At 36.0% G+C, this 72089-nt stretch overlaps 4 protein-coding genes across 4 annotated transcripts; 1 reads left to right on the top strand and 3 right to left on the bottom strand.

Moving 5' to 3' along the window:
• Nucleotides 1-15055: 15055 nt before the first annotated feature.
• On the bottom strand, nt 15056-31301 carry Golgin245 (golgin subfamily A member Golgin-245). The gene is made up of 8 exons (XM_085951670.1): nt 31130-31301; nt 29470-29542; nt 28412-28674; nt 26492-26683; nt 24382-24465; nt 22980-23145; nt 18959-22806; nt 15056-17332 (listed from the first exon to the last, which is right to left on the bottom strand). Exons 1-8 carry the CDS (start codon nt 31211-31213, stop codon nt 17309-17311), a joined length of 4734 nt encoding a protein of 1577 aa, XP_085807796.1. The 5' UTR covers nt 31214-31301; the 3' UTR covers nt 15056-17308.
• A 2157-nt stretch (nt 31302-33458) lies between these two features.
• On the bottom strand, nt 33459-34356 carry LOC147068923 (cytochrome c oxidase assembly factor 1 homolog). Its single transcript, XM_085951272.1, has one exon. The coding sequence runs from the start codon at nt 34067-34069 to the stop codon at nt 33656-33658; it is 414 nt and encodes a 137-aa protein (XP_085807398.1). The 5' UTR covers nt 34070-34356; the 3' UTR covers nt 33459-33655.
• Nucleotides 34357-38433: 4077 nt separating this feature from the next.
• HPS1 (Hermansky-Pudlak syndrome 1 protein) lies at nt 38434-55508 on the bottom strand. The gene is made up of 10 exons (XM_085951271.1): nt 55291-55508; nt 48854-49012; nt 48463-48575; nt 47698-47934; nt 45358-45506; nt 44853-45106; nt 43702-44014; nt 43482-43612; nt 39384-39565; nt 38434-38747 (listed from the first exon to the last, which is right to left on the bottom strand). The coding sequence occupies exons 1-10, from the start codon at nt 55408-55410 to the stop codon at nt 38573-38575; spliced, it is 1833 nt and encodes a 610-aa protein (XP_085807397.1). The 5' UTR covers nt 55411-55508; the 3' UTR covers nt 38434-38572.
• Nucleotides 55509-56769: 1261 nt separating this feature from the next.
• On the top strand, nt 56770-62464 carry LOC147068921 (uncharacterized). Its single transcript, XM_085951562.1, has 3 exons — nt 56770-56879; nt 61776-61853; nt 62341-62464. The coding sequence occupies exons 1-3, from the start codon at nt 56776-56778 to the stop codon at nt 62462-62464; spliced, it is 306 nt and encodes a 101-aa protein (XP_085807688.1). The 5' UTR covers nt 56770-56775.
• Nucleotides 62465-72089: the final 9625 nt, after the last annotated feature.

The following is a 72089-nucleotide window of genomic DNA, read 5'->3' as shown; positions in this document are numbered from 1 at the left end:
TACCATAATAGTTCAGGTATGATATGGACGATCTGACAAAAATAGTGCACATTTTTGCAGTCGTATTTATTAATTCTTTTCGTTGAATTAAGAATACATAATATTACAAAATGGTGTTAGTTGGTTTTATTAAATTCCTTAAGCCCTGTCTAAACCAAACCATATTCGATACATTATGAATATTTTTTGACTATTATCTACTATGGCTAGAATTAAGCAGGGCTTAATTGAATTTTAAAAACTAACAAACACTATATACACATTGTGGTCTTAGTTCAATAAAAAAAAATACGTTTGACACTACCATAGTATAATAGTGTGCACTATTTATATCGGATCTTAAAAGCCCACCTCCACCCTTCGCCACTAGGGTTTCATAACGCTACAAGCAAATAATGACTCATTAGAGCTACGGCGCAGTAAAGTAACTAGGTATAGGTATTATATAATATCAAATAATAACATTATAATAGTATCAAAAACATACACACTTTTATTTTATATAGTATATGAAATTGTGTGCATAATAATTATACTTACAATGAAATGGCGCCTAATTTTAATCGAAATCGACACGAGATTTAAAAATGTTAAATTATTAAAGTTACCTTTATTTCAAATTATGTTTATGGTTGTTAAAAATGATTTTTTTTATTTAATCACAATAATTATTATGTAATTATCAAATAAGTAATAAATACGTGTGTGGACTCTTTTATATCTGAGCCATGACGTATCAAATTGACAATCTGTTATCATATAAATCTGTTTAATTGTAACTTAAAACGTCAGATTTTTGGAATGTGTAATATTTTTAAGATAGAGGTTTAATTTATTTTTAGAATAAATCATTCAATGACTACAATTATTCAATTAGCTGTAATTTTATTTATTTCATTTAGTTCTGTTGTGTTTTTAATTTAATTATTGTATATTATTAACGAATTATTAATTATTATAATATTGTTTTTACAAGTACGTAACCTGCATTAATTATTTAAATATTCAATGCCAAATAAATTGCCAGTGTCAAGGGCTTCGAGCGAATTAATTATTATTCAGTCAGCGAAAATGACAGTTGGCAGATTTTGAAATTGGAACAGGATAATGTCCGACGAAGCGACCGCCGCGCGAGCGTTGACAGGGAAAACTGACCGCGGCCAATGGATTATCGCTGAAATTTCGCGTAATGTCGTCGACAACGTGACAAAACAATATATATAACTCCCCCTTTTGTGTTATTTTTATTTTTAAAACAAATGGCCATTTCTGAAAGTTATTTCGGGACTATTAGGGGAGTCGCAAATAAGGCAATGGCTGAGAAAACCTTTTACAATAGGCAGTCTACCCACTATTATAACAAACCAGGTGTTATTTTATTTTTAGCGCACGTTAATTAAGGTTATATAAATATTCGTAAATACTATTTAGAAACCTTTAATTACGTTGAAAAGTAAAAATTAATTATTATAATTAGCTTTATACGTAATTCACAATTATTATCACAAGTACCAAATTGTTAAAAAGGGTAACTCAGTGGTAATTTAGTGGTAGTAAATTGTATCAATAAGTATGAGGTAATTCATTTTGCTGAACTCGTAGCTCTTTACAATCAAAATACGTACAGAGACCATCGCATCTATTCTATACACAAGACTGCTATAAATAGGCCGCAGCTATCGAGGTAGTTTTTCATTTTTTGTATCGAAGTATTAGCGCTTATTGTGACAATTACAATAAGTTAGTTGTAATTGTTACAATAAGTGCGATGTTTTAACAGCACCTCTCTTCGCTGTATTAAATGTTAGACCGAGATTGACAGTTTTGACTGTTTATACGGCTAACTTATTGTAATTGTTACAATAAGTGCTCATACTTCGATACAACAAATGAAAAACTACCCTCGATAGCTGCCGATAGCGGCCTTATAGCAGTCTTGTGTATAGAATAGATGTGCATGTTCAGTTTGGACTCACCAACGCCTAAACGATATAAAACCTGATTGGCTGCATACCGCCTAATACCTAAGTGCCGATAGTTTTACGAAAATGTCAAAAATTATGTACCCATCACCGCAATTAATAGCCTGTGATAAATGACTTATGTGGGTCTATTCTATACACAAGGCGGCTATCAACGGTAGTTTATCATATTTATGTATTGAGGTTTTAACAGTCAAGAGAGGGGCTGTTAAAACAGCACTTTTTGACAGTTTATACGGATAACCAGTGACGTACCGTGGGGGTGGCAGTTACTCGAAGGGCGGCAAATGAAAATAATCATTAATTTGGTGTAGGCATATAGAAATAGCTACCTAAATTTAATAATAACGAAAATATCTTATATTAAAAATTCAGTTCAATAGTTGGAAACAGAATGTATTAATTAACATAAAAGGTTTAACAAGTCTGTAATTTTTTGTCGCGATGTCTAGTTTACTTCCGTTGCCTTTCGACGTCCTTGGTGACCAGAAACGGCACGTGCAGATTTGCAGCTTAGGGCAGGTTTTGTGAAGAAAATAAGCGACATTGATTGTCTTTAATTCATCAAGATAGAGCAAATTATTGTATCGCAAAAATTACATGTAAGAAACCACTGTATTACCAACGTCAAAAAATCCCCACTTATTATGGGGAAAAAATATTTATAAATTAAATTTTGTATACTTAAGTATATGTACATACAACACATTTTTTAGATATTGGAGTCATGAAAGGGTGATAAAAAATACTGTATAAAAAATGGTGCGGCATTTTTGCGCTCCCTAGGGGCGGCGTTTTGTCTAAGGACGTCGCTGCGGTTAACTTATTGTAACAATTAACCACCTCAATACATAAATATGATAAACTAGGTACCCACTGAGCTTTACAAAAATCACGATTTCAGAGCTAATAGTAAATAACGAGTGGATCTATCCGCTCTCGGTACGTTAGCTCACGACGGGTGCCCCACTCCTCTCGGCGTTCTACGATACGCAAGGCCAGTTAGAAAACCCGTGGCACTCATGAATTTATATAACCATCTTGGGAATCCAAAGTTTGCTTTAATATTCTGACGCGGCATATCTGAAAAATAAGACGGCGGGGACGACACAAACGGACACTAACGATCCTAATAGTTATGACCAATTGGCTTTGCGCATTCGGTAACCACTTATGGATGCGACAGGTCACAATAAATCATAGGTGAGCATGTATAGTTACAAAGTGTGGCTGCTGGTTGAAGCCACGAGAAGCTATACCTAAGCAGTAGGAGAGTTGATACTTCGAGATGTGGCTGTATAGACGCATCCTCAAAATTCCTTAGACTGATCGGCCGACAAATATCGATATTGGGAAAGGACCGATCAAAAACAGACCTCGGCCACATTATGACAAGGAATGGGACAACTGGGCGCCGCACTGTCAAATGAAATTAATAAACGTTCGTTACGATTTTACCGAGAAATTAGACGAGGAATTTTAATCAGTTTCTATCTACTACTTTGTAGTTTTAATTAATTTTTCTCTTTAACATAATGTTTTTTATTACGGATTAAAAATTATCTTGCCTGAGGCTTTATATAAAAATAAAAATAAATTTCTTCTCCTTGGAATTTAAACGTAATATGTACAATTAAATTACATATTATTTACATGTACCTACATATTTAAATTCTCACCTAGTAGTAAATACTAATATAATAATTTATTTATAAATAATGATATTAAATATATATTTTATAGTAATTACCTATAATTCATTAAAGTCTATTTATTTTCGAATTTCATTCGATGGCGTGGCGCCCAGTTGTTCCGGTTGAATACAACATTCTCCAACTTTACGAAAACCCAATGGTAAACGTAGGACGTCATCGCATAAGAACCTCGGTGATTGGTGCGAGTGCAGCTCCAAAGAACTGTTTAGGGTGGCAGATGATAAAAGAAAACTTGCCCTGATGGTGGCCAACCTCCGTTAGGGAATGGCACTATGTTATTCAATGTCAATATTCAATAAGTGTTCAACCAGTGTGTGCTTCCCGTAATCACATATGCGTGTGAAACATTGACCCTAAGTAAAATAGAGATCCGAGAGAGTAGCACAACGTGGTATGGAGAGGTGCATGCTGGGCATAACGCGAAAGAACAAAAAGAGGAATGCGTGGATAAGGAAGCAGACAAGGGTTTGCGATGTGATAGAGTTCATTAAAAGCCTCAAATGGAGATGGGCTGGACACATAGCTCGAAGAAGAGACAATCGTTGGACAAATTCAGTGGTATTCAAGAGGTACAAAACGTCCGCAAGGTAGACCTAGAGGCCGCTAGATCGATGAATTATAAAGTTCTGCGGAAGTACGTGGCAACGCAACGCACATAATCGAGAGAAGTGGAAGCAGCTTTAAGAGGCCTTTATCCAGCAGTGGGTAGATTCAGGCTGATGATGATGGTTCAATGTCAGTCAGTTTTATCGTAATTGAGAGAATGGAATTACGAAATGCACAGTACAGCTAAGCGCATGCTGTGTGCAACGTGACTTCGTCGCTCAGATTCAAAAGGAAACAAGGCTCAAGCCAACACTGTGTGTTTTTATGTAATAAATAATAAACTAGCTACCTATCTTAATGACCTTTAAATAAGATTATTAATATACTAGTATGTACCCATTTATATCTTGTGTGTTTGAAAAAAAAACTTATTAATATGTATTATAATTAGATTAATGTGTCAATGAATTGAAATTGATTATTTTACAAACATACATACTTTACGAATTAATAATCAATCCACAAGTTGCGCACAATTTTTCCCATTGCGTATTCAGAAGAAATTTCTTCGACATCTTTATTACCACGTTTTTGTTAGCTCGTATTCTTGTTTGTCAAGTACAAATTTTTTCTTGTTTGTCCAAGATTTGTATTGGACGATTGAAGATTTTTAACAAACTTCCCGACTAGCTAGACATTTCAAACTTTTAGAATATATCAGAACACGACGACAATGCATTCTTTTAATACTTTTAGCCATTTATAAGCAGAATTGAATTCATTTTCAGTTAAGTAATTCTGTTTTGTATGGAACGTTATTATTGTCGGTTGCTAAGGGGGTCCTAGCAACTAAATTATTAATATGTGCGTTACTATGTAAATCGATATGAAATGTCAAAATGAAATTTCAGTATTCTATATTATTATTCAGTATTTCTATCAAGTACAAAAAAGGTATTAATTAATACATAGAATAAATTGTCAAGTTCTCAGAATCTCAATTCTCAATTTAAGAGAAAATTTAAAAACGTGGTAGGTATATAAAAACTTCTTTTAATCTTGTAATTATTTTTAATGAATAAATAAATTTTCCTTTTGACATTTTCTCAAACGAGTATTTTCCGACTAACTTTCTTCAAGGCATGCTCGCCTTCTATTCTCTTGTTAGTTTGTTGTAATTGTTACAATAAGTGCTATGTTTTAACAGCACCTCTCTTGACTATGCTAAATTTTAGAGCGAGATAGACAGTTTTGACCGTTTAGATGGCTAACTTATTGTAATTGTTAGAATAGGTGCTGATACTTCGATACAAACCTACCCTAGACAGCTGCCGTAGCGGCCGAAAGCAGTCGTGTGTATAGAATAGCTGATGCGCTGCTTTTAAAGCATTTTCCCCTGCTCTCACGTGGTATAGTTTACAACCCCGATATTCTGGATAATTTGAATTGGACAATCACATGCGTGGTCCAGCCATGACCTATTTTGGGCGAAAGCTGTTTCCTCATGTCAGGCTCACCAGGCGAGCTGAGCGAGGGCTGTGCGGCTGGTCAATGCACTCCCTAGACATTTTTAGCGATGCATTATGATTGTCGTTTTTAAAATTCTATTTTATTGTTTAATTTGTATTTTTTTTAACTATTGTTGTTTTTTATTTTATTTCTTTTGTTATAAAATTATTTTTCGTTTTGTTTTTTTCTCTATTAAGTTGATTTAGGTACCTGTACTTTTTATTCTAAATGTCATGCTGTGAACGTCTTGAATTATTAATAATCTGTTATGTGCTCAATGTATCTTTTTTAAATAAATAAATATATTATGTGATCACCACACTGTTTAATTATTATGAGCTTATGGTTCCTCGATTTTTTTCATTTCCCTAAATTTAGAATATATTTTGTGTTTTTCTTAACAAATTCGGAATTTCGTTCAGAATCAGACATCGAGGTTTTTTTTAAACCGAAAAAATCAAATTTTGCCTTTGCTTGGATAAAAGACTGAGGTGAGTGTGCTTTGACTAAGTTTATTCGACTTTGACATGAATAGAAATTGACCGTATTATATCGAAGTAGGAATCACGCACATTCTAATGCACGCCAACCAAGGTCTTGGGAAGTTGCTCCTGGGACACTTTCAGCACAAATAGAGCGCCTAACGTTCGTTACGCCACGGTATACGCCTGCATATCGGGTGTGGAGACGTGGCGGGTGGTGGAGGGAAAAGCAAGAAAGACACCACAAATTTTGTCATAAAATGTGTAAAGAATGGGAAGAGTTCGTTACTTAAGCCGGTTCAACCAGCTATCGGGCACATCGGACCGTCCGACCTGGTACCGATACTGTCAACGTGAAGATCTTTTTACTAAGATTGTTAAACAGTTTTGCATTTTTTTTTCGACCATGTCCGATCCTAATAGGATCATATGGGCCTCCACAGAGTGGAGATTTTGTTTTTTACGAGAAATGGCCGCGCGGTTTAAGCGTTGGACTATTAAGCCGTGGGTTCCAGGTTCGAATCCTGGGTCTGGCAAGTACACATCGCACCCCCAGTAAAATACTGTAGTAAGTCAAAAATTGGCATTTTGCAGGAGAGCCATTTGAAGTTTCAAATATTCTTTGTAAATACAGGAAAAGTCTGAATGTAAAAATTATTACTCATTTTTATGGAAAAACATGATCTATTTTCAACTGTATTCATAATTTTTCTCTAAAACATATACAAACGGAGATATTTGAATATTTCTGAGTTACGACTGTATTTTATTAGGATATTTGACAATTTCATGGTAAAATTTGAATCAACTCAATACTTTCTATGTAAATTTCCCTACCATCACTCTAATAATTTCAACTAATTTGTTGGGCACTGTAAAGGAAGGTTTTCAAAATATTAAGTTATGGTACAATCTTAAAAGATTTATTGAAAAAAAAAGAAAAATACAATTATTAGTTCAAAACAACAAAAAAAATACTTAATTATTTAATTTAATGGGAAAATAAATTTTTTACAAACGATTTTTAATTTTTAAACATCACTTGGAAGAGAAGCAAAAATATCATAATAAAATTCACGATGTATAGCGGTGCAGAGGAAAGCAAATCCTTTTTTTTAATTGTCATTGTTTTTGGCCACTCTTGATATGCTTTGGATAAATTGAGACCATCCATTGGTAACGGTTTACCTATTTGCTGTTGTCGAACATTCAATTTCCTACATTCTTTATGATAACTGGTTTTAAAAAAAATAATGTATGGATAGTCTCTGTCTACTTTTATAACTTTAATCTTCTGCCACAAACTTTTTTCTCTATTTTCATCCGTGTTGTAATTTTTAACGATTTCATCTGCTAGTTTTTTCATGTTGAGAAAATTATTTGTCGTCATGGGTTTAACTATCTATGGTTATCCTGTTTTCTTACTTGTTTGTACAATGGTAATCATTTGGCTGTGCACAAATATTGGTCCACTTTTTAGAGCCCTAGTCTTCTGCTGCTCAATTGTAGAATGGACGATATCGCCTTCATTTTGTTTATGCCCGGTGACCAAAAACTTATGAGAGATCGCTGTATTTTTTTGTGAATTTCCTGTGGCATATAAATACATTGCAGCAATGTATTTATTTTTATTCTGCCCGGCACAATTGTCACTGTAAAAAATAAAATGCTCATTGTGGTGATATTTTTCACATGCATTGTAATCGAGTACACAGCTACCAATTTTATTGGATCCTCGTGCAGCTTGACTCTCGTCCCACATGTATCAGTTTGCAATATTTTCAGTGATATTATAGACTGTACGATTGTATTGTACATTACCAAACTTTCGTTTATAATAGAAAGTTGACACATTTCCGCAAGGAAGCGGTAAAACAGCCTGCAAATCATATACAGCTACATTAATGACGTTATTTTGGCCATTAGTTTGGGACTCTGCTACGTCTTTGATCTTTTCATCCTTTGCCTCTTTTTTCCAGGTTGATGTGTCTCATATTTTTCTTGAAGTTGTTTTTTTTTATCTGGTGGTGAAGAATTATTGTATAGGTCGCATTCAACGCACAAAATCTTTTTTTAGGCTTAAAGAAGCCAATATTAAATTCGTCATTAAATATGAATGCGTATAATAGTGTTCTTTTCCAAATGGCATATTGCTGTCAGCTTGTTGTTTTTTGTATAACCGATACATTTCAGCAACTGTTAATTTACCATCTTAATACAATTTAGACGTCTGTGCACGCAAATAATGTTACTCGATCACTGGGAAAGACTTAATGTGAGCTCTTATATCATTTTTTTAATCATCACCAATTTTTTTGTGATTTTTTGTGATCTCTTTGTTCTGGAATTGGCGTTCCGGAAAGAAGATCTCTTGTTTTCCACGCAGTGAAGCAGTACCTTTCACTCACCCCAAATGTGTTGATAAAGTATTTTTTGCGTACTTTTTGTATTTTACTTCCATTTAATTGTTGATAACAAAAATTGTTGCCTCTGCTGCTTCCTGTTTTTTTTGTTTGAATACTTTGGAACAATAATATCCATGCAATTAGTGAGAAAATTACGCTGTATCTCAAGATTTTCCTGTAGTAACAGAGTAACAACAGTATTTTTTTGAAAAGTATTGTTTTAGTTTTTTAGAAAGCTTCTTGTAAAATACTGTCGTAACTTAGTTACAACACTATTTTATTATCTATTCAACAGTTTTCGGAAAGTAATGTACTGTATTAAGTGCTTTCTCTCTGACACTATTTGAGTTTGAGGTACGACAGTATTTTATTAAAATAGCAAAAAAAAATACGAATCCAACCACATCCATAACTCGAAAACGCCCATTTCAGACTTACGACAGTATCTTACTGGGGGTGCGACATATTGTTTTTCAATTTGTGTGGACCTAATAGGTTTTGCATTAGCTTTTATTAACTACAATTGTATGTGCTCCAATGTAAAATAAATTCAGTTAAAGCACACTCGGGTGCAGGGTGACCTCATGGCCCCTTCCCCCCCCCCAACCATTTTCTGTACGCCTGCATCTTCAATAATGAGTATTTTTATTTAGAATATGTTATTCTAATTGTTGTTTTAATTTAATAAAACGCAATTTTTTTTGTAGTACTTAATCCACTTTTAATCAATAAATTAGGACCGGTTTCGTCTGCCTCAGAAAGACATTTTCAAAGTAGGTACTACAAAAAAAAATCGTTTTATTAAATTAAAACAACAATACAATGCAGTTCCACCATGAATTGACAGTTAACAAAATGAAAGAAATGTTATTCTAACATAAAGTTACCAATATTTATATTTTTAGTCGGTATGTTGGAATTTAAGGTTTTTACTGTGGGGAGCCAGCCGGCCTCGAGTTCACCTTTCTTACACACTATCCAAAATTTTGGAAACAAAGTAGATGCAGCTTCCCACATTTCTCTCAGACGTTGACTCCATGTGAACTTATCCATATTACACTTGGAAAGTATTTTATTATCGTGGCATTCAGTGGCAAAGAGTGACTGTTGAAGTCCTAGAACACGGTATATTTACAGTACTTCATTTGATTTTTTTTTCATCTTTAGTATTTTACTGAACAAAATATATTATATTATAACTTTTTATAAGAGATTATACTTGACACTAAGATGGATATTAAAAAAGGTAATCCGGGTCTAGGACGATTCGGCACCGGGACAAGTGGACGCTACGCAATCTAATGAAATTCGAAAATAAATAGACGTTCGTGAATTATAGGTACCTACTGTTAAAACATATATTTAATACTTGATGAGAATTAAAATATGCACATGTAAATAATGATGTAATTGTGCATATGTTTAAGTTTCAACTGGAAGAGAATTCTTTCATTTTTACATGAAGCGTCAGGCATAATAATAAAATTCTCAATCCGAAATAAAAAACATTATGTTAAGGGTACACATGCTCAGCGTAGGTTAAAATTGAGCTTTTATGGTATTTTCAGAGCATAATCCTGGACATTTCTCAAACGTTGTAGATAATCTATTAATATAATTTTGAAGCCTTATTATCCTTTATATTTATTTTAAACATTTGATGACTGCATAAAGTATTTTTATTACATAAAATAGTATTCTTTTAAACCTCTCGCTCTAATGTTTTAGAATATAGACATATTTCAGAACATCCATGGCCATATGTTGTAGCTTAACCACTGGGAAATGCCAATAGAAATTGCGTATTTCAAAAAAATAATACCTTATTCTTAGGTTAATAATTATTATAAAGCAAACATTATTCATAAGATGTTTATCACATTTGAATGGTCAAAGACATAGCTTATAATCAGTATCTTTAGAATTATCTTATAAATGTGTTAATCGTGCCCATTTTTGAATAATAAAATGCCTAATTCTTGTCAAATTTGGGATCAAAAAGATTATAAAATATAATTTTTTATCGTAAATATGTCACTATATGTAAACATTAATTTTACTAATGGTTTTATAAATGCGTTTAAAAATTAATAAATCTTAACACCACTTCACATGGACGTACTGAAATATGACTATATTCTAAAATATTAGAGCGAGAGGTTTGAAAGAATACTATTTTATGTAATAAAAATACTTTTTGCAGTCATCAAATGTTTAAAATAAATATAAAGGATAATAAGGCTTCAAAATTATATAAATAGATTATCTACAATGTTTAAGGAATGTCCAGGGTTATGCTCTGAAAATGCCATAAAAGCTCCATTTTTACCTACGCTGAGCATGTGGGCCGTTAAGAGCAAAATCAATTAAAACTACTAAGTAGTAGATAGAAACGTATCAAACTTCCTTGTCTACTTTCTGTAACAAATCGTAACAAACGACTATTTATTTCATTAATGAACATTATTTCATTTGACAGTGCCCAATTATCCTGGCATCCAGTTGTCCCATTGGCGGTAATAGATATCTGTATATATTTATCTGTTTACGAAATAATGAAATTCGTATGATGAAGAGGTTTTTATTGTTCAGATGCTCGATTAATTAGTAAGTCGATGAAGAGAATGAATAAGTACAGATTTTTTTATAATATTATTTATTTCTATTATAATAATAAATTAACGAGCAAATTAATATTAAAATATTTCATACTATCTACAGTTATTTTTACATATTTAACATTATTTCCCTAAATTTATACAAATAATACAAAAGTATCTCAAATATTATTTCATAAATGCCGATTAATTTAATTATATTATTAAAATTTCACATTCGCAATAACCGAAAATTAAATATTTCAAACCTTGCAATGGGAATTATTAAAAGTGTATTTCTTGTAAGGAAGCAGGCACATATATTAAATTTATCCATACAATATTTGCACAATATCAAACACTAACTGTATCAAATTCATTTTTATAAAATTCAGAGAAATCCTAGTATTTTAAACTGGATGATTTCACAAAGTAATCCTCCCAACTATACAAACAGACTCGTAGACTCATGCCAATAGTCAACCTCAAAAAGCAATTACAGTAAAACCTCGATCCAACAGACTTGGGAATTAAGTGTATTATATGATACCCTCTACTCTACTCAATCTTGTGAAGACTGCGAAAAGCGATACAATTGACTTATTATTTCAACCAATTGGACTAGTTAGGCCGTCCGCTCATGAGTATACTCAAAAAAGACGAGACTGTAACTAAAATTCCAGCCAGCATCTAGCTAATGTATTTCAATGGCGGCTCACTCACGGCAAGACTGGTATCTCTGTTTCAAAACGTTCGCTAATAAACTGAAGATACGCGACAGTCTCCCATAGAACAGTGGTGCCAATATCAGTAAATTTTATGAAAAATCATATTTTCTTACCAAAATTGGTGGCACTGAACTGAACTGAACAAGCAATAACAAGTCAAGACATCAAAAGTTAAAGATGGGCGAACCGATTTTAATTTAAAATTTGTGGCAGAAGTTGAGAAATAATCCTGCCTGTATAATTACAGGCTGCCAGAATATTCCCGTAAAGATATTACGGAAAAAGCATAGAATGAGGTAGAAAGATAATGGGTTTGACAGTTTAACTCATTCGCTGCTGACTATATAATGAGATTTTAATTAGCACCTTTAAAATGCACGTTAATTACATCGATCGGCCGCCTGGTCATTACGCGCATGTGTGTCTTCAGCGTCCAAAGTATTAAGGTTATGAAATTATTATTGCAAGTGGGTTTCAGTCATTGGCTTGTTTATGAGTTCAATCAGCAACCAGTTCGTCGGATTTTAGTTTCTCCATGTGCGAAAGGCCTTAGATTTTGCAGGGTTACTTAAAAACACACACTGATCACTAAAATTGATATAACTCATTTATTATTCATTTACTTTAAAGAAATTTATAGGTATTCAATGTTTTAAGTTAACTTTGTATAACAGTAATAAAGAAAATATGTCAAATTTGTGTTTTGTTAGCCTTTTTTTAATTCAAAATGACAAAGGTAAAAAGTCCACGTAATAATCTAATAACTCTCAAACATCTCATACCTACCAAACTGATCACTATTTTGATAAATTTTAATTAAAACAGGTGCTGATTATCGCCAATGGGTTATAGATGATTAATCATGTAAAACACGGATAAATGTGTAGGTATTTATTAAAACAAAAGAATGACTTTGAACCAGAACACAAGCTGCCATTTTGTTTTAGGTGCTGCCAATAGAAGAAAAATAATAAACATGTCACCAATACAACCACATGTATAATCGTTTGATTCGAAAATTGAACTGCTTTCACAATTCCTTCTATCTAGAGTTTAAACATAGGTACTCATTCGAAAAACCTATTTTATTATATACATAATGGGTTTCAGCTTTAACACATAGCTTTCTTCCCAAAATAGTCTATTAAGTCTCGGTTTTACTGTACACGAAACGATTCAGGTACAAATTCGATTGATTAATGACATACGTTGTGTCACTGATGTAAAAATTATAAGTAAACTAAAAAAATATCTATTGGTCAGTTCAATGGCTACACTAAACAACTTCAAACCATTATGGATTGCAATTGGACAAGTAACAAGTTGCTGATTGTATTAAGTAGTAGATTATTTATTATTATCAACTGGTTAAATCCGGTGAGGATTACTATAAAAGTAGATGTCAGTCTGTCTATTTATTCTGTTATCCAAATTCTTGAGTTGATCTTTGTTTTTATTTCACTCACCCCATGGCCAGACACTGCTCGTGTATTTTGGGCACAAGACATTTTCCAAGAATATTGTTTATCCGGCATTCGATTCCAAAAATCAGTTTTCGTCATCAAAGAAACATCGACGAATCGAATATTATTTAGTATCAATTGCCCCACAAGAGAAAGAGGCCATTTCAAAAATATTACACTTATAAATTATAATACGGCCACTTCTTTTATGGCTTTTCGCTATTACGGCTGTTCGTTAATTATGGCGTAATTTCAATTTATGACCAAAGACAATATACCTGAAAATATATAATATATACCTATGTATACGCATAAAAAAATTGGAAGTGGAAATATTTGGACCAGAATAATTATAGATTATATCAATTTAATAACAGACACATGAAAAGAACTAGGAACTCTACCGAAAGTTAACCTTAAAGCCATGTTTAAGTTTGTTAAAGTGTACTGGCCGTTTCATGAATAAACAGAACATGAAGAACCAGAACGGTGACAAAACAGAACAGCGATAAACAGAACAGAGAAAAAAATATAACATTTAAAATTGTAGTATCTCTATATTATGTTGTATAGATTTTAAAATATAAAAGAAATATAGCATATAAATATTTATTATAATTACATTATCACTGCCATGTTGGCCATTCGGCGTAAAAACCTCAATAATTTATCTTATCGATTTTGATAATCATGCACAACTCCACAGAATTATTAAACTCATTATTTCGTTGTACCTAGTCACCCAAGCATTTTGAACATATTAGATTGATTGAAGACAAGATATAGCTTGCCGGCAACACTGAGTTGAGTCCCGTTTAATTGAGGCTTTCTAAAGATTAATAATGCACAAACTATATAATTTGATATTTTACGGCGTATAGAAAACCTGTGTTATTAAAATCTATACAACATAATATAGAGATACAGTAAAACCTCTTTAGTAAGAACACTGATACACTGTCCCTTGAACATTATTTTCATATAAAACCATACTTTTAATTTGAATTTCGTAATTCGAAATGATTTCAGAGTCCCTGGCATACAAAAATATTCAATAAATCGTAATAAAGTACACTATTTTATGAGCCAGTCATTGAAAATTGTGACAGACTTTTCTAAAAAAATCAAAAATTACTTATTTTAACACTTTACGGTCCGGTCACGCCACATTGGCGTCCTTTGCAAGCCGAACGTTACGATCCGGTGACGCCTACGTGGCGTCCTCACATAGGCATATCTTTACTGTGAAAAATAAATATGAAATTTAATATTTGGTTGCAAGATCTATCGACAGATGGTTGAATGACATGTGCAAGAAGTAAAAGCATGATGGAAAAAAAATATTTCGGGGTTTTTACAGAGATGGCGGACGTAATACCATTCAGTATTTTTTTTGTACCTATACCATTTTTTTTATTAGTTACAAGCCCATTTCTAGACGGCTGAATCACGAGACGTAAACAAAAACGGTAATAAACACTCAATGTTATATTCCAGTGTCGTCACTTCAACTTCGAAATTTAATTGTCGACCCTTTTCAGTGGTAGTCACCCATTTATGAACCTGCATTCTTTTTTTTTAAATGAACGCGATTTTTCGCTATGAAATTGCATCCTATTTGATAATTTGTCATTAATGGTTTATTACCCATGAAACATCCACCCACCATGCTTCATCATCCATGATAGAAATCTTAACTTGAAAATGAGAATAGTTATAAATGTGAACTTGTATCGCGTTGTCATTTTCGTTCGCTTTTTTCGGGAGATTATTGCTTGTGTAACTGCATAAATAATAGCTATTATTATTTATATTGCACTAATTTCATTGAAAAAATAATTAATCTAAGTATATTTCGGCTAGGATATATATTTTTTATTAGTTTTATCTCCAAAAAAACTTTTTAAAATGGAGGACCATTCGTTTTTAAACAGAGGAAAACTATGCGGATTGTATGTCAGATATTCCCAGTGACTGAAGATATCGGAGATTTTAGTGTAATTTTCAATCACAATCAAATATTTCCGTGGATTTCCGCAACTAATAAACGTTTAAGAAGAAAGTGTAAAGTGTGTTCCTCACATAAACTTCGAAAAGAAACTATTTACATGTCCAAAGAGTGTAAAGTACCTCTACATCTACATATTGGTAATTGGTTTTCTTCGTATAATTTTAAAAAAAGTGTATTAGTTGTTAGTTCATTTTACATTCATAGTTTTATAAACTATTTCAAATAATTTCAGCTTTAGTGTGATAATAATTATTTCGTGCCTAGCCAGTTATCTAAAGGTATTATCCATAAGATTGAGTGTTGATTCAAATATTTTTGTGGAATGTAGATGTTTGTTTTACAATTCTATTGCTCATAGATTTTGTTATATGATTTTTTTACGCACGCCTCTGCACTGTTATTGGATTGTCTCGATTCCTACAATAATACCAAATTGTAATAAACGGTGGGAATGTATATGCGTGCATTTTATTTATTTGAATTTACTCGAAAATATGCACGCCACTGCACTGCACTGCCTCAGCCATAAAACCAATAAATCAGATTAGTGTTCGTTCGGGAATGAATGTGCATTTATTTTTAAACACTTCACAGTTTGTGTGAAGTCTTTGTTATTTTATTATATTTGATAATCAGAGATATGAGTAGTAGCGCTAAAAATGAATTGATACGTATTCTATAGCGGTGTAAAACATTTTGTATTTGAATATTTTATTACATTTTTAAATTAAAAAATAATATATTGTGATTGCTTTATATCAATAGGCTGTTTCCTTTACATTATATTTAACAAATTGAACTAATCTAATAACATATAATAAACAATTTACGAAAATTTACAAATTATATACTTTACCTTTATGGAACGCGGGCCAGAGGTTGACAAGTGTTAAATAAATGACACAATTTGATGCATTGATATATTTTAAGTATTTTCTGAAAATTTTATTGAAATATATCAATAGGTTCAAAAGTTATATCATTTTTAACTTCGCGATCGAAATTTGTTGATTTTCATTAAAAAATACCGGATATTGGCGTAGGTTCTACGCGAAAATTCGCGGACCGTATAGTGTTAAGAAAGTAATAAAAATAATCCTGACATTTTACGACCCAATTCGGTAGGCACATCTATTAAAGAAAATCAAAAAAAAAATTTTTTTCAAAATTTTCATATTTTCCCCTATACATTTCATAATTTGTAATTCAAATTTTTTTTCGATCGGTCTTATGGAATTCGTATTAATGAGGTTTTACTGTATACAGATACTACAATTTCAAAATTAAATGTTATATTTTTCTGTTCTTAATTTTCATAGATCTCTTTATTCTTGTTCTGTTTTGTTCGATTACCTGTAATGGCATACTGACTATATAAATTACTCTACTCCATATTAAAAATAGTATGGAGTCGAGTCATCGAAGGTAGAATTTCTCTCTCTCTCAATTGTGTAAGTGTACGATGACAGGCGCAAGTGAGATGAGGATAAGTGTCATTATGTTTCACTCGCGCCCGTCACCCCTACACTTGAACGCGTGAGAAGCAGGTTATTTCTCAAGTAGTGGTAGAGAATAGTAGAGGTCATACTGCAGTGTTGCCGTGTCTACTGATGTTTTGGTCAAAAAAAGAAATTACATAAGAGGTATGCCGAAAATTCGCTGGCCAGATAACGCTACTAATGACCGCCGCACACTTGGGATAACTGAAAAGAATAGATTGGTGTCAGGTGGAGAAAGTTGTTGTACGAAACCAGAATCCAAATCGGGTTGATGATGATGGTGATTTTTCTCTTGTGTGGTGATCGTCAGATAGGTAAAGTTTGTTTCATGAATTTATTATATTTGTACAAAAGAGTGTTCCTATTTTTCTCTATAGCAGCCCCAATTGTCCCAACTGAAACAATCAAGAAGAAAAAATGTTATAACAAATAATGTTAGAGAAAACATTCTATAGAGATTGAGCCAATGTGTGTTTTTGGGTTACATGTAAATTGTACATAAAACATTTCACCGTGACACATACGGTTTCCAATTTCATTAGATTCAATATGAACATTAATTCAATTTTCATAGCTGATTTTGGCATAAAAATTCATGAATTCAAGAATGAAAACCTAACCTAACCTAACAAATAATCCAGTATATCGGCTATTTTCAAAATTTGTTTGCTGCTGGCTTCTTGTTAAGTGTAAACCGACAAGAACTGTGTTTTATTTAGACATGAATTTTATGTCAGTACCATACGACTCAAAAGAGGTTGGACGGTCTTTAATATACGGCTATATATATATTTCACGGTGAAGTGCGATATGGCGAACTGCATACGTACAAGTTTCCGGACACGGTGTTTTTGCTGAATCCGTGAACTTGCCTAATATGTGAATAATTACGATTCAATTCCATATTGAGAAACCATTTGAAGATTCATCTCTTGCTCAATATATATCGTCACTGTTCTGGCAGAAGACACTAATTTGAAAAATGACATATTGAGTTAGTTATATCAAATGTTTCTTATTTCAAACTTTACCGTCTGGAAACCTTCTTAATAAATAAACAGTCTTTATTTTAAAGTCATCCTTTTTACGATTATTTAATAAACTCACATAAGAGACCATTTCAAACATTTTAAATACTTCAAAGTCAAATTACTCAAAACTAGTATTCTCCAGTTAGTGTGTTCTGCCAGAACAGAGACGATATGTTATAGCCGATATTCTATCTTTTTCAACTGTTACAATGACACTTACACCTTTAAGGTACCCTATGTACCATATTCACTCATCATTGTATCATCACATATTGTCAGATTATATCTGTGGCTGCCCATCGTGAATCTCAAACATGCCTAATTTATTTAAGTAATTGCCTACATAGCATATAAGCTGAACTTACAATGTAAACCATATCATTTATGTACCCTTTATCAAAACCGTGGTTTAAGAAGTCACCTTTGTCGTCATCCAGACAAAGTGACCTTTGCTACAGACGCACACTTGCATATTTTTTATCAAGTCGCTTAATTCGCGAATTCTTGTTACAATGTATAATACTGAACAATCAAATTTCACATTGGTAAGCAATACTTTCGGAAGAAAATATGCAGACAAAGGTGGGACAAATGACCGCTAAAAGAAGCATGTTCAAGAAAGCGCTGACCTCAGCCCTATCTTGACGCCCTTCCACTGTATTCAAACAATATAAAACAGAGGTACTTTTACCTACCAATATACAGTCATTTCAAATCTCTTGCAACGCAATAACGTCCGTCGAACTGTCATTTATCTCAGACACGATATTCGAAATTATCAATTATTATAATTTAGAATCAGTAATCATAAATACTAAACGTACCTGTAAAATTGTAATCAATTTAATAGAAGGGAATAAATAAATTCAGGATATTATATTTCACACGCCAATCTGTTCATTCATAGGAGTCAAGCAACCATAACTCTCCTCACAAGCATCCCAACTATATATCTAATATTTATTTTGTGTAATAGATCAGTGCACTGACCACTCCCTGGCGCTCTTTCTCCCTCTGCATCACGAGGTGAGTCTGGCGCTGGTCGAACTTGACGACGGCGGCCAGCACCTTGGCCAGCACCATGTTGTTAGAAGCGGGACCAGTAAGGTACTCGTACAGAATGTTACGCAGGTACTCCAGCTCAGTATTCTCCTCCAGTGTGCGGATGTGGCCCAAAGATACCAGAGCCTCATCCAGCCGTCGTTCTAACTTTTCATTCGCCAGGCGAAGCTTTTCATTGCTACGCTCGAGCGCTCGCAGTCCACCCTCGCCCGTCCGCCGGAGAGCTTCGTACTCCGTAGCTCTCCTTTCCAGTTCCGCTCTGTCTTCGGCGACTCGTCGCTGTTCCGCCCTCAGAGTCTCCAGCTCTCGCTCATTATCACCGCCCGAGTGCCGCTCCATCGACGATTTTATCTGATCCTCCAGTTCCAACTTCTCTTCAACTAAAATGGAGTTCTGCCTCTCCAGGTCTGCTATTCTCCCGCTGAAATCTTCATTATGACTCGCGTCGGGCAAGGCCTCCAGGGACTGCAGGCGTGTCGTCCGCACGACTTCCCCGTCGGCGATGGCCTCCCTCAGTCGGTCGCTTAGTTGGCCGTTGTCAGCGGACACCTTGGCGAGGTGCGTCTGCAGCCCTTCGACGTCAGAGACAAGTTTGCTTTTTTCACAACGCAGGCCATGTAGCTCTTCTTGAACTTGAGAGTGCTCCACAGCAATCTGCTCCAGGATCTGAATTCGTGCAGTCATTTTGTCTGTTTCGGCAGTCAACTCATCGTTTTTACGGGAAACTTCATCAACACCCTCACCTTTCACCCGCAAGACTTCGATCTCCTTTGACAGTTCACAGTTCGATTCTGTCAACTTTTCAATTCTATCGGTGTTAATTTTTTCATCCGAACTGAACTTTTCTTGCAGTCGAGAAATTTTATCTTCCAGAGCGCCCTTCTGTTCCGCTATTGACTCTAAGTTTTTCGCTGCATCCGTGACTCCTCGCAATTGTTCAGTGAATTTTTCCTTTTCGGCGCACTCTTCATCGAACTTGCTCTGCAGAGCGTCTCTGACTGATGACATTTCCTTCAATTCCACCTTCAGTTTAACCACATCCTCACACTTCTCGTTGAGACCTCTTTGAACGGATTCGTTCTCGGCACCACTCTGCCGGAGGTCTGTCTCCAGCTGGGTGACCCTCAAATTCAAAAACTCCTTTTCGAGTCTGGCCTCCTCCAGCAGCGGTCTGACGGCATCCGACTCTGCAATCCTCAGTTCCAGCAGAGCGATTTTCTCCCCGATGGTCTCCCTGTCTCGCTTCAGCTTCGAGCCCTTCTCCCGCAGGCTGTTGTTCTCGTCCAAGATGTCGGAGAGCTTCTGCTGCCACACCTGATCCTTATCGGAGCACTCTTTCACTATGGTCTCTAAGCTCTCCAGCCGCTCCGTCTGTTCATTGACTTTCTTCGCCAATTCGTCTTTTTCGTCAATCACCTTTCCTTTTTCTTCCTGAAGAATTTGCAGCCTCTTCTGCAAGTATTCATTCTCTGTGACCTTCTTGTCCATTTCCGAATGGGATTCGTCTCTCTTCTGGTTGTGAGCGTGCTCCATCTCAAATATTCTGGCTTCGATGCGACTCTTTTCGGTGACAATGTGCGAGTGTGACTCCTGGACGGAGGAGAGAGCTGCCTGTAACTGCTGTATATCTTCCACCATGGCGCCCGTTTTCCGGTTCACTTCCTCCTTCTCCGCCTCAAGAGCGGAGACCTTCGTTTCTAGCATAGTCTTATCCGTCGTCAACTGGATACATTCGTTTTTGGAGATTTCCAGCTCAGCTGAACAACTCTGCAATTTCGAATCGCTCCTGTTCTTCTCTTTAACTAGTTTTGAATATTCTTCATCGACCTGTTTCATTTCGTCCGCCTTCAAGTGAGATTCTGACAGTCTCTCTTTGAGCTGACTCATCTCTTTTTTCAAGTTCTCGAATTCAATCAACTTCTCTTTATGGTGACTTAATTCATTGTTTAATTCATCATGCCTCCTTTTTAATGTTTCCAATTCTGTCAATTTTTCTCTATTTTGATTTATCTCTTCATTTAATTTGTCATGGTTTTCTTTCAATTTTTCAAACTCACTCAATTTCTCTCTATTCTGACTCAATTCCGAGTTTAATTTCTCATAAATGTCTTGCAATTTCTGGAATTCTGACAGGTTCTCCTTGTTCCGATTCAGCTCCTCATTCAGTCTGTCGTGACTCTCCTTCATTTTCTCAAATTCCGACATGGTTTCTCTGCTGCGTGTCAATTCCTCGTCCACTATTCCGTGACTCTCCCTGAGTTTCTCAAATTCTGTCAGTTTCTCATCGTACTTCTTTGTCATTTCGAGTCGGAGCGCATCGAGCTTCTCTTTCATTTCGATCCTGACATTTTGAACGCTCTCAGTTTCCTGACATTCATTGAATGCGGCAGTTTCTGAGAGCTTTCTCTCCAAAGAGTTCACGTCGTCACATTTTTTCGTGTATTCCTGCTTCAACGCGTTCAGTTCTACGCAGACCTCTTTATGTCGACCTTCATTCATTTCCAGTTGAGAAACAGAACGTTGGACCTCGACGGCGCGGTCTTCGAGCTCCGCCTTCAGTCGATCGCTTTCAGAGGTCACTTGACTGAGACGGTTCTCCAATTCTTTCGATTTCGCATTAATTTTGTTAATTTCATTTTCGAGAGCCTCTCTACTCTCGATTGCCCCTTCGTAATCGGCTTTGAAAGTATTCCGTTCAATCATAACAGCTTGATATTTCTCGCTCAGATCGTTTCTCTCTCCTGTGTCCTTCCCGATGTCCATTATTTCTTTCTCGAGTTTGCTGACGTGCTTATTTTTTTTAGCGTTTTCGTCGCCGAGGTGTTTATTGCGTCCCTCTAAGAAATTATTCCGGTCCATGAGAGCAAGTTTTTCATCGGCCTCCTGCTTCAACTGAAGTTCATTACACTTGATGTTCTCCAAAAGAGAGGCGCACTTTGCGTCCAAATCTCCGTTCTGCGATCTCAGTTCCACGATCTTCCCTTCGAGATCTCCGATCTGCTCTCTGGCCGCTTCAAAGTCCGACAAGCGAATGTTAATTTTCACACTCTCTTCTTCGAGAGTGGCGATTTTAGAGTTTAACTGTACGACGACACCACGGTTTTCGTCAAGGTCTGTCATGAGCCCGGCGATGGAATTCTTCAAGACAACGATTTCCTTCTCTTTAGTCTCCAACTCTTTGTGGACACTGAGCTTGTTTTCAGCCAGCGAGATGACATTTTCCTCCTCTCGTTTATTCAGAACGTCTACGTCTCCGTTCAATATCCGGACTGACTCCCTAGCGGAATCTAATTCTGTTTGAATTTTTGAAATATCTTCCGCCTTCTTCGCTTCAAATGTGTCCAACTCCGACTTATACTGAGATATCTGATCCTTGGAATGTTCTAATTCCTTTAGGACGTCATCTAAGCTGGCCGCTCGGGCCTCGAGTTCCAGACTGTCAGCGTTTTTTTTGTCCAGCTGCGCGGAGACAATTTGGATCTCCGTAGTCAGCTGACCGTTCTTCTCTTTGTGTGATTTGATGGTATCCTTGCACTTGACCAGGAGCTGCTCCAACTTCTGCATTTTATTGTTAAGTACATGCATTTCCGCGGAATGTTTGGCTTGCAGTTCTTCAAGGCGGGGCTCAATCCCCGTGTCAGATTGATCGGTGGAAAAGTCAATGAGGGGCGCGAGAGGCGGGGCGGGGGCGTGGGTGGAGACTAGTTCTCCGTTGGTCGAAGGCAACGATTGCTGCATGGCAGCTCGGTCAGGGGCAAAATGCGAATCTGGAATGCCTGAAAAATGAAAAACACGTATTTTTAAAAATCCCTTCTCATTCAATTAATGAAATTTCAGCCAGATTTGAGCCTTTTGAGCTGAGCTGTCATGTTTTTGTAATTAAATTATTATTACCTAACCTATGATCAAAGGGTTCTGTGACTACATTTAATTAGGAAACGAGTCATACTTTGTTGTGGTTGTGTTTGGCTCTCTGTGGAGTGCGAGAGAGGTGGCTGTTGCAGTTGTGGCTGGCCGGAACTGTACGACTGCAGAAGCTTGATCTTGGTGTTGAGAGCCTCCATCTTTAGATTCCGCTCATCCAACTCCAACCGGAGGGCATTCTCCAAGTGCGCCTGGACAAATAATACCAAACATTTCAATTATTCTAAAGCTAAGTACAGGTCTACACATACATTATTCAATGGTAGAAAACTTACATGAATTAGAATATAAATTCAAATTTCATTAAATACCCACAAAAAAATATTATTAATTTAGTCGCTTAGTCGCTAAACTCTGGAAGTTTTTTTGAGTTTCGAGTAAATCATGAAAAACTGTTTTGTGCATTTACGATGATGTTGTAATGGTGACGTTTGTATAGCGATTTAAACGTATGCTAAAAATCATGGTTTGAATCCCAACATTTAATTGGTCGGCTATGTAGAGCGGATTCAGTAACCTGTTATTTATCCTAGAGCAAATTTGGCGATCGAGTGAATATTCATTTTGATTTTTTGACTAAGTAGGGCGGAATAGGCTGGTAGACCAACCGATATAGAAAATACGTACATTCAAAACTAATTTTATTAAAAAATCGCCCAGAGTGGATTTGGCGTACACTCAAACTGATAATAAGTTTCATTTTGTTTAATATCGAAATATGCAGCATGATCACCTGCCGAAGAGGTTTCATAACAGTTTATTTTATGAGAAATACTGTATACAACCAGTGTGTGCTTCCCGTGATCACATATGCGTGTGAAACATGGACCCTAAGTAAAAGAGAGATCCTGAAACTTAGAATAGCACAACGTGGTATGGAGAGATGCATGCTGGGCATAGCGCGAAAGGATAAAAAGAGGAATGAGTGGATAAGGAAGCAGACAAGGGTTTGCGATGTAATAGAGTTTATTAAAAGCCTTAAATGGAGATGGGATGGACACATAGCTCAAAGAAGAGACAATCGTTGGACAAATCTAGTCATCCAGTAGTATCCAAGAAGTACAAAGCCGCTGGATCGATGAAATGATAAAGTTCTGCGGAAGTACATGGCAACGCAATGCAGTCAGAGAAGTGGAAGCAGCTTGAAGAGGCATTTATCCAGCAGTGGATAGATTCAGGCTGATGATGATGACTGTATACAAATATCTAAGCATCCAATTTGCCAGACACAAGATTTAAACCCGTGACCCACATCTTCAGGTGACATTATGCATCCTTAACTACCGCGGACACTAATCTCGTCTGGGTACCTAAGAGAAATTGATTCTCAACAGAATAGTGAACACGGATAACATTGAGACGTCACACAAAAAGAGTCTGCCGGTTTTTTAAATTATTTGAACGTAAAGAATGAAGAATGAAGATACCTTGGCGCTCTGCTCCAGGGAACACTGCTCCCGTAGTTCAGAGATCCTCCGAAGAGCCTTGTCCTGCGTCTCTACTAGAACTGCCTGAAAGCAATTTTAATTTTAAACGTAATCGGTAGAGGAATGTTTTATTCTACTTCAGTGACGAAGACTGTCACTTGGACGAAAAGAGGCACTGCAGTACACACAGATAACAGTAATGTCAAGTTATCCGATTGCAGACAGAATTAATTTTTCAGGATCACTTAAAAAGGCACACTGATTACTAAAATTGATATAACTCATGTATTATTCATTCAATTCAAATAAATCTTTTAAATATTTAAAAGTTTTGAATTTTTCTATTACGTATTTACATTTTAAGTAAATTTTGTGTATAAGTGGAATGAAAAAAAAATGTCAAATATAGTTTTTTGGGTTTTTTTAGCCTTTTTTTATACAAAATGACATAAATAAAAAGTCCACGATAGAAGTAAATAATAAAAGGACTTTAAATAAAAATAGATTTTATAAATCAAATATTTCTTAAAAAATATATTGGACTGTATATAACTAACATCATAAAATGATAGCTACATCTATTATTAAGTAATTTCTAATTTCTTTTATTTTGTTAACTGTCAATTCATGGTGGAACTGCATTGTATTGTTGTTTTAATTTAATAAACCGCAATTTTTTTGTAGTACTTGAAAGTTGAACAGTTGAAAATGTCCCTCTGAGGCGGACGAAACCGGTCCTAATTTATGGATTTAAAGGGGAATAATTACTACAAAAAAATTGCATTTTATTCAATTAAAACAACAATATAAAATAATTTCTACTTTAAAAAAAAAATTATGATTAAAATTGTTAGATTTTTTGTTAGATGAGCCTATCTTTGTATTCTTATCAAGTATTAATACGCAGCATGATGATTGTCTGGTAATGCATTTGATAAAGATTTGCGGTACTGTTCGGTTAAAGCGGATACAGCGGAAAACGCATTTTGAAAATAGCCGATAAACTGGATTATTTGTTAGGTTAACCCAGTGGTCGGCAAACTCATTAGTCAATAGAGCCAAATATCAACAGTACAACGGTTGAGATTTCTTTTGAGAGCCAAATTTCTTAAACTTAAATTATTATATACGTAGGTAGTAAGTAGCTACACTGCTAATTTACTTAATAAACTTTAGTTATAGGTTTAAGTCCTAATTAAATTATAGGTAGGTACACTGAATAAAACTGAATATTATACGTAATAATGATCTTTCTTATTTATTAATAAAAATTAAATTGTAAGTTTGGTATCCATAAAATTGAAATGACAATGACTGACAAACTCAATGTGAATCATTGGCCTTGCATCTCCTTGTAAAGTTTGGGTAAGTCAGGTTCGTATGTTGTTGATTTAATTTTAAGCACGATTCCAGGTTCTCATCGATAAATCGATTTCTCAATTGACTCTTGATTTCCTCTCTTGGAAATCTTTTTAGTAACCACAAAACTTGCAATATTAACATTGTTGAAAGATTTTATTCAGTACCTAATTAAATACAGAACTTGATTTTTCTTGACTCTTCTAATAAATACAGGTCGGTAAGCCATTTAAGTTTTGCATAAACGCAAAGTCTCGGTCTATTCAACATTACATTTACGGTTATCCTCTTCCATTTTCATTGCTTCTTCTTTGTAGCCATCTCAAATATGGGAGAGAGCATCTGTGGCAGAGCCGCACTCAAGGGGTCAAAGAGCCGCGATTTGCCGACCACTGGGTTAACCTAACCAAACCTAACTTAACCTAACCTAACCCAACCTAACCTAAACTAACCCAAACTAACAAATAATCCAGTTTATCGGCTATTTTCAAAATTCGTTTTCCGCTGTAACCGCTTTAACCGAACAGTACCAGATTTGCTTTATCGCACCATTGTTGTTATCAATCTAAACGTCTGGAATGCACACTCCCATTACAGGTGATTCGAACCCCTGATTCTTTGCCAACTATTCGTCTGCTTTTTACTAAGTCAAAGTAAACTTAGAATAGTCAATTAATTCGAAGTATTCGTCTTGTTCTATAACAATTCTGTGTTAATTGTGGAATATATTAGTGAAGGGAGGTGTTCTCACTCTGGCTTTGACGTTTTCCCTTTCGAGGTTACGGTAGTGTCGGGCGAGGTCGGTGTACCTCCCGCGGTATTTGTTGTACTTCTCATTGGTGCGACGGTATGCGGCGTACAGGTGCTCCTTGCTAACTCGTTCCAGTTGTGCCGGGACCGACATGTTGTCTTCCATTTCGCTTGCTGACACGTCCAAGTCCGACTGGAAAAGACACGTTAAGTTATCTCTATAGTTTTAAAGGCAACAATAGAATTAATTATGAATGCAGTTCGATTTTCGAACCGAACAACTGTACATGTGGTGGTATTGGTATAAAAGATCATAATTTTTCTTTTCTAATGGCTGGCAGTGCAAAAAATAAAATGGCGGCTCAAGTTCTGGTCTATTTTAAAAATATTTTTGTTTTGTTACTATGGAAATCAAAATGACATTTCAGTATTATTTCTATCAAGTACAAATATTTTGATCGTTTAAGCTAGTCAAGTCAAGTTAATATGATTCAACAGAAAATTTAAAAACGTTGTATATAAAAACGCCCACGGTGGCCGCGCGGCATAAGTGTTGGACTATAAAGCCGTGGGTCCCAGGTTCGAATCCTGGGTCTGGCAAGTACACATTGTTTTTCAATTTGTGTATGTCAGGGTATGGACCTAATAGGTTGAGCAAGTGGCTGACATCCATTTCTCGTAAAAAACAAAATCTGTCAATACAAACCTCCACTCTGTGGAGGCCCATATGATCCTATCAGGTTCGGACATGGTCGAAAAAGTTCTTTTTATCTATAATTTGAAAATATTCTTCCAAAGTTGAAAGAAATGCAAATGTTTATATTATGTGTACATGTTAAATATTTTTTCTCCATAATAAAAAATATTCCATAGTATTTAGTGAGGGAATTCATTTTAGAACAGAAGAACATTATGTCTCTGTTCTGGCTGAACACACTAACTGGAGAATACTAGTTTTGAGTAATTTGACTTTGAAGTTGTTAAAATGTTTGAAATAATGGTCTATCATGTGAGTTTATCAAGTAATTGTAAAAAGGATGACTTTAAAATAAAGACTGTTTATTTATTAAGAAGGTTTCCAGACGGTAAAGTTTGAAATAAGGAACATTTTGGTATAACTAACTCAATATGTAATTTTTTCGAATTAGTGTCTTCTGCCAGAACAGTGACGATTATTGTTATTTTTAACAGAGACATTATATTAACAAAACTCCAAAAGACGGTATAAAATAGTGTCATATTTTACGACAGTACGTCGTTTTTCTTGGTGTTTAAAATGTTATCAGACTGATGCGCCTATCCCGTAGCACATTTTGAACCTTAAAACGAATGTTCAGTTAGCAAAATCTGCTGAAAGCACCAGAACAATGAGGTCACCTCATGCATGCTCACTGCATCGACACTTGCATGACTCAATGAACGTTTTTTATCATTTTGTACATGCCTACACATTTTTGACTCATGTCAACATGTATTTTTTCTTTTTAGCGGTTGGCACTATGTATTTTCTAAGAATATTATCTATTATTTAAGGTATACAGGTTGGGTTCTGTTCAAAATATTATCTATGGATGAAATATCGCAAGTAATTTTAGCTCACACACACGTAGAAACTTTTAAAATTAATTGAAATTAGCATGAATATTTAATAATAATTCAAAATACTAATACATTAGAGTTGGCACTCTTCATAATTAAATTTATAGAGATGGCAATCGTTCAAAATATTCTGCGGAATGACGAAACCGCAGACTAAATATTTGAAGCATATTCCACCATTGCACGAATTTACAATGAACTTACATGACATGAGAGTAATGTGTTTCAAGCATTAGCTTAATTATGCCTATTCATCATGACTTTTAACCGATTTAATATCCTTTTTTAATTTATTCTGTCTCTAGTCATTTTATAAACAGACCTGTAAATGATACATGCTTCCCGGCGTCTCGTAACTGGGCAGTCTGAAAGAGACGTCGCTGGCGTTGGAGCTGTTGGACAGCCTACGCAGGCGCGAGGGAGGCGGATACACAGTGGACATGTTGGCGATCGTGCCCTCTTCTGACTGATTCGCGCCCGCCGCGTTTGGCCGCTTGTCAGGTGACTGGCGGTTGGTCTGCGACGGCGACTGATTGAGGGAAACGTCGCGGAAGCCGGGCCTCAGCGGGGAATTCTGAGGGGTCTCTGCAACACGATAACTTCACATTACATTCTGACAAACATTTGTGTTTAATAAAGAGATCCCAAAAAAAAAGTGGCACAATTGGGATGGAGACCTGCATACTATCCAAAATGGAATAAACAAGGGTATGCCATCACATTATATATTTGTCTTAATTTATCTATCTGTAACGCACAAAGCTCAGTTGAGAGCATGGCGATCTCAGTTTTGGGTATCTGCTCCTGAGATCCCAGGAGTAAGCAACTGCTGATACACTCCATTAAGACTGAGTGTGGTGCGGGGCAGATTGGTTTGGAGGGTCAATGTTTGTGTCGTCTGTAACGCAACGCTGCATACACAGGCACACTTTCTCTTCACCAGAGCAGTCGCATTGCACCACATGGTAATAATAATGGCCTAAATGGGAGTAGCTTTCTCATGCACATGTCACTCTGCACAAAACTCACATAATATACACTGGCTTTATCGAAATAGATATTGCTTTGCATATATTATTACTAGCTAAATAGTTCGACAGCCACGCTGGCTTAAGGGTAACGTGTCAGCTTATAATATTGTGCGTCCATAATTCGATTCCCGGATCACATGTGTGTTTGGACACAGAGTATGGACCTAATAAGTTGAGCAAATGGCTAACATCCATTCTCATAAAAATAAAATCGCTTAAGGTTCCATTGCAGCGAACGAAACGGGTCCTTATAATAATAATTACATTAAGGAATAAGTACTACATATTGTGTTTTAATTTAATTAATCGTATCCAATTGTATAACATTAATTCATAGAGAAAATCTTACCATCGTCAGCTATGCTAAATAAGTCATTATTTGAAATATCCGATATACTACTCGATGCTGATGTGACGGCCGCCTGAAATAATAAACAATCACATTTTATTGAATACACAAAATACCGTTCACCTGTGTCATAGGTTCGCCATCTCTGGTGTAGAACTAGCCAGCCATTGGTGATACCAAATAATTCTTTCAACCCATTGCGTAGTTCACAATGAAAGTAACTAACTTTTTGTTTGGATTATCAATGTGTTAAAAAATAAATTACAAAAAACAAATAAACAAAATTAGCAGTAAATATTAGGTTTTGACCATAATGTACATAAAATTCGAAGTGGTCACAGTTTACAGGCATCTGCAAAATAAATAAATCCCAAACAAGGCCTGAACAAAAACGATGCATAAGTGCGAGTGAGAAAGTATTCGGCACCCTTATAATCTCTGCGACACGCGCTAGAGTAAGATTAAAGGTTTACAGATTTAGGAGATGGTTTACTCGGTATAGCCGCCAAATCTTACCTTATTGGTTAATTATGCGTCGATAACCGTGTTGCTAAAATAGCTATTTTTGTGTTAAACATAAATTCAGTGGTAAATATTTTTAGATAATTAAGTAGAAAAGATGGTTCTGTGTGTTGTATTAAAATGTGGTAGCCGTACTGATAAGCAAGAAGATGGTATTACGTTTCTTAGGTAAGTTGATACATGTTCATGATAATTAATATCAAGTGACCGTGTTTCTTTAAAATAACTTAAATTATGAATATTTTTACCTAATGTTTGCATTTTGACCACTTAAAAATACTATATAACGTAAAAAAAAATAGAAAAATATATTTGGTACTGTTCGGTTATACGGAATACAGCGGAAAACGCATTTTGAAAATAGCCGATAAACTGGATTATTTGTTAGGTTAACCTAACCAAACCTAACCTAACCTAACCTAACCCAACATAACCTAAACTAACCCAAACTAACAAATAATCCAGTTTATAGGCTATTTTCAAAATGCGTTTTCCGCTGTATTCTGTATAACCGAACAGTAACATATATTTTAATTCTGAGCGTCTAGTGCGAGCACTTTGGGCGAGTACTAGCGAAATGGTCTATGGTCTCGAACATTTGAATACGAATGCGTTCGCTCGCCCACAAACCAAACACACGGCATGCAGCTTCATTTAGCAATGCAATGGGTGGCGTCTAGATGTATCTATAGTCTAAGATCACAAACATAACCTACCCCATTCATTTACCTGCAATTATTATTTCAAAGATAAAACTTTTCTCCAAAATTACAATGACATAAGTTTGAACAATAACAAATAAATGCAATGGAGTTATTTTGTATAATTACAACCGATACTAAACTGTAATTTAATAATATTGTTCTGTGGGAAATAGATGCCCTACTTCTAACTAAATGTTTCCAATTGACGTTTTGCAATAAAAGTTGAAACACAAAATCAGTACTTTTCGTAAGTCCCTAAACAATAGTTTTCACAGCTATCACTCGTATGTTATGTTATAGTGTTGAGGGGAGATAAGAGTATTAGTCCAATCTGGTGTAATAAAGGCAAATAAGCCGATACAGATCGGCTAAGGTCAGGTTAAACTAACTTACGACACACCTTTTTAGAGTGACAGAATTTGGCGTGATTATACCTGTGCGGCTTGCGCAAATTGCTGTATCCGTTGCGGGGAAGATTTCACCTCCTCTGTGATTTTGTCTTTCAATTTTTTAAACATGTCTAAGTTTTAAAATAATAAAATTACGAAAAATATCGATGACAGTTCTAGGATGACATACGTGTAAAGTCGGCCATACTTGCGCAGTGTTGCCATCTTTTCAAAGTGGAAATATAGTACAGAGCCTCCAAAATTATAGTATTTGGGGAAAAAGTATAGTACGGGTTGTCATCTGTTGAAAATGTATAGGTTTTTGTTTTTCAGAAAAAAAATAACGGAGAATTTGAGAAATTCCGAGAGCCCTTTTTATTAAGGTACCTCTTCCGACTAAAAATGCTTACGAAGAATTCAAGAAATTTCATTTTCAAGGGTTTTTTTTTACGTTTTTCGAGCAATTTTTTTTCAAGTTCTCCAAATCTTCTTATATTGCGAAATTATAGTACTTTACACCAATTTATCGAACGGAAATATCGAAATTTTAGTACTTTTTACATATTTTTCCGATATTCACAATTATAATATTTTGGGCGTACTATACCTGCTTTATATCGTACATAGTACGCGGACCAAAATTATAGTACAAATACTATAATTATAGTACGGTTAGCAACACTGACTTGCGCGAAGTACGTCTGTTTCGAAGAATGAAAATACCATGCGTTCCGAAACTAAGCATCGTTAACTTTTTTCAAGTATTCCTAACGTCGTGACATTTAGTCTATGGTCAAGAAATGTCAATAATACACCTGAAGTTATTAACGAATAAAATTGCGCTATAATTCAAAAATACATTTATTTAGTGTAATGAATTACGCACAAATGACAACACAATTATAATAAATTAATGTATTTGTTTATTGGGAAACGATGCATGCATATTCAAATAACAATTTATAAAGTTTATATGTATAAATAACAATAGCATATTATTATATTATCATGGGTAATTAAATTATAAACAAAATATAAGTTGTGTTCTACCAATCCTTTTATATGGCTGCGAAACCAGGAGTAGAGAACTTGTAAACTCTCATTTTTGTCATTTCTCAAGAGTCGAGAATTCGGGAATATTTTATTCTTGAATTCCTGCGTAGTCTTGAATTAAAAAAAATCTCCAATTTCTACCAAAGGAATACTATAGCTTCACAGAAATACCATAGCCTTTTGAACAATGTACTATAGAATGCTGGATCGGTTGTCTGATATTATTTGTTGCGCTTTGCAGGATGCAAGGTGTGGTGTGGTATGTATATGATCCAGTATTATGTAAATTACAGTGTCAAATCTCTAGATGTTACGGAGAGTTGAGGCTTTTTGAGAGTTGTGGCTGTATATAAGTATTCTCTTGGACTGTGACTGGAATTATGAGAAGATAAATGTACAGAATTCACCAACTCGCCATCCAAGGATAAACGCTAAATGTAACACAGAATGACACTGCATTTCGTGGCTTGAGAACACCCATGAATGGTACGAGTGTAGTTCCACTTCACTGATCCGGGTAGCAGATGATAGAGTGAAGATCACTCAGCTGGAGGCCAATAGGAGATGGCAAGAGAAAAAGGAGTTGTAAAAAAAATTAACAAATAAGTAAGTACATTATTTTTAATTAACTATTTTTTTTTATTCAACGAATAATTCACAAGATTGAAGAATGTAACATTCAAATTATTGTATATACATAATTTTGAAAACACTTCTGAGAAATATTATAACCAATTGAAAAAATCTTTTTTTGAAAAAATTAAGACACCCCACCCCGCAGGAATCGAACCTGCGTTTCTTGGGTATCGTGCCCACGCACATAGTCCACTATGCTAAAGGAGTCATACTTAATTACGAATTAAACTATTGGCCTTTTTAATACTCACTGAAGCGCTTTCTAAATCGTCCTAGACCACCAAAACTAAAATGACTATATAATACTACTCCACGGGGGATTTAAGGATTCTCTAATTTGAAAAAAACTTTCTTCTATATAGAGATGGAGGCTAAATATATGAAATTGAAACAAAAAAGGCCTTCTGGTCCATTGATTAAGTTAGCTACAGGTGACTTTGCATTGCAAGTTCATTTCCAGAAAACTTTATACTACTTACTGCTGACATTTATTTTCCAATTTGCAAGGTATGTGAAAAGACAATCTGTCACCATAAGTAGGTTTATCGTGGTAGATTTTTGGGTTTCCACCGTGTGTCCTTCTTCCTTCTTTACTCGACGTTTCGATGAGTATGATGAGTGGGTATAGTTACAAAGTGAGTGATGAGTGACAAAAGAGTGATGTTCATATTTTGTGGAGTTTACCAACCATGCTTCATGTGTTTGCTAAATAATTTTAAATGTTATGACATTAAATAACGTATAAGGATTCTTCTATGTATAGTCTTCTGTAGTGTATCTTTTATTTGTAGTGCTAAAAATAATGATGACTAGACCTATCCTAAATGATGAAACATGAATTTATTTATTACTTAACTCTAAGCAGTATTTTGTACACATCCACTACTCAATAGGTACTGCAATGTCATTCGATTCTTTCACAATGGCGAGCCTTCGTTCGGGTTGATTTTTGAATTGCAATTCCGCTCGGGTCAGCTTCCATTCCTCGTCTATCCTTTCGGCCCAGAAGTAATACGTTCCCCAATGCACAGAACCTCTGACTGGCACTTTAAAGCGGGCCACTTTGCCGTCGCAAAAGTTCGACTCGGGGTCTGACAGCTTGAACCGCTTGTCTACGATCGGCTCTCCCAAGAGTTTGGTGGCGCCTGGATGACTCCGCAGCACCGCCAACGCATTCCGATAGTAATCGTAATTCCGTGTTCTGTCCACTATTTTTGTCATCAAATAGTAACCGGTGGCCGAAACTATTACCCCGCCGCAGGCGGATATCCTCGCGAGGTTCAGTGTACTAACCATTTTGTTCCAAATTCAAAGGAATGATACCAGAAGTGACTTCTTGAGCAAGGGCTTATAGGTTATGTTATTATTTTGATTTGAAGTTTAAGTAGTGTTGCAATAATTATGTATCATAAAATTGTTCATAAAAAATAAAAATCTGTATTTTTTATATTATTATTCTCATACTTCTCGTGTCGTAGAACAAATAAATTTAATAATAATTGTTTAATCTGAATATTATAAGAATTCTTCAGTTAAAGTGTCAATTTGTTTATTACTTACATATGGTAAATTTTATTACCTACAAAATCGCAATAATCAAATGCGCCTATAGTGCACCTGCATCAAATTATCCTGGATTGATGGCAAGATAGATACCGTGCAAAAGCGCCTGTACGCGTGCAAGGATTTACTTTAGGAGTCATTATCAAACAAGGCCAGGCATGTTCCCTCTTTCTTTTTTCAAGAGAGGCGAAAGTTTATCTCTTTGGTTTGATCACATTTTCACGACATTTTACGTTTTTATTCCATCTATACAGCTTCGTATACTCTAGCAAACAAAACGAGCAGGCACTAAATTTCAATTTGCTAAACGCCAGGCAAGAATAACTCCATACAAAATATTACCTGATTTCAAACAGCTGATTGAAATGCTGCAATCTGATTGGCTCCTTGATGACTTGGCCGCTTTGTTAACAAGATGCCTCTGATTTGGCTATCTTTGATATTGAAAGCACATTGTAAGTTGATTTTAATACACTTTTACTCCGAATTTGAAATATAATATACTAAATTGTGGGCATTGAAGTTCTCTACCGGAATCAATCAAAAAGTGAACATCGCCCAAAACGTGACTTGGCCGAGTTTGATAATGAGCTCCTCACTTGCAACAATATCGTGTTAATTAAACTATCGCAACAATGACTTTTTACATACAAAATTACTGTCTCATTCATCAAGTGAGGTGTCTAATTCCAAAAAGCGATAGGTCCACATTTGGTCAAAATCAAGAAAGAAATACGCACGTATTCTTTGTATAATTTTGCACAATATGTATTGATCTATAAATTCCAAAACGCGACATAACCCTACGAAAAAAAATATTTTAAATCTCGATTTATTACAAAAAGCGCCAAGTCCGTGTTTCATATTATTCAAAAAGCTTGAAACATAAAAACGTTGTTTCCCGAAAATATTGAAATGTGGACTTGTCGCTTTTTGTAATTAGACGCCTCAAGTGTTAGCGAATGGGTTTGTTGTCATTGTGTGGTGTTATTTACAGATTCAGACAGGTTGTGAAAATCACTAAAAGTCAAAATGCTCTGCACAGTGTAGTTCGTAGTTTTTCCATAAGATTCACCACTATATTTCTACCGTGCAAATTGCAACTATCGTGTGTAAATTCAGAAACCTCTGAACTTTCTTCTTGCCAGTCAAATTGCACGATAATAGGTGTGTGTTTACATTTACATTTTCTTCTTATGGCTGCGATAACACATAATGCCAGCAGTAAATCCATGCACGTGTTAACAGAAAAAAATAAAGTCAGTCAGCTTTCTTCATGTAAATGTCAAATTTTTGTTGATATGTCAAACGCAAGACATGACAAAACATGTGCGGCCATACTCGGAAGCTCAAGGTTAATTCGGATATTTTCATACATTCTCAGTAATCTTCGACACGATTCTCAAATGGACCATACCTAAAAAAATGGAATTGTTGTCACGATCAGGGGTAATCGTAGCAGACGGTCAACCTGAGAATCTGCCAATTTCTTTAGCTTTATAACACCATACGAATACTTTTTTTTATTTGTTTACTATTATCTATTATGGCTTAATTTTAAAAACTAACCAACATCATCAGCTGTAAACTGTAGTCTTATTTCAATGAAAACAAATATGTACGATTGACAAAGTTTAATGTGCACTATTTATGGCGGATCTTAACAGCCTACCTCCACCCTTCGCCATTGACTTATTGTGACCTTCAATAAAAGACAGCAATATAATATATGTTTGAATCTATATTTTTTAACAGTCATGCTGGGTATATAATATGGTGTTGGGTGTCAAATAAAAAACAATGTTTCAAACAATATTTTTTTATTAAAAGTTGCATTCAATAAAATAAATAAAAATTTTAAATCAATTTATTTCCTTTAATTTTCTTAGCATTACAAAATTATGATGGAATATATTAACATGGAACTTCTTATTTATAAATAGTAATTAAAACAGGTACTAAAAAGGAATGTACAATAAAAATAACCTACATTTATTATACAAATAATGGCAACATTACAAAAAAAATGTAGAACACTCTGAAGGCCAATTCTTGAATGAAGCAGTAAAAAACACCGCTTTAATGAAGCATTAATGAAGCACGTAAAATTTTTAGTTTTACAGGAGATATTGTGTGTATAAAGCTTCGAACGACTTGCATTCGTGCGAGTGGGAAAGCATTCAGCATGCTTATACCTTATATCCATGCGTTAGAGTAAGATAGAAAGTAAACATGCCAAAACGTACCGTTTGTGAATTGTTGAAGTACGTAGCCAATTAATCAGTTACGTCTCCAATATAACAATATTACAACACGGAATTTCCGTTGTATTTTGCAAACAAACATGTGTGTTTCTGTATTACAAAATCACAATAAATATTTAAGTGAGAATTTAAACACAAACTAATACTTTCAGCGGTAATAGTTGTGTAAAAGATAGAAAAAATAGAATAACAGCCTGCTCACTACGTACAAATTTTTGACGTTTAATAATATGTCAAAGTCAAATAGAGAGTTACTAGCGCCTCTATCGGCAAAGCGTGTATAGTTAAATTGCATACTGTAGTCGACACCAACGGTCGACATTTTATATACTTCGTTGTAGCAGGTTTGCGCTTAGGTTGTGCAACCGGTAATACTGCTTCATTCAAGAATTGGCCTTCTGGTATCTTTGTTTTTAAAGAGACTGAGCATAATATACGGTTGACTCTCGATTTATAGTAAATAGGTCAGAATTGTAATTAATCTAACTCCCGGTCAATTCAGAACATTAAAATATTCAAAACAACATAATTATCAAAATATTTTTCCGTAATTTTCATTATATGTGTTGAACGTAAATAGATTACAATTGTGGATATGGGAAATGACTAGTGGCATCTGTAAACTTTTACACATTGTAATCATCACGATCTCAGATTACAAAGTTATGTTACTTCGTAAGGTTACGTAACACATTTATTTTGTTATTTAGTTTATAATTAAACGTTTGTTTTTTAATCCCCTGTTGATTGCGAAATTTGGCTTAGCGCGATTACCTGTAATAACTAGAGGCTTGTCGGGAGAATAGAAATACTAAATATTACTAGGGTTACTTAAGATTACAGCGGCCATTTTTTAGATATTGAGACACTACAAAATTTTTCCAGCGATCTATTCTATACACAAGACTGCTATCGGCCACTAACGCGGGTCGTTTAGACTGCTGTAGGATTCACACAACGAAGCACAAGTCCTGCATTTTGCGTGCCTTTCCCAGAGGAATTTCAGATATATAATACCAGCGCATCTATTCTATACACAAGGCTGCTATCGGTGGCTGTCGAGGGTAGTTTATCATATTTATGTATTGAGGTATTATAATTGTTACAATAAATTAGTTGTAATTGTTACAATAAGTGCTGTGGTTTAACTGCGCCTCTGCTGTGTTAACTATTAGAGCGAGATAGACAATTTTGACAGTTTAGATGGCTAACTTATTGTAACAGTTTTAATACCTCAATACATTAACATGATAAACTATCTTCGATAGCCGATGATAGCAGTCTTGTGTATAGAATAGATGCACAGAAATCATTCATCAATTAAACTTGACACTATCCGAAATTCGGATAGTGTCAAGTTTAATTGTGAATTACCGTATTTCCTCGATTATAAGACGTACCCTCAGAGTAATGATACATAGAGAGCGCCTATTGTTCGGCGAATTGAAGTTGTGTTTCTTGCGTATAACGCACAGTAGAATCTCGATTTTATTATTATCAACTTAACTATGAAACGATATGCCATCGTGTTGCTTCTCAGTATGACTAACAAATTTAAACATAACATAGTTAACCATATTACGCTCTACTAAATTAACTAAAAAAAATTGCCATTAACTTTATATTTAACACAAAAACAATAAATTTCAGCAACACATGCTCGCAGTTTTTAAATGAATGTAATCAGTCAAATCCATATTTTATGGTAATTTATATAATATGTCATAATATATAATATAATATGAGATAATAAGAGGGTCAATATATGGGCTTCCACGGAGTTTCCACTTCCACTTGCTCAACCTATTAGGTCCAAACACACATTGAAAAACAAGTGATTTTTTTCACCAGACACGTGATTCGAACCTGGGATTCTCGGCATTACAGGCTGACACGTTATCTACTATTAACATATATTATTTAGAACACGTTATGTACTTTGATGAGTATTGAGTGCTGCAATTGGCGCTATTCAGAGTAAGGTGGCGGGATGGGGAGGGGCTCGAAGGTCTGCGACGGTGGCAGCCAACCTTCGGGCGTGTGCCAGGGCAGTGCCGGCCGGTAGCAGACCCAAGTGGATGGCGAACAGCTCCCAGCAGCGCGCCCGCGACGCTCCCGACCCGGGGAAACAGCCCTCCGTCAGTTTGCTAAACAGAAATACCAATTGCACTTCATCATCTGTCTACAAAGTCTACAGAACATTCTGCTGCAGTGAGTGGCATTCCTTAGAGCAGTGATGCACAAATAACAAGTACTTCATCAAATCATTTACAAATGAATCAATCTGTCTGCAATGCAGGTGTAGTCGATATTTAGATTATTGTTTTCAAAACACGCATTTTAGTGTTGGTTCTCCCGGAATTGTGTTTGTGCACATTTAAAATAATAAAATGTATGTCTCTTCTAGTATAATATATCATTATTTTTCAACACTTTTACCTACTGCGGTTCGTGAAAAATTAGAAAATGAATAAATTTGCCCTTATTTTAAATAGGTTGTGCACCACTGCCTTATCGTCCGCTTTTTCCTGTGTTCTAGAGGACAGGAGTTTGCAATTGTCTCGTAATTTTGAAGAAATTCCAATATTTATTTTTTTTACAACCCTAAGAAGAACAATATGGTTTATTTATACTATCCTTAGAGTAATAATATATAGAGAGCAACTATTGTTCGGCAAAATGAAACCGTGCTATTGCTAAATTAATTAAATTAATCGAATCATATGGAAACCGTGACTACGGCTCCATTAAATGGAGCCGTCAATTTAAATGCGGCCACTTACGCAAAATACTGATGCGGTGAAGTGTTGGAGGGGGGCGGAGCGAACGCCCTGGGCTTGAGGGGTGCCCCGTTGGAATCCTCCCACCAGACAAGGTGAGCGTAGTGCAGTGATTCATCTTTCCACATGGTAGCCGGGTGGCCAGCGTGCAGATCGCGCCGTCCGCGCTCCACCATGCGCCAGATCTTTAAGACAACACCACCAAACGCTCTTGTCATGTTACATAGGTATAGTTTGCACTTCACGAAAATGAGAACTCTGTCATTATTGGTAGTATTGACCTTAGCATAAGTCGTTTGTTCTCCCAAAGTGTGGAACAACCTGCCATTGATAAAGCTAATTGGGAGGGCAATAACTCTGTTCAACCAAATCGCTTCAAATATTGATATACAATATACTTACTTAATATTATTGAACATGCGATGGCGATTCTAGAATGGTTTTTATTCTGTGCACCGAACAGATTAAGTATGAAACAAAGAATTTGGACTCTAGATAGAAGGAGTCTGAAAACAGTCCAAAAAATTTCTAGTTTGAAATCTGTTGTTTTGTTTAAATAACTTATGTACCTACACATTTCTCAGTAATTTAGACGTTAGATATTCATCATAAAAATAATGGTCAATGGTGCTTTTGACTGCCTACATAAAATTGATTTGGGAGACTTTCTACTAGTATTTAGTATGAAAGCTGAATTTTATATTCAAAATGTCGTCATACAAGAGAAAGTGACCAAGTGCAAAATAGTAAATTGTTCAGGAGAGCCATTTTAACATTTGTAATCAATCTAAAAAATCCTTATATTGCATTCACATTTCTGATTATTTTTGTGGGTGTAGATATGATATTTACTTTTAAAATGAAATTATAATATTTGAAAAAATCACTTTTGTTCTAGCCTTTAAAAATACGAAATGAAGTTGGTCAGTTTTACCACCCATGAATTATGGAAAAATTGCAGATAGTCACTTTTCATTCTTGGAATACAGGTAAAACAAAAATGAAGTATAGGTATTTTTCTTTAAATTGACTTTATTTTGAGTGCATTTTGAATAGAATGGCGAAAATAGAATACAATTTTTTAATTTTCTATGGAAAATTTACCCATTTGCTTTACGTGAAAAAGTACAAAAGTCACAAAAATATAAGTACATTAAAATAAATTAATGTAAAAAAATACTCTGCTTCAGATTGAGAATCCATGTTTGGTTCTGGTGCCCTGTCTGGCATGTTATTTTCAGCAAGTTAACTGTACCATCCATGATAATCACGAGGAATTGCTCCAGTATCATACAGCTTTACAAAATCTCTCTTTTTTAGCCTGGTTATATTGAGTTCTTCTTTGAATAAGTATTTTAATGGGGGAACAAGTGGTGGCCGACCTCGCCCAAACACTGACAGGGTTTGAACGTCGTGGTTATAAGAATATTTTATGGAGAATGTGTCCTGGTCTGACACGCTCCTACCGATTTTTCATTATTTTGGCAGGAAGTAATTTAAGATCTTCTTCGACCATATCAGCCCCAGTTAGAGCATATGGACACCAGGCGCCTCCAAAAATCCCTGTCACTCGCCAGTCTTCTTGCATTGTTCCAGGTCAAACCAGCATCCCGTAGCTCTGTCGTATATACTTTATAGATAGTATTAAGCGGCCTTCCATGACGCCGGAATCCGGTTGGCTTAATGAACGGGCAAGCCAGGTTGAAATTCTGGTCCAACGTTGCCTCTTCACTCTCAGTGTGATGAAAGACTACTTAGTGCGATCTTTTATCTCCTCGTTGCTCATAAAGTCATACCACTGCACACCCAGTATCTGTCGCAAACATCTGTTTTCTAAGTTCAGTATACGGTTGCTCTGAGCCTTCGTAAGGTGCCATGATTCGCTAAAGCAGCACCGTCAGAATGCAAGCGTCAAATTGGCGGCATTAAATTTGGTTCTTAACTCATTCACTGCATATGGTATCACTATTTTTATTTTTATTTCGTTGGGATTGAGCTGCTCTGAAAATGTTTATGTTTATACAATGGATAAACAAATATATTCCAACTCACCTCTGAATTGGTTTTGACACATTTCCACCATTAATTTACTTCTACAGATCATTTTATGAACGAATTCTATCACTTTACAATGAGAGAAAATTGATACGTCAAACGTTTCGTAAAAAATAAATGACTAACTTCACTACTACAGAATAACTAACTACAAGGAAAACTGTCACTTGGTCATTTTTTATTGTAAAAGATTACAAAAAGAAATGAAAGGCAAAAAATGTGTCTTAATGCAGATAGTCATTTTGATAAATTCGAGATAGTATGTTTCCAGGCTGAAATTCAGTTGGTCATTTTTTCCAGACAACCATTATGTTAGTAAGATGTCAAATAGTCAATAAAACCAATTTCGTAAAAAATGCACTTGGTCACTTTCTCTTGTATGACGACGAAATGTATGATTTGACACAGCAATAAGTGAGATATGTAAAATCTCAAATTAAAGTCAAATTTAATTATACACCATCCAATCCAATAAATTTAAGTATTCAAGGATTATTTTGGCAATATCTGCTACACATAGAATCGTATAGATGTGTAATTAAGTAATTGTATGAATCTCAAATTATAATGGAATATCATAGTAGAAGTATGAAGTTCTCTTCAAATGAACCTGCAATGTGAAGTCACCTGTAGCTAACTTAATCGGTAGACCAGAGGTGCTTTTCTTCCTTCAATCCAGCTCTATAGAAGAAGGTTTTTGTCAACATCTTTGGTGATGTGTTTTATTTTATTTAATAATATTATATTTTTCTGCCAAGAATAGACAATTGACACTACGAAAGTAATTTTCTGTTTATTTTATGTATATTCTGTATAAGCGCTTGCTGCTAACCTTTTCGTTTTACTTATTATTTATATTAAATGTTATTTACGATTTTACCCATTTGTTCATCTAAATAATAGTGTAAAATCGTTTTATAAAAACTTATATTAGGTTTTAATGCAAATTGTTTATGTCTCAAATTCAGAGCAAATAAATAATCTCAGGGCGCATTATGTGCAACTTGTTACAGATTAACCTGAAATATGAAAAGATTATCAGCTGATTTAATCACCAGCCTCAGTAATATAGTATATTTCATCACTCTTGGTTTTTGTCATTATTCTATGTCTTTGGGTCGTATGTATGAGATTCCCAAATTCTTTATAAGCTATTTAACCGATTTTCCATCATATAGAGTATAACACTGTTTATAACGTAAGCAATCTGACGTCACACGCCATTCAAAATGGCTGCTTCATCTGTCACTTTCAAATGCCAAATGTCAAAGCGCAATATTTCTCATGTAGAGATGGATTTACGTAAGATTACGATAAAATATCTCGATCAGACTGCAAAAATAGGTACCTACTGCTGTATCTGGCATTAAAATATGCAATTGGAAGCATTCTGCATTCTTCAAAATATTATGGTACCTACCTACCTAGTTAATTATTGTAAGATAACTGTTATAAGCAAGGCACAACTCTCAAATACACTGGATACATCATTAGTGTCATACGATGATTGGTATAAATGATAATATTATACAGAGATCATTACATATTGTTATCTAAATCCATTTGCATTTCTGTCATTTATTCTTATTCTGTTTTGACATCTCAATATTGAAGTGAAGTTAGTCATAATAATATGTATGTATTCAGTATTGCCACTAAATGGAAATGTTTACTAACAATACTTAATCCTTTCGTACAGTAGAATTATAAAATAAATGTGATAAATAACAGATAAATTATTTAAAGTTCATAATAATTATTAAATTTATATGGTACCGTTCGCACACTTTCAGACACATTTACAATTTCAAAATTTTGAATTATTGATCGGGGAATAAAATTTTATAAGATGCCATTATACGGACAGTATGACACATGATGACGTCACAATAAACAACGAATTATGTTTGTACTCATGCATACAAACGTGCAGTATATAGCCTATAAGGTTTTTGGGAATCTCATGCATACGACCCTTTGGTTTCAGAGTCCTTTATTACAGTTAATGCGATTTGTTATATATTTTCACAGGGTTGTAAAACACACCTTCTTCCTAGAGAGCATGTGACTGCAGTCAGGTAAAGCGGGTGCGGTCATCCGTTGGTTCACCCGGTCCACGTGAATGAAGTGCACCAGCCCCGGGAACTCCTCCACGTACTTGTTCATCGTCGGAGATGTGCAGACTGCGGTTAAGGAAAACGATTCGATTCGACAGCGGGCCGGTATCATTTACAAAATCTCAAATACAGCATTAAAAAAGGATATGAAGTGAGATCAATCCCTCCCTTCGCCTTGGCAATGAGGAAATCGTAGAGTGGCGCAAGGCCGGAGGAGGCGGCGGCGGCAGGGCGGGTGGCTTCCGCAGGCGGGGGGCGTGCGAACCCAGCCGCCGCCAACTGCACGGCCGTCTTTAATGCCGCACGGAGAGAGCATGCCGCGCCCTCGAGCGCCAGCCAGGAGGCGGCGCCGCCCGCTCTGCTCGCTTCATTGAAGCGTCGTTTCAGGGTCTCCCACTGCGACTGCAGTTTGCGCTGCGGCGAGTCGGGTTGGCCACGAGACTTCTTCAACGCGTCAAGAGCCTACAATTACACGAAAACAGCATTTGGTACTTTGAAATGGGAAATTGTGAATGGCTTTGAATTTTATTTTTCTGTATGAATGCGAGATTCCTTTATCAAACATATTTTAGGAAGAATGAGGTCTGTTATCAAGTATCAAACCTCTGTCTGATAAAAATACTATTACTCACATGAAGGTATGCAAGTCTGATCGCCATCATTTTATTCTTTATACATATAAATATTCTTATCACTACTAACAACAGGCCTAGAGGCCCAACGACAGTAGTGTAGTTTAACAGTAGTATATTTAATAATAGAAGTGAAACAATTATTATAAACACCCAGGCTTTGAGAAAATTACATAAATATATTATGTCATCACCGGAAATCGAATCCGGAGCTCTCGGATAAAAGGCCAGCACCTTATACACTGCACCACAAGAGCCGCTTCTAATACTAGTATGCATGCTTCTCAATGGGGTACAGTACAGTCCGCACAATGTCTTCTTGTTAATCAAATGTGGTTTCTTTTCAGCGGCATTAAACTCGGAGAACAACCAAAAATCTTATTGGGAGTTTGCGGAATCCAGCGTGTTCTATGAGACTTGTAGACAGAGTTGCTTCTGTTATATCGTTAGCTTTAGGCAGGGTTTAATTAAATTTAAAAAACTAACTTACAACATCGGCAATTTGTATGCTTAGTTCAATGAACACAACACTCCACCCTTCGCACTGGATACTAGATAGTAGGTAATAGCCTACTTGAAGTTGAATATGCCTGCTGTAGACCATATTTATGCCATAATAGACGTTCGGGTATTTTTCATGGATTACAATTTGTACGAAGATCAGTCACCTTCTTCATGGGCGTTTCCATGGCGGTGATGGCGGGTTTTAGAGCGTGAGAATCTCTCTGAGCGAGCGCGGGAGCAGCAGCGGCCAGCGCGATCACAGCGGCGGAGATGGGGGCGGCTGCCGCGCCGGACGCCAGTTCTAGTGCCAGCACTAGGGACACGCCGCGTCGCAGTCGGACCACGAACAACCAGTGAGGAACGCCACTGCCCAACATTACGGTCCACGATACCGTCTCCTTGTAGGTTTCGCATTCCACTGAAACAGAATCCACACGATAAATCGTATAAGCAGTGCAGTAGATGGCACTTATTACTGTATGCATCAAGTAGTCTTGAGCCCTCTGTACGAGCTGAGTAAATTTGACGCCCTCACAATATCGTCTTCTACGGGATTTCTGCCTGAGGACAACCTGTTCAGAAACCCGGCAGCAAAAGCTGCAGATTGAATATTTCGAATATGAAAGAAGGAAATATGTCAGTAGTGAAAAAGAATAATCGACAACTCACACTCTTCCTCGAAGTCTTCTTCACGAGAGGGACTGGGGGAACGGCTGCCGGGTGATCCGGGCGGTCGATGAGACCAGAGGTCCTGGGATCCACCGCTTAGCACGCCGAAAAACACCAAATCTTCGGACGTCAGATCTTCAGCGCCGCGGCTGGAAAAATACACCAATTTATTCTTTGCAGTCCACGATCACCATGTATCGAAATAATGATAGTATTGTAATTTTCACGTGTACAAATCAACCAATGTACATATAAATATGTAAAGAAATTTAAGTTTTAGTAAATTATGTATTATGTTTATCGGTATCGCATGGTTTAAGCGTCGGCCTATAGCGTCGTGAGTCCCAGGTTCGAATCCTGGGTCTGACAAGTACACATATTGTTTTTCAATTTGTGTATGAGTCAGAGTATGGACCTCATGGTCCCCACAAGGGGGGGGGCTGACAGAGTTCATCGAGGGCCCGGTGTGGCGAGTCGACCAAATAAGTGAGATAAACACACATGACAAATTTGCTCTAATATTAAAAAATGGTTATATTTTAGAATATGTGATTGTGTGATGTAATTTTTAATTGTCATTACTTGATAACTTCATAATTCAAGTGGATGTGAGTATTAATAATACACTAAACACCCTTAATTATACCGTGAACGACATTTGGAAAACGCTACTATAGAGCGTCACATTGCCTTTAACCTTTCCGATAGGTAGGGGGGCCCGACAAAGATCCTAGCCTTGGGGCCCACTTCAGAATGTAGGGGCCATGACGGACCTAATAGGTTGAGCAAGTGGATGACATCCCTTTCTCGTAAAAACAAAATCTGTTAATACAAACCTCCACCCTGTGGAGGCCCATATGATCCTATTAGGATCGGACATGGTTGAAAAGAAGAAATTATGTATATAAAATGTCTATATTATATTTGAGCATTCTTACAAAAGTGGAAATCGCGACCATCGTCATTTAATTTTTTGACATTACATTTTAGAATTACTGTTACAGAATCTACATTAATATGTTGTCGATCATTGGGTTTTTGGCTGCGCAGAATTCGAGGGCTTAGTGTCAAACAACACTATCTACAAAAGTGCAACTTTACAGGAGAGCCAAAAATCGTTATTTTAGATTCTTGTAACTCAACAAGGGAAATGTTTATTTAAAACCTTATGTTAATATTTTATAATTTATTGTGTATTGTACATTTATCTTGCTTATGATGATGTTAAAATTTATAGGGATAGTTTTTAAAAAATATGAAAACAAGGGTAACTTATGTAGTTAGCGTTAAACTTTACTGACGATTTAATAAGAAATTAGAAAAGATTGACATATCGTTGTTTGACTATCATGTAGCCGTAAATGTAAAATAACGTTATCTCAAAAAAAAAAAAAAAACACTTTTTTGTAGATAACGTTGTCTGACTTTAAGCACTCGAATTACAGCTGGTGATGAAAATTTATCATGAAATCTTCAGGCTACACATAGGAAGTTAATCAAGTCATCTATCTGACAGGAAGTGCTGATAAATAATTATTATCTATGGTGGGAGTGTGTTACGATTAATATTATTACATAATCGTATCTCCATAAATTATTATTATCATTGCAATAAACTGTATCTGACTATATCGTCTTTTATTTATTTTTACCACAATTTTATTTTTATAATTATGAATACTTTTTTGAGTTCTGGGCAGGCACTCAGAAATAATGGGAACTGAAATACCTAACGTGTGTGGAGAAACAGGCGACTGATCTCGAGTGTGGAAGCATATCAGGCAAACTTAAACACGTGTGAAGAATACGCTTGTATTTTGCTATGACAACTGCTCTCGTTTTATGCACTAACGCTCATTCAATATTGGTTGCAACAGACACTATTGCACGTTTATAATGCGTGGCTCATTTTTGTAGGATACTCGCACATTCAAAACCCTGCGTCAAAATGTAGTGTATTGGGATTGGGATATATCCTATCGGATTTCTATTTATTAATCTGTTCTGTGGTATCTGGGCCTCACATAGTCAAAATTCATAGTCACGCCGATAGATAGCGCTATTTATAGGAGGTATCCTTTTGTATGGAACTTACGAATCTATATAATATATGTCTGTTATCTATGGTTGGTTCCCAACTTAAAAACAAAAGTGCTTTTGTATATTAAATTGCCTACTAAAAGATAGTAATATGATTTTATTGAAAGTATATTATTTTGAATAGTGGCGTGATTGCATTGGTAGCTTACTGGATAGAAGATGGAAGACTGGAAGACGTGAGTTCGAGTCTCATTCGGTACAAATTTTTCCGATTAAGATTCAGACAATCGAGACACATACCTCGAGTAAAGTGATAGAAATTTGGTGCCGACGAAGAGGGCAGCGTGGGCAGGCCTGGCGGGAGGAGTCTGCGCCCCCACCGCTGCTTTGAGGGCAGCCAAGGCGGCTGCGGAGGGATCTGGTCCCAGGGCCAAGCACTCCGTAGCGCCCAACAGCGCTGCCTGGTCTCTCTTTCGAAGACGGTCCCAGCTCGTCAGCGCCAGGTTCACCCCACACTTTTGTTGTTCATGTTTAAGTCTGAAAAATTGTGCTCAACATGACATAGGTACTTACTTGCAGTGACAGTTGGTTTACAAAATTGTTCGAATCATGGACACTCGACCAGTGTTTCCCACACTTTTTACAGCTGCAGACCGGTAAAAATGGAAAAAAATATTTCGTGGACCGCTAATGCAGAAAATTATTTGAATAGTATTTAGTTTTTTAATCTTAATAGATAGACAAACAACAGTCGGATTGCAAGTATAAAAAAATAGCATGAAAATTCTATTGTTAATTGAAATAATCAGAAACCGATCTGTAAATAAATTGTTAATATAATTTTTAGCTTTAAAAAATTATTGCGAAAACTGCTGCTGCATCTTTGTTAGAATAGTTGATAGCTATCAACTATTCAACTGTTGTTTCGGAAAGATGAAACACTACGTTGACATCCATTCGCTTTCTCTGTTTTGTGTTTAAAAATCTTCTCACATGAATAGGAAGTTGGTCACCAACCTTCGATAGAAGACGGCACCACAAGAAGAAGAAACCGTTTGTACTCACAGTGAAACATCGGGGCCGCAGAAGTACTTGATGACAGAGATGCAAATAGCGAGGGAGATCTGCATCCAATGAACGCTCTCACTGCTGATGTGGACCAGCAGGTATCCGACATACTGAAAACAAAAACACATGGTGAAAAAAATGCATCTTGCTTTTTCAATGTGTATTTGATTCAGTGCAAGAGCCTAATGAGTTGGATAAATGGCTTAAGAATGTTAGCCACATGCTCAAACCACTAGGTCCACGCTAGCCAAGACTTAAGACGACGTGTTACCGCTCGACCACTGCAAGTGCCAACTGGACATATTTCACTTGTTTGGTAATGGTGACCCTCGATTAAAACATTTCAAATACTGTTTGATGGTGATAAATAAAAGGTGGTAACGATTACCTCATCGAAGACGATGTTGGTTCCGTCTTTGCACTGCACCGAAGTATACGAATTGCCAAACTGGCAACTCATGATACGCTGCGACGTGATGATCGGAGAGAATATCTGAATCACGATGTCCGGGTTGAGCTCTCCACTGTATCGACTCTCTGAACCGTCCTGGGATTAAACAAGCATTGCAATTAATACTTTGGCCTAACGCAGAGTACAACTATAAAACAGTGGTGATGACTGTGTGCGACTTTTTGATGTAAAAAGTTGTCAAAGGGTGACTATAAAATTGTACTTAAATGCTAAAAATTGTTGTCTCATAATCAACCCTGCTCATATTTCTATGAGTCTACCCGATAATGATTCTAGCCTTTTTAGGGTTCCATGGAATTAAATCTTTAGGGGATAACACCTTTTGGGCAATGTTACGACATCAAAATTTTTTTTTTTGATATTTCCATACTATAAATTGGTACAAAGTAAGTACTATAATTTCATAATAGAAGAAAATTTGGTGAGATGAGAAAAAAAGTTGCTCGAAACAGATAAAAAAACCCATGACTAAAAATTTTGATCGAAATAGGTACATAAATAAAAAAGAGGCTAGGAAATTCTCTAATCTCCATTTTTTTTGTTGTACTATAATTTCTTGGACCGCATACTATAATTCGGTGACAAAAAGATGGCAACATTGAATTTGAAATCAGTTTACTCTTCAATCCGGTAATACAGTACTCTGTCAGTAATCCGCAACCCAATTAGTGAAAGCGGCAGATTATAGTGCATACATACAAAATATAGTAAAAATTAAAACAGGTATTTCGTAAAAATAGTTTTTTTTGAGAAATTTGTACTAGCAAATTACGGTTATATTTATAATCAAAATCAAGTATTTAATAAATTATACACAATATTTATAAACTAAGTTTATTAACTAAATGATAAACAGTAAATCACTTGACACAACCATTTGTTCAGTGAGGCAGATATTCTTGAATGAAGTCGAGGACACACAAATAATCTAGAATCTATCAGGCGCAATGCACACTGAAATTCAACTCGACATCAACAAAGACATAAAATAACTGCATATCATACATACTGTACGAAAACGTTTTCTTGGCTACGTGCTAAAACTGTGAACTAACATGCTCCACCCATTTTTAACGGCAATTCCATTATAAGCTCCTCCCATTTAGTAAACAACAGCGCCTGGAAGCGTAGCCAAGAAGATGTTTTCGTACAGTAGTTACCTCCATTATAAAATAACCTAAGTCACCCAACCTAACCTAACCTTAGTGTGTGATAAAGATGTATCAAAATATCAAACTTTAAGTTACCAATTATTGGATCGAAAAGCATCTCCGCCGATAGAAAAAAAGTATTTAATATAATTGTCTAGTTGGTAAATAAACCGTTTCTGCCAAAAAAAAAAATGATAAGCGGTTATGCAATCATCTGCGGCACTATAACCCAATATTTAAATAAAAATATACTCCACCGAGTGAGCTAAGTAGACCCTATCTTATAAACTCATAAAAGTCCACATCCGCCCTCACGTAAGTGGAATATATCAATATCCAAAGCTATTTGATTGAGTATAGTTATTGCCCCCCAATCGGTAGGTTAGTTGTGCATCTTGGGAGAACCGATGGTGGTTGTGACTAGTCCTCTGCCATCTTTAGCTGTCAATCGCCATTTTGGAATTCAGTTATCTTTTCGTCATCGAATTATAGTATGCGGTCCAAGAAATGATAGTATTTCGGCAAAAACTATAGGACGTGTTGAAAATGTAAGTTTTTTGTTTGTCACATAAACATAACGGAGAATTCGAGAAATTCCGATGCCCTGCTTTATTTAAACACCTCTTACGACCGAAAAATGCTAATCGGCGAATTCAACCAACTAATTCTATTTTTCCATTTAACCTAACATAACCTAACCCAACACAACCTAATCTAACCGGCGAATTCAATTAATTCCATTTAGCCATTTAACCTAACCCAACACAACCTAATCTAACCGGCGAATTCAATTAATTCCATTTTTCCATTTAACCTAACCCAACACAACCTAATCTAACCGGCGAATTCAATTAATTCCATTTTTCCATTTAACCTAACATAACCTAACCTAATGTAGGCCTCCGAATCCTTGGCTAGCTCCGGGCCTGGAGTGGAGGTACATTCAGTTTCGGAAGAGCAGGTAGGCACAGTATTATAGTTAATTAAAACTAATGTTCACCATATTATAGTCTATTTATTATATTCCACATCCACCAAAAGTTATAAAAAGTCAAATTACGAAAAATCTGGGACCACAAAAAATCCACAATATTTTATAAAAGTTAAATTTAATTAATTATAACAAAAGATAGAAGCACTTATTATTTATACTTAACGGCCCACGTGCTCGTCGTAGGTCAAAATTGAGTTTTTATTGTATTTTCAAACCATGATCCTAGACACTCCTTAAACGTTGTAGATAATCTATTTATATAATTTTGAAGCCTTATTATCCTTTATAGTTATTTTAAACATTTGATGACTTCATAAAGTATTTTTGTTACATAAAATAGTATTCTTTTAAACCTCTCGCTCTAATGTTTTAGAATATGGTCATATTTCGGTACATAACTGTGCAGTGGTGTTAAGATTTTTTACATTTATTAATTTTTAAACGCATTGATAAAACTATTAGTATAATTTTTTATGAGACAATTTTTGTAAAATATTCACGATAAAAAATTATATTGATAATCTCTGTGATCCCAAATTTGACAAGAATTAGCCATTTTATTATTCAAAAAATCGGCAAGATTAACACATTTGAAGATGATTCTAAAGATACTAATTATAAGCTATGTCTTTGACCATTCAAGTGTGATAAAGATCTTACGAATAATGATTGCATTATCAAACACGCGCGTTAACATATTTTACTCCCTACTTTAATTATAGTTTGTCAATTTATGGCTACGGCCGTATGTTGTAGCTTTACTACTAGGGAATGACAAAAGAAATGGCGTATTTAAAAAAAACACTACCTTATTCTTAGGGCAATAATTATTATAAAACAATCATTATTCATAAGATGTTTATCACACTTGAATGGTCAAAAACATAGCTTATAATAATTATCTTTAGAATCATCTTCACATCTGTTAATCTTGCCGATTTTTTGAATAATAAAATGCCTAATACTTGTCAAATTTGGGATCACAGAGATTATCAATATAATTTTTTATCGTGAATATTTTACAAAAATTTTCTCGTAATAAATTATACTAATGGTTTTATAAATGCGTTTAAAAATTAATAAATGTAAAAAATCTTAACACCACTGCACAGTTATGTACCGAAATATGACTATATTCTAAAACATTAGAGCGAGAGGTTTAAAAGAATACTATTTTATGTAACAAAAATACTTTATGCAGTCATCAAATGTTTAAAATAACTATAAAAGATAATAAGGCTTCAAAATTATATAAATAGATTATCTACAACGTTTAAGGAGTGTCCAGGATCTTGGTTTGAAAATACAATAAAAACTCAATTTTGACCTTCGACGAGCATGTCCCCCCTTAAGAATTAATTATTTATTATTAACTCTATATTATCGTAAGCGAGATTGCACGAGCGCGGGACACTACGATGAAAGGTTGGGGACCGGGTCCAATAATAAAAAAAAATTAAAACACAAGAAAAACGACTAAGTCGCTGACTGACACTTCGACTTGAGCTGTCAGATTTGTCAGTAGGTATAGATCGGTAGGTATCGACCAGTAGGTATTATGGACCTCGGTGAGTACCTCCTCTCAAGTCTCTGACGACTTGTATGGAGAAGTGCGAATAAAAATACGCCGCCGACCGTCGCAGGTTCGGGGTCGTAAAGGCGGAAGAAGACTATTAATGAATCTAAAAATCAGGGGTTTATATGCAAATCTGGCCGATTTCATCCCTTCGTCCAACGTTTAGAGGGTGCAAAAATCTAGTAACTGTTTCATTATGAAGATTGGCGGAAATCGTACAGTGACTAATTACCCGCAACATCCACATAAGTACCGGTTATGTCAAATTATAGGCGCTAGGCGACGCTTCCAAATGGGCGACGCCGCCCTCGCGTCACTTACGTATTTTGAGTACTTGCTCGTACTGAGTATACGTAATTAGTGTAGCAGTAGCACTTTGTTTCCGGTCCAGCCACGCGAAAAATGCATGTACGAAGGAGTACACGGTATCAACGGCTTTGTCATTACATTACCTATCGATACAGCATACCCCCCGCGTGGTGGCGTTCCCCATGGCTGAGGGAGGGGCGTTTCAGAGGCGGCCGGCTCTATAGGCTCTAGCGGCGTGAGGGTACCTCTCACCCAGAAACAAGAGTACTCCAGAGTTAGCCTGGGTGGTAAGGCGTCATATCCCAGTGGTCAAATTGGCATATTTGTGGCACCAGGCCTACGATAGCGCATACCAACCCTTCGGCCAACTACCGTTGGAGGGCCAATCTTTGAGGCCCTCCGACGGCCTGAATACCTCCTTGACGTTGGTCTCAGAATATGAAATCGGTAGGTCATGAATTTACTTAAAAAATGATAGCTTAATATTAAATATTACTAAGCGGGAACATTACTATAAATGAATATGTATTTGTGCCTGTCGCGCAATCTTTCCTACTTTACCAACTAATACAGCTCGGTGTCGCCACAGGCACATACTTACGTCTAGTTGGCGGATGTTATTCCGTCAACCAAACATATAGGCATTAATAATTGTTTAGTACATACTCATACTCCGCCGATCAAAGATTTCCCGCACTTTATTCTGGTACGTGGTCTCCTTGATCGACCAAAATCATCAATCCGATTCTCCCGTCGCGCGTGAGCGTGACGCTGTCATACACGCGAGCGAGAGGGGCTCTGTCTCTGCAGAGGGGGTAAATTTGGATCGCGAAATCGGTTTCAACACATACGACAGAGACGCCGTCGTATGTCAGAGCAGGAAAGCTGCCGGAATACCGATTTAGAAACGCCGCGCGCGGAACAGCCGCGGCTATTTAAAATCGAATTTGTATGAAATTAATTCCGCGGGATCGCGATTAAAATCGGTTCGATGATTGCCCTATGTGTTTCTATACTTTGTGATCGCACAAATGTACGAATGGAAGCTTTCGCAACAGGCCTATGAGCATATGTTAGCAATTACCGTGCCGTGTATGTGCGATATGTAGCGACATCGTTTTACATACCATTAATATTACATATACCTTAATTACCTTAACTACTATATACTACTATCGCCCATCCATATGTCCCCCTTTATTATCTCGTTAACCCTTGCATGTTTACATTAATTTACAATTTACAATACATATTACAATTACAAATCAAATCTTATATTACATCTAATCTAACTTAATTAACCCCTTTATCCAATATATATTTAATCCAAATTTAATCCTATGACCTTTCACCTTATATATACATGGTCTGTGACCGACTTATTCATCCACAGTTCACCCTGAGAAGTAGTGGGACCTGCCAGAGCAAACTGCGGGACTTGTACATATATGCAATATCGTCTGTTTTTGTTCGGCTTTGTCGAGGGTCGTAATCGTTCCACCGGTGGCACATTGACTACCAGGGTCAGACCGAGCGGCTGGGAGGCACTACTCCCTATGGGAGCGCCCCCCACAGGGGCGGAAAAATCAGTGCGTGACACTAACCTAACCCAACACAACCTAATCTAACCGGCGAATTCAATTAATTCCGTTTTTCCATTTAACCTAACCTAACCTAACCTAACCCAACACAACCTAATCTAACCAGCGAATTCAATTAATTCCATTTTTCCATTTAACCTAACATAACCTAACCTAACCCAACACAACCTAATCTAACCGGCGAATTCAATCAATTCCATTTTTTAATTTAACCTAACCTAACCCAACACAACCTAATCTAACCTGCGAATTCAATTAATTCCATTTTTTCATTTAACCTAACCTAACCTAACCCAACCCAACACAAACCTAATCTAACCGGCGAATTCAATTAATTCCATTTTTCAAAATTGTGGTATTTTTGACATGCTTATACTTTTTAATAGTACGCGGACGAAAATGTAACTTTTTTAATAGTACGCGGACCAAAAGGTACTATAATTATAGTTCGGTTGGCAACACTGCGCTCACTGACAGATGGCAGCGAGCGACGGCGGAGAACCAGTAAAAAGACTCGAACCGAAAATGGATGCTACTGATTTCTAAGATATTTATTTATCAGGGACATAAAAATCAATGGTATCAAGATTGGCACACTATAGGAGTAGATGAGCCAACGTCTGGGGGTCATGGGAGATGTAAAAAGAAAGGGAATATAAAAAACAGGGACCTGAATCAGGGAAGTTAGCCAGAAATGTAAATATATATACTTAGTCACATACCTGTGGTTTGGAGAGCAGTCCCTGCCCTGCGGCCAAATTTAGGACATGCTTGACAAATAAATGGTCCCATTTCCAATAAATTAAATCGTTCATGTTGTTAAATACTAGTATTGCTTTCATTTTTACTTTATTTCTATTCAAATCTCATGTAATGTCACCTTTGGTGTCGATCAAAACATCGATCATGTCGGCATCTACTATAATATTATTGAAAAGTCACACTGACAGTTCAATTCATAGATAATAATATGTAAAGTTCAGTTACCATAAAAAATGCTACCATAGTAAAATAGTATCGGTTGGCATTAATTTCACTAATTAAAATAATAATTAGCTAATAACTAAATGACAATTTGAGACGTTCAGGTTTAATAATGTTCCATAAAATAAATTGTTGTCAAAAATGTTTGAAACACCAAAATATTCCTAGGTACAAATATAAAGTTAGTGAATCCAAAATTTTACAAGAAAATAAAAAAAAGACTAGGCAAAGAGATAGGAGTCCAATCTCTTTGGACGTAGGTATTCTAAATGACAATTATTAATCTATTAGCTACCTTAAAAATGCTCTCACACAATAGGTAGGTAGTTATGTTTGGTTTTCTTCTTTACACATTTTCATTTTTGTTCAAAATTCAATTTTGAAGACTAGTAACATAGTATATTAGTCTATGACTAGTAATAACAAAAGAGTGTACCTACTAGTGTGATTTTAAAATGGACTATATCAAACAAAGGTGAGCAAAAATTACATAGATATTTACCTTTTGTTTTATCAATCACTTAATTGTTAATTTTAAATTTGTTTTTTTAATTTATGCACTACTAGTTACGTGGCCCCACCATTATTCAATATACCTCCCAAAGATATTGGAAAAAAAACCTTCTTCTATATAGATAGTATAAATAGGTATATTTTATGCTAGATAATTTCTAAAAATTAATATCTATTGTCAGAATTTTATTTAATAGGTAAGTATTTATTTCAAATTATCGGTATAATTTAGCTCACCAGTTTTAATGTTGAATGTAAATAATATTGTTCAATGATATAAGTACAAAAATCAGTTGTAAAAATAAATAAGCATTATTTAAATGACATAAATATGTAAGCCAATAGAATATAAAACACATATCTATTATTATTTTAATAGTATGAGAAGTAAAACACATTTAATGGAGCGCGCCTATAGTAAAAATGATATTTACACTTCCCATTAAGAATATTATTCCGTAATGCTTATTTTAATACTTACCAATGATCATTTTTTTTACTTGCTATTGATATTATAATATTAAATAATAATTCGTATGAAAAATGTATAATAATATTGTACATTCATTTCAAACACAAAAAGGGCAGCGAAAAACCCAACGATCGACAACATTATATTGTGTAGATTCTGAAACAATTATTTAAAAATGTATTGTAATTTGTACACTTCACTCATGATAGTACGATGATTGCTTTATAGATTGTTTGAAATGTTCATCAAAACCAGACCCAGACCCAGGAGCACGACTTGCGGTACCCTTTGCGGCAGGTGCTATAAGGCACGCCTATGTGCATACCATGCAAAACAACATAGGTAAGTAAGTATACCTGAGAATCAAACCAATTCCTGAAATGCAAAAATTAACAGTCCATAAAGTTCAACATTTGTGTTTGTTATACAGTACAGGGTGGGCAAAGGCTGACTATGGCCTCAATGATGTATACTGATGCCAATAGGTATACTTCTAAAAAATGTTGAGACGCCACTGTCCAAGAAAGTCAGCAAATCCTATCTCTAGCCTCCGCGTGGCGTCCCCCGGGCAATGCAGATAATGTTCTGTATAACGCAACATAATATCTGTAGCTAATAGAGAAGGGTGCAAGGCGAAACTCTGGCGCCTTAAAACGAGAGACCTTTGGCTACGGGAAGGATCACCCAGACAGAAAAACCACACACCAACCCGTCTGGACAGCGTGGTGTGTTATGTCCAAAACCTTCATATGAAAACAAAAACTTCTAGAACCCGGCCCTCATTCTCCGGAGGCCAACCTGATACTGATCACGGCAGCGATCAGCGAAGGAAGGCAGAGGGTGCTAACAATCCCCGGATACCCGGAAAAGGCTGCCAACAGATGACCATTGCTACATATAACGCAAGAACATTGTCCAGCGATGCCAAACTTGTAGAGTTTCAAGAAGAGCTCCGGAATATCCACTGGGATGTTGTCGGACTCAGCGAAGTAAGGCGTAAAGGTGAGAGTATTATTAATTTACAAAGCGGACATGTGCTGTACTCCAAAGGAACCGATGAAGGACGCACGAGCGGTGTTGGATTTGTTGTCAACAAAGCCTGGAGGGACCGCATAGTCGAGTTCAACTGCATTTCTGACAGGGTCGCAAGCGTGATACTTAAAATCAATGCTAGGTACCGAGTTCAGATTTTGCAAGTATATGCTCCGACACAGAGCTATCCTGATGAAAAAGTGGAAGAGTTTTACGAGGAAATAACATCCTTGAAAAATAAAAGTAAATGCCACTTCAACATCATAATGGGAGATTTCAATGCACGTATTGGATCATACCAAAGAGATGACGTAGCGGTCGGACATTTCGGACACGGCTCAAGGGATGGTAGAGGGGACATGCTTGTGGAGTTTGCTGAAACCAACAATCTTCACATCATGAATTCCTTTTTTCAACATAAACCTACACGTAAATGGACGTGGAGAAGCCCGACAGGAAGGACCAGCGAAATCGATTACATCCTCACTGACAGAAAATATACATTTTTAAACTGTAAGGTGATCAATCAGTTTAACACCGGCAGTGATCACCGGATGGTGAGATGTAAGATAAGATTGAACGTCAAATCAGAAAGATCCAAACTGCAGAAGAAGTCAAATGCTCGCGTATACCTGCAGAACAATACTGAATTCCAAAATGAACTCAAAAATGCACTATCGGCTTTCTTAGATGAGAACGAAACCGTTTCCCTATCCAACGCGGAGGATATAACGAATATTATTCTACAATGTGCAGAAAAAACAGGCGTAAAAAGCTCAGAAGTTACACCTTCCACCAAGCTTTCGAAGGCAACATTGAATCTTATGGAGCAGAGAAGGAAAACCAAGAGCGATAGACAGGCACAAAACGATATGGAGTTTTCATCACTTTGCAAAACCCTCCGAAGGAAGATTAGAGAAGACCTTCGTAAATTCAATGTAAACCTCATACAAGCAATTGTGAAAGCAGGCAGAAGTTTAAACAAAAACAAGCAATGCTTGTCGATAGGAAAACGTCAAATCACAGCACTAAAAGCAAAAGATGGTTCTATCGTCAGAAATTGGGAACACTTGTTAAGCCGAGTTGAAGAGTTCTACAGCGATCTCTACAGTGATGACACTGACAATACGACTATAGACTTAGATCTTCAGAGAAATGGAAATTCGGAAGACCATACTCCCGAAATTACATCCTGGGAAGTAACCCATGCTTTAAATTACATGAAAAGTGGGAAAGCCCCCGGGGAAGACGGTTTAACGATAGATATCCTCAAAAAAGCAGGAAAGGATGCAAATGAAGTACTTGCACAATTATTCACAGCCTGCATATGCAAAGAGGATGTCCCAGAGGTATGGAAAAATGCCAGCATTGTCATTCTTCACAAAAAAGGTGACAGAGAAGACCTAGCAAATTATCGCCCAATAAGTCTACTCCCTATTCTCTACAAGACGTTCACAAAAATTCTCTCAAACCGTCTGCAAAATGTACTAGACGAGAACCAACCGAGAGAACAAGCCGGATTTAGAGGAGGATGCAGCACTATGGACCATATCCAAGTCGTCAGAGAAATCATAGAGCGGTACCAGGAATACAAACTGCCACTATGCATGGGTTTTATAGACTATGAGAAGGCGTTTGATTCGATAAAGAAATGTTCAATACTTGACGCACTCAGAAAACAAGGAATCCCTGGACGCTATATAAATATTTTCAATAATATATACAGTAGCGCAATAGCATCTGTAAATCTCCATAAACCATCGTGCAGATTTCCTATCAGCAAAGGAGTCCGACAAGGTGATACAATCTCACCTAAACTATTTACAGCTACCCTTGAAGACTTATTCAGGCAACTTGACTGGAATGACAAAGGGATCCCCATAAATGGAGAATACCTGAGTCATCTGCGCTTTGCCGATGACATAGTCATTTTCTCGCAAGACTCAGAAGACCTCCAAAGCAGAATGCAGGAACTCGCTGAAGTAAGCAACAAAGTAGGTTTGAAAATAAATGTAACAAAGACGAAAGTCATGTTCAACTGCTTTGCAGGCCAAAAAGAGATCCTCATCAATGGCACTCAGCTCGAACAGGTGAAAAGCTACATCTATCTGGGACAACAAGTATCTATAGATGGATGTATATTTGATGAAATTGTTCGCAGAGTAAAGCTAGGCTGGAGTGCTTTTGGCCGCCTGAATAATGTCTTCAAAAGTGACCTTCCACTGTGCCTAAAGCGCAAAGTGTTCAACCAGTGTGTGCTTCCCGTGATGACATATGCGTGTGAAACATGGACCCTAAGTAAAAGAGAGATCCAGAAACTTAGAGTAGCACAACGTGGTATGGAGAGGTGCATGCTGGGCATAACGCGAAAGGACAAAAAGAGGAATGAGTGGATAAGGAAGCAGACAAGGGTTTGCGATGTAATAGAGTTTATTAAAAGCCTTAAATGGAGACGGGCTGGACACATAGCTCGAAGAAGAGACAATCGTTGGACAAATCTAGTCATCCAGTGGTATCCAAGAAGTACAAAACGTCCACAAGGTAGACCTAGAGGCCGCTGGATCGATGAAATGATAAAGTTCTGCGGAAGTACGTGGCAACGCAATGCACAGGACCGAGAGAAGTGGAAGCAACTTGAAGAGGCCTTCATCCAGCAGTGGATAGATTCAGGCTGATGATGATGATACAGTACTCTCTCAGTAATCCGCCACCCCAAAAACCAGACAAGTGTCCAATAAGTTAAAGCGGCGGATTATAGTGCATACATACAAAATATGGTAAAAATTAAAACAGGTATTTCGTAAAAATTACTTTTTTACTTTTAAATTTGTACTAGCAAATTACGGTTTTATTTATAATCAAAATAAAGTATTTAATAAATTATACATAATATTTATAAACTAAGTTTATTAACTAAATATTAAACAGTAAATGACTTGATCAGTAAAGTTGTTCGGTGAGGCAGATATTCTTGAATGGCTTAGGATCCCTGGCTTTCCCTATGACCAAAAGCGTCATTTTGTGTGTCCTGGTTGCATTGGAGCACAGCATAATTGTGATGCGGTCCTTGGGCACTTTCCTCCCTGGTACATTACTTTCTTCACAATGTACGTGCGTTTTATGAAGGAGAAGTTTCCAAATTAAGCCCGTTTCATCTGCATTGTATATTTGTACACGACGGATTACTGAATTTGACAATCGAATAGCTTGATTTTGTGCTTTCAACTAGTTAAAATAACGGCGGATTATAGTAGTTGTCGGATAATCGAGCGGCGGATTACTGAGAGTGTACTGTATTTTGTCAAAAATGCAATGTGACAGGAAAAGGACGAGAAACTTTACAGTTCATGCGCCTCATGGTTTTCTTTTCATTGTGCCATCCCCTATCGGAGGTCGGCCACCATCAAGACGATCTTAGCTCTGTCATCTGCTACCAGGTGAAAGGTTCAGTGAAGCCGCAGTCGTACCAACCACGGAGGTTCTTATCCCACGAAATGCGGGGTCGTCTTCTGCTACGCTAACCATTGATCTTTCTTTGGATGACAAATTGGGGAATTCTGTACTTTTGTCCTCTCATAATATGGCCGAGGTACTGTAGTTTTCCGGTTTTGATACTACACAGTACTTCTCGGTCCTTTCCCGTTTGATTGAGAATTTCAACATTTGTTTGTCACCCAGTCAGTCCAAGGAATTTTGAGGATGCGTCATCACAACGTACCATACGCAGTCTCAGACCTAGGTTAAGGTCTCGATTGCTAAGGGGGCATCTCATTTCTAAAAAGGTACTCTTTGCGATCTCAATTCTAGTTTTTATTTATTGAGACTGATCCCATTTTTTTATCATTGACCCATGTTCCTAAATATTTATAATGGGTCACATATTCAATTGGTTCGCTGTTAATGACAAAACTTGTGTTGGTGTTTGGTGGCTGTATTTTGATACTAATAAGAATTTTGTTTTCTTGAGCTTCATTTTTAAACCATAGGTATAAAAGACAACGCAACCAATAAACTGCCTGGCACCATTCATATCCTTGACGCCAATGGCCAGCTTTAAATAATATTCAAAGTCAAACTACGTCTCTCATATACATACCAATTTGGCATGCACACTGCATTTTTTCTCATTTTGTTTTGAGCTTGTAATTTGTAAAGTTAACTCATGATTATAATATTATGATCATTGCTTTATATGTTATCCCATAGGAGAGACAACAGAAGTAGCTCTAACGACAGTAGCTTCTCAAGGATGTTGCGCCCTGCTTTCGATCCTCTCCAGGAAATGTGAGTATACCTGAGAATCAAATCAATTACTGAATCGCAAAAACAAACACTTTCCCGTTGTCATTTGTTTTTTTTCATAATATCTTTTGTTGCTATGTAAGACTGATGTGCCATAATTTTCACTAAAATGCTATTTATCGTAGAATTACAAAAAGAATGTTTTACAACCAAAATGCTAGTACACTGTGTACCTCCAGGGAAGGCGAAGCAGAGGAAGAGCGTCTGCGCGCTGGAGCGACAAGGTGAAAAAGCTGACTGGGGGAACCATTCATTCTGCCCTGAGAGAAGCGGAAGATCGAGAACGAGAAGTCTTAGTCACTCAAAGGATGGCAAAATTAAAAAGTGGTCACGATTCTCAGCCATGAGTGTACAACCAAGAAGAGAGATGCTTACACTAATTATTTTACAGAAATTAAAAACCGACTTTAATACATTGTTTCATTATTTTTATGTTATTTTTTATTGTGATATGATCGTTGCTTTATAGGGCGTCCTGTAGAGACAGCAGTAGCAGTGGTAGTCAGATGAGCACCAGTTCTGATAGCAGCAGGTCCAGCAGCAGGTCTCGCAGCAGGACGAGGCCGAGCCCTGCTGCCCCACTACAGGTATGAGACATCTGATATCAGTCCCTAGACAAAATGCCGCCTCTAAGCAGAGCCAAAATGCTACTCCATTTTTTTATACAGTACTAGCTGAAGTACCCGGCTTCACACAGGGTCGCTTCGTGGTTATATTTATCTTAGATATTTAAAAAATAATAATAGGTAATTATTTTTTTAATATTTAAATATCTGTGTGATATAAATATGGCAATATGAAAATAATTGTAATAGAAATAAAGGTCAAACAAAAGAACACTAAATTAAAATCGAATCCAAAATATGCAAACGTTATTAATAGTATTAATACGTAGCAAAAAATTCAAAATTGGATGGAACAAACAAACAACAAACTTTGTATTTTATATAACACTAATTTAAAAACCTTCGCGGGTGTGCGCACAACAACTGACAAAAGTTTCATCGCAATCGGATGAATGGTATAGGAACGCATATGAATAGAAGAAGATGGTTTTACTAATTCAGAAACCTTTGCGGGCGTGCGCACAACAACTGATCAAAATTCCATCGCAATCGGATGAATGTTATAAGAACGCATACGAATAGAAAAAGATAGAATAGAAGAAAAAGAAGAAGATGGTTGTACTAATTCAGAAACCTTCGTGAGTGTGCGCACAACCATTGACGAATGTTTCGTCGCAATTGGATGAATGGTATAGGAACCATACAAATAAAAGAAGATAGAATGAAGAAGAAGAAGATGGTTGTACTAATTCAGAAACCTTTGCGGGTGTTACCACAACAACTGACGAAGATTTCATCGCAATCGGATGAATGGTATAGGAACCAATCGAATAAAAGAAGATATAATGATGAAGAAAAAGAAGAAGAAGATGGTTTTTCTAATTTAGAAATCTTTACAGGTATGCGTACAATAACTGACGAAAGTTTCGTCGTAATCGGATGAATGGTATAGGAACCATATGAATAAAAGATAATAGAATGAAGAAAAAGAAGAAGACGATGATTTTTCTAATTCAGAAACTTTTGCGGGTGTGCATACAATCACTTACCAAAATTTCATCACAATCGGATTAATGGTATAGGAACGCATACGGGACAGACAGACAGACAGACAGACAAACAGGCATTCATTTTAATATATAAGATATAGCCTATACTCTTCGCGCAAGTGCAAGCAATAAGTTGACAAAGTTTTATCGCAATCGGATGAACGGTATGGCAGCGCATAAAACACGAACAAACAAACAAATATTTATTTATATTATAGATTTTTATCATAGAGGTATTAAATTAAAAGAGGGGCAAGAAATCGGCTTTCTCGTACAGCTGAATGAAGCAGGCCAACAATAGCCGATAACTTACGAAAAATAGCGACGCGATAAAAAAAATCCATGGCATCACAGAGGATTTACTTTGGTCATTATAACGTACCCATATAATATAATGTTAACGTTCAAATTTTGCCACAAATTGATTACCAGCCCGCCCCACCATACGTTTTCGCTATACTAGCCTGCTTCACCATACTTTCATACAGTGGCGAAGGGTGGAGGTAGGCTGTTAAGATCCGCCATAAATAGTGCACATTAAACTTTTTCAGACATACATATTTGTTATCATTGAAATAAGACTACAATTAACAGATAGTGTAGGTTAGATTTTAAAATTCAATTAAACCCTGAGAAACCAAGCCATAATAGATAATAGTCAAAAAATACATGTCTATCTATAAAATATCTAAAATTATGCAATTAAATCATACATAACTTTGAGTATTTTATAGATAGAATAATATTTTTTATTTATTATAGTTTGGTTTACGCAGGGCTTAATGAATCAAAAAAATGAAGCAAAAATATGTGTAATATGTAGTTTTAATCCAACGAAAACAAATAACTATGAATGAAAAATTGTACACAATTTTGTCGCATTGCCCAAATTAGACCAAATCTATTATGGTTTCGTTTAGGCAGGGTTTAATTGATTTTTAAAAACTAACTAATACCATCTGTAAATTGTAGTCTTAGTTCAATAAAAACAAATACATATGACTAACAAAGTTTAGTGTGCACTATTTATAGCGAATCTTAACAGCTTACCTCCACCCTTCGCCACTGCTTTCATATAACATGCCGCCCCTAGATTTTTATCATCCTTTCATGACTCCAATATCTAAGAAATGTGTTGTATGGATACATTACTAACAATATATTATATACCACTAAATCTAATTTTATTTAAATGCCATCTCTGCTTCAGTAGACAATATTGCGAGTCCACTGCTTCAGATACATTTAAAAATACACCTGACAACTTCTAAAACTCGTGAGTGACTGGCAAAAATATTTTGAATACATTTTAAATTAGGTAAGTATGTACCTATGTATAATACAAATATAATTCGCAAATTCACACGTCTCATTGCTGGTCATCAACGACGCGACGTCCAAGGACAATGGAAGTAAACTAGACATCGCGAACCCGACAAAAAAATTACATTTCTTTTAAACCTTTTATGTTAATTAATACATTTTTTTTTTTTTCAACCAGTGAGCTGATTTTTTTAATGGAAAGATATTTCCGTTATTACTAAGTTTAGGTAGCTATTTTCTACATGTACCTATTGATTCTCCTCGATTTGCCGCCCTTCGAATAACTGCTGCCCCTTAGCGACGCTCAATCTGCCTACCCCCACGGGACGTCGCTGTCTGACAGTCCTCCTTGCTGAAAATGGTGGTGTGAAAATCATAATTGTCGCTGGGTAGAAAAAAAAATGAATTCACTCCTTGCCATGTTGTTGAAGTTTATGTTTATTTGCTTTAATGTATGGCCCGAACAGTCGATTGCCGGCCTTATTGACCTTTCCTACTAAGACAGCGATGCAAGAAGTCGCCTCCCAATTTTCATGGTCACCTCTCCATTGGTAAGGGCCCACTGTAGTGCCATGCCGAAGTTATCCTCACCAGTGACGTCCCGTAGGGATAGGCAGATTGAGCGTCGCTTGGGGGCGGCAGTTATTCGAAGGGCGGCAAATCGAGGAAGATCAATAGGTACATGTAGAAAATATTTACAATTATAGGTAGTGATACACCCCTGTTACAGGCGGGCTTCTCCCGGTGTAAAATAATCATTTAGTAGCTATAAGTCGAAACGTAACCCTGACCTCTAGAAACGGCTTCATAAAACATCTAATCTGATTCCTTGCTCAACCACGTAAGTATTTTTTAATCATAAGTAAAGGCCTTCGTCCGGTGTGTGAAAATCGCATATTGGGCGGAGGTGTAATTAAGATAAATTTAATTTAATTTAAAAAGTATAAATGATGATGGATGAAAGCGATAATTTTAAGACTAAATATAAGTATTCAAATATAATAAATTTTGCCGCGCATTGTGCGTGAAATCCTCGCGCGCCGGCGCCAGGGTCAGGCTCGTGATTCGCCGAATCAAAGATCATGCGATCAAGATTTGGCCAATCACTAGTCCCTTTTACTAATGGCGTGGGTACGCGAAGTTTAAAAAAAAAAAAAAATAAATTAGTAAGCGTCCCCTTTCCGACATATACGGACCTGCGTAACTAATTGTAAAAACCTAAACATGTAAAGAAAGTGTAAAATATAAGCTAATACCAAGTTACACGAGACAGACGTGGTTTTATTTAATTCCACCCTCAAATATATCGTACTTTTTTTTTGTGAATCCGGGGTTCGATGGACACCTGAGCTAGCCGCTGGAACCCCGGGGATCTCAGTAGGTACATACTTACGTACCACGTTGTGCTACGTAAGTATGTACCTACCTATAATTGTAAACGTGGTATGGAGAGGTGCATGCTGGGCATAACGCGAAAGGACAAAAAGAGGAATGAGTGGATAAGGAAGCAGACAAGGGTTTGCGATGTAATAGAGTTTATTAAAAGCCTTAAATGGAGATGGGCTGGACACATAGCTCGAAGAAGAGACAATCGTTGGACAAATCTAGTCATCCAGTGGTATCCAAGAAGTACAAAACGTCCACAAGGTAGACCTAGAGGCCGCTGGATCGATGAAATGATAAAGTTCTGCGGAAGTACGTGGCAACGCAATGCACAGGACCGAGAGAAGTGGAAGCAACTTGAAGAGGCCTTCATCCAGCAGTGGATAGATTCAGGCTGATGATGATGATGATGATGACATACTTACGTAATTTAAAATTAATTATCCAAATATTTTTGCCAGTCACTCGCGAGTTTTGAAAGTTGCCAGATGTATTTTTAAATATGTCTGAAACCGTTGATGCACAATATTTCTATTGAAGCAGAGATAGCTTTTAAATTAGATTTAGTAATATATATTTTGTCGGTAATGTATCTATACAACACATTTCTTAGATATTTTAGTCATGAAAGGATAATGAAAAATACTGTATAAAAAAAATGGGACGGCATTTTGGCGCTGCCTAGGGGCGGCATTCTGTTTAGAGACGTCACTGCTCCTCGCTTTGCTAGAGTGGAACCAGGGTTCTACGCAGCCCGGTGTTCAGGTGGCCAATCTATAGCGCTTAAGGTGACATCTGACCCATTTTCTGGCTATATTTGTTGGCGGACAATAATTATTATTTGTTGGTTGTTGCCATCTAACGCTCCGCTTTGTTGAATATTTGTAGACAATGCGCCTGCCCTATCGTTATGGTAGCCAGCTTATGTTTACTATTTACCTATTGTACTATAATTTGACACTACAGAAATGCATATTAAAGAATTTGTAATTGCGGTACAGTATTTAATATCGCCGACCAATCTGCTGACACAGGTAATGAGTTGTTTATCGCCATAACTGTGATTGTTTCACGTATTGATATATCTCATTTGCGTTAGGTGAGTTTCGGCCAATCAGTTCACTAAGTGTAATTAATTCCTTGTAAATGTTTTGAACTTGTAATTTCTACAGTGCGATAATAATAATATGATAGTTGCTTTATAGCAGGAGCCGCCGGTGCAACGAGAGCCGCTGGAGCAGTTGCCGAACAAAGCCATCACAGCCTGCTCCCTACCCTCTCCAAGAATTGTAAGTATACCTGAGAATCAAACCGATTCCTGAAATGTCAAAACAAACACTTAGTGACATCCCATGGGGGTAGGCAGATTGAGCGTCGCTTGGGGGAGGCAGTTACCCGAAGGGCGGAAAATCGAGGAGAATCATTAGATATATATAGAAATAGCTACCTACCTAAGCTTAATAATGACGGAAATATCTTTCCATTAAAAAAGTTAGCTCACTGGTTGGAAACAAACTGTATTAATTACTATAAAAGTTTTAACAGGGCAATAATTTTTTGTCGGGTTCGCGATGTCTAGTTTACTTCCATTGTCCTTGGACGTCACACCCAGCAATGACACGTGCAGATATGCGAATTATATTTGAATTACAGGTAGGTACATCCTTATCTAATTTAAAATTTACGAAATAGATATTGGTGTCTTGAAAGGATGGTAAAAAATACTGTATAAAAATATGTGCCGGTATTTTGCCGCTGTCTAGGGGCGGAATTGTATAGGGACATCACTACAAACACTGTATAAATTCATTTGTGTGATAAGCTGAAACTAAAACCTGACGGCATCTAAAGATAGCTTTACCATACGTCCAGTTTGACTGACTGTCTATTGATATATTCCACTTGCATGTAGTTGGGTGGATACTGTTTTATGGAATTTTAAAATATGGCCCATTCATCCTCCCTTTTCTTTCTCTCTCTATAAATAAAGTCTAGAATTTTTTGAACCAGTAGTTGGCACCTTTTTACATCGAATTTGGGCGCGTTTGGGAAATCAGATCAGAGTGTATTTTTGACGTGTGACATGTAACACATGATTTATTTTTCACACGAAAAAAACGCACTCGATTCGATTCGAACCACCGATTATTCGGTTATCAGCCGAACGCACTACCTTTACGCCACAGTATGATACTGCAATCGTGACGATTATACAGTATAATATTCTAGTTTAGAATTGTTCCGTTGCCTAGGCAGCGAATTTATTATTGTCAGCCATTTGCAATTCCTTATGTAAACAAACGATTAAACGTCAGTTAGTAATATAAGTTAAAGTGAATAGAAATAAACCAAACGGCGTTCCAATAAGCGGTCCTTTTTCTTGAGTGTGTAATTTAACACGATAATTAAGAGCTAGTCAAAGAATCTAGTTTATCACAAGTTTTGTTTTTGTTTTGTTAAACCAAAAAAGTATAATTTCTAACGCGCGTACACACACCGATTTTTTTTTAACATTATACATAAGTACATTATATACAGTGGAACATGGTTATTACGATCACGGAAATAGTGAGATCTCAGATGTAATGAGGAAACATTCGTTGACATTTTAGTTTACGATGTATGGATATACTGAGCAAAACTGTTAATGTGTCGATTATTTAAAAACAACATTTTCGACCCTAAACAAAGAAATCCGCCCGGGCAGTTAACTAGACCGATGCTGCCGGGATCGGATTACGTTTATAACACTAGTTAAGTGTCTTAATACTTAATTGGTGTTTTCGCCGACAACATTGAAAAGTATCCTCGCATATGGTTGAAATTGCATGTAAAAATTCCAAGCTTTCTGAAGTCAGTAGGTACCTAAAAGAGCCGGCGGCTCAGCACTTCATTATTACAATAAACAACTTCTTTTGTAGTTTATGAATGCCACGCTTATTTCGGGGATTTTTACAACGGTTTTCAGATTTTTTATGTTCTATGTTTAAATAGAACCTGGCGCGAAAAATGTTATATAATGACATAACGAGTAATGCTTATAACGAGCAAATTCAGTCGGTCCCATCTTCCTAGTAATAACCAAATTCGACTGTACGTTATATAATCGTCAAGAGGTATTGCTTATTGCTTCACATCTTACATGTTTTGCTGCGACACTTATATAGGTGCTGTGACACCCCCGTATGGTCCCCATTTGGGGATGTCTTTGTGTATCTGGAGACGCCCGAATCGGTATCAAAGCCAACAAATAATAAAGCGCTGATTACGAAAATAAATAATGTTAAAAGTCGGCCGGCAACATTGTCTTTGACCGTTGGAGATATGCAACGTCGCCCAAGAAAAAAAACCGTTGGGAATGATTTTTCAAGATGGCGCGCAGATCGCGACAAGCAGCAAAATCGAAATGTAACCATATAGTATAATATTAACGTAAATAAACTCGCCGCTTCCATCACAATTCCGGTGCCTTAATTATCCACCTTCATCCCAAATACAGACGATAAAAAAGAAAACAAAACACAAAGTGACAGTTGAGAAAATCTCTTACCAAAATGGAGGGGAGTGATAGTGCATAGGTACTTAAACTATTATATTTTATTTTTGCAGCGAGTCGTCAGGAGAAGCATGAGGGAGAAGACACCAAGAAGATGTTTCCCGTATTTGTAAATAACGTAGTGCGTTATAATACTGAGTTAATAATTTTTTGTTAAAGTTAATATTGTGTTTGCGAAACGTTTAATTTTCTTGAATTATTTTTGTTTAGTAAATTTTCATTCATTGTTATTTATTTTATTTTTACTACTTATTAAAAAATAAAAATAAAATCTTATCATTTGCCCTATCATCTTATCATTGCCCTCAATTTTAATAAAGTTTTTATTAAGGGAACTTTTCATAATGAAAACACGCTTATCATAAATTGATTGCGAGCTGAAGTATTGATAATAAGAATACTCAGCGGGTTCATGTCCGAGTACGGCCAATTTGCGGCAAAGTGTACCTAATTTCATTAGAATAGCATTTCGGCTCACAAAAGTGCTTAAAACTGACATCTGTGTGCTCTTTCTGTGGGCACCGTCCAATCTCTTTGGCTCAAACCAATCTCTGAGATTCTTCTTCTACCAGGGCCCCACTACTTACCGGAAATCTTTACTTTAATGCAAAAATTTATATCTCTTGGGATGCTCTAACCCCCTAGAGTATGAGAAGAGTTTGGTGGGGGTACGCCCTGCACTGGGCTTTGGCTGCGCCTGGTGCAACAAGCATTAATACAACGTCAATACAACATCCATGCTAGAAGGTTTACCGCATGCAGGAGAAGAGCAATGATTACACTCGATTCTTGAAAAATAAATATATGGAGTGTACTTTAACAATATCATTCTGGTTGCAAAATTAAATGCAACATATTGTGTATCCATTTTATAATAGAGAAAGTCCTGAAATACATCTTACCTTCTTCCAATTTCATGTCTATGTGAAATTGGTTTTTCAGCATTATTAATGTAGACATTAAGTCAAAAAAAGGAACAGGATTTTGGATGTGGAATTGTGGAACCGCATCTCAGATTAAAATTAACAACCAGGGAACCAAATTATGATGATCTGTCTCAACATAAACAATTTCATTCTTCTCATCGAATATAATGAATGTTATTTATAATATAACTTTTATTTATATGTATGAATTTTATTTTTCGTTATTATTATTTTGTTTATGTACTACCTACCAAAAAAGGAAAAACCTAATATATTTTGATTGTTATTAAAGTATATGCATTTTTTTTTGACGAAGAGGTACTTAGTGTTACGAAAATTATAGAAAGGGTACACAGCTGATGTCAAAAGTTTGGGAAAAACTGCTACATGATGTGGTCAAAGTAATATGCCAACTTTCTGGATTCTATTTCTTTGGTCTTTTTCATCCTCGACATTTCGTCGCCATAGTACTTGTTTTCCGAATAGACCAATTGTCGATTGTTCAGGAAACGAAAAACAAAGTTCCCTGTCTTATATTTAAATAGGTATCAGTACATATATCAAGCACTCTGTCTCCTTTTTATGATTGCCACATTATCCAAGAAGAGATTTGATGAATAATATATTAGGATAATTCATTAAACTAAGAGAAAATACGTTTTATTTACAAGTAAGCAATGTGGATATACGGATCATTCTCAGCGCTGGCTCCGAAAAGTGGATATTCGGAACAAAACAAGGACATTCGGAATGTAAGACCGTAGCGTATGGTTGCATGGACCACGGTATACCGTGTGGTCAAAAAGTACAAACTTAAAAACTTAATATATATTTACGTAAATTTTAATAAATTTACTGATAGGTACATGATTTTTTGTAAATAGGTGATCAAGTTGTATCAATGATCGTTTTTATCTAATTTCATAGGTAATCATAAAATATGCCATTCACCATTTTCTGTTTACAAAATTGGGAATCAACATAAAATTATATATCTAATTATAGTTATAAAAAAACTGTATCCATAGATTTACGTAATAATAATGTAGGTAGTAAAATTTTCCTAATTTCTATATTAAAACGGTAAAATAAAAATAAAAATTATATCTAATTATAGTTATAAAAAAACTGTATCCATAGATTTACGTAATAATAATGTAGGTAGTAAAATTTTCCTAATTTCTATATTAAAACGGTGGCAATGATATTTTTATTGTTCACAAATAATGCTTCATTATGGATTTTAATCAAACTTGATACAATTAAACTTATTACAAACCATATATTGCATATTAGGTATTATGTTTTATTGGCATGGAACAAAAAATAGGGGCATGTGTTATTTAATAACCATTGATTGAGAATATTCTATCCTGAGTATAATATTATTATATAAAATAGTTCACTCACGAAAC

The sequence above is a fragment of the Rhyacophila brunnea genome, unplaced genomic scaffold, assembly GCF_057557595.1.
Source record: "Rhyacophila brunnea isolate RB1 unplaced genomic scaffold, BYU_Rbru_1.0 scaffold_24, whole genome shotgun sequence".
Classification (NCBI taxonomy): domain Eukaryota; kingdom Metazoa; phylum Arthropoda; class Insecta; order Trichoptera; family Rhyacophilidae; genus Rhyacophila; species Rhyacophila brunnea.
Note: the sequence above shows the minus strand (reverse complement) of the source record. Positions and strands in the feature narration are given on the sequence as shown.

What these genes read in the sequence shown, in the direction of transcription:
- HPS1 (XM_085951271.1), bottom strand. Translation starts at nt 55,410, where the DNA reads ATGAAAGCAATACTAGTATTTAACAACATGAACGATTTAATTTATTGG. An exon ending in TTTCTATCACTTTACTCGAG is followed by an intron (nt 45,507 to 47,697) that starts GTATGTGTCTCG and finishes GTATTTTTCCAG; the next exon opens with CCGCGGCGCTGAAGATCTGA. An exon ending in GGGAGGGATTGATCTCACTT is followed by an intron (nt 43,613 to 43,701) that starts CATATCCTTTTT and finishes CCGCAGTCTGCA; the next exon opens with CATCTCCGACGATGAACAAG.
- LOC147068921 (XM_085951562.1), top strand. Translation starts at nt 56,776, where the DNA reads ATGTTCATCAAAACCAGACCCAGACCCAGGAGCACGACTTGCGGTACC. An exon ending in TACCATGCAAAACAACATAG is followed by an intron (nt 56,880 to 61,775) that starts GTAAGTAAGTAT and finishes GTTATCCCATAG; the next exon opens with GAGAGACAACAGAAGTAGCT. An exon ending in TTCGATCCTCTCCAGGAAAT is followed by an intron (nt 61,854 to 62,340) that starts GTGAGTATACCT and finishes GTTGCTTTATAG; the next exon opens with GGCGTCCTGTAGAGACAGCA.
- Golgin245 (XM_085951670.1), bottom strand. Translation starts at nt 31,213, where the DNA reads ATGTTTAAAAAATTGAAAGACAAAATCACAGAGGAGGTGAAATCTTCC. An exon ending in CCCTGGAGCAGAGCGCCAAG is followed by an intron (nt 23,146 to 24,381) that starts GTATCTTCATTC and finishes TTATTTGTCCAG; the next exon opens with GCGCACTTGGAGAATGCCCT. An exon ending in CCAAACACAACCACAACAAA is followed by an intron (nt 22,807 to 22,979) that starts GTATGACTCGTT and finishes TTCATTTTTCAG; the next exon opens with GCATTCCAGATTCGCATTTT.
- LOC147068923 (XM_085951272.1), bottom strand. Translation starts at nt 34,069, where the DNA reads ATGGTTAGTACACTGAACCTCGCGAGGATATCCGCCTGCGGCGGGGTA.